At 40.3% G+C, this 72,089-nt stretch overlaps 4 protein-coding genes and 1 long non-coding RNA gene across 5 annotated transcripts; 4 read left to right on the top strand and 1 right to left on the bottom strand.

Annotated features, from left to right (window-relative positions):
* The first annotated feature begins 460 nt into the window (after positions 1-460).
* LOC124275098 (protein phosphatase 1 regulatory subunit 7-like) lies at positions 461-8,650 on the top strand. Its single transcript, XM_046710586.1, has 7 exons — positions 461-555; positions 1,616-1,888; positions 2,817-2,975; positions 5,181-5,370; positions 5,671-5,739; positions 7,451-7,582; positions 8,458-8,650. Exons 2-7 carry the CDS (start codon positions 1,725-1,727, stop codon positions 8,590-8,592), a joined length of 849 nt encoding a protein of 282 aa, XP_046566542.1. The 5' UTR covers positions 461-555; positions 1,616-1,724; the 3' UTR covers positions 8,593-8,650.
* Positions 8,651-14,423: 5,773 nt separating this feature from the next.
* LOC124275100 lies at positions 14,424-22,396 on the bottom strand. The gene is made up of 8 exons (XM_046710589.1): positions 22,058-22,396; positions 20,837-21,024; positions 20,504-20,563; positions 20,256-20,339; positions 19,673-19,714; positions 19,155-19,234; positions 15,105-15,179; positions 14,424-14,518 (listed from the first exon to the last, which is right to left on the bottom strand). The coding sequence occupies exons 1-8, from the start codon at positions 22,257-22,259 to the stop codon at positions 14,494-14,496; spliced, it is 756 nt and encodes a 251-aa protein (XP_046566545.1). The 5' UTR covers positions 22,260-22,396; the 3' UTR covers positions 14,424-14,493.
* A 4,030-nt stretch (positions 22,397-26,426) lies between these two features.
* Positions 26,427-28,914, top strand: LOC124275101. The gene is made up of 2 exons (XM_046710590.1): positions 26,427-27,265; positions 28,461-28,914. The coding sequence occupies exons 1-2, from the start codon at positions 27,082-27,084 to the stop codon at positions 28,541-28,543; spliced, it is 267 nt and encodes an 88-aa protein (XP_046566546.1). The 5' UTR covers positions 26,427-27,081; the 3' UTR covers positions 28,544-28,914.
* A 6,866-nt stretch (positions 28,915-35,780) lies between these two features.
* LOC124275102 lies at positions 35,781-36,357 on the top strand. The gene is made up of 3 exons (XR_006898205.1): positions 35,781-35,849; positions 35,970-36,054; positions 36,262-36,357. It is a non-coding gene; the product is annotated as an uncharacterized LOC124275102 (long non-coding RNA).
* Positions 36,358-40,327: 3,970 nt separating this feature from the next.
* On the top strand, positions 40,328-56,924 carry LOC124275099 (the record flags this gene model as incomplete). The annotated part of the gene is made up of 12 exons (XM_046710587.1): positions 40,328-40,456; positions 40,832-40,958; positions 44,562-44,672; positions 45,063-45,182; positions 46,947-47,157; positions 48,265-48,361; positions 48,738-48,883; positions 50,545-50,763; positions 51,028-51,175; positions 52,936-53,069; positions 53,306-53,342; positions 56,825-56,924. Coding segments are annotated over exons 1-12 (1,540 nt in total), but the record flags the coding sequence as incomplete, so codon positions are not given.
* Between the last annotated feature and the right edge of the window lie 15,165 nt (positions 56,925-72,089).

The following is a 72,089-nucleotide window of genomic DNA, read 5'->3' as shown; positions in this document are numbered from 1 at the left end:
CGGGAACAAAAATAAACCTAATATAGCTATTGTGTATATACATCTGATTTGTGCCAGAACTGGTGGACACCCTGTCAGTTGTTGTACTACTCACCACAGCCACATGTTGTATGGTAGTTATGGTAAGCTTAAATACAGGCAGTAAATCATATGTACAGTACACGTGCAGGTAGCCGAGAGCCGCGATGCGGTCCTATACAGTCACATTACGACCCTGCACTGTATAGGACCGCATCGCGGCTCTCGGCTAACGTGCAGGCAAAGTTAAACTTAAAAATGATGTCAAACCCCATTTCATCTCACCTCACCAATTCTAATGCTTGAAAACAGAAACTGTTTAACTCTCTTCTCTTATACCAAAATAAGGTTTAATTTGCGTTTTCAAATTTTACAATCAGTTTTGACGTACACATGACTGACGTACTGACATCGAGTTTGCTGTAGAGCGTAGGGTTCACTACGCCCTTTATTCAACGCGCTGTACGGAGTTTGTAATACGGAAGTTGGAGAAGAGTCGTTCCCCTTTGAAAACGCTTTCCTTAGAAACAGCGAGTGGTAAGACACGTAGATGATCCAAGCTCGCTTTTCTACATTCATTTTGAATAAACACAAGTAAATGTTTCACAATCTAATTAACATTTTGGTGATACATTATACATGCACCAGTTATGTGTGCTTAATCGAAATACAATCAAGCTATTATTATGATACTTGTAGTCATGATAAGACGCACCTGCACTTTCGTGGGTATCGGTATCCCTTACTCAAAACAAATGGCAGTGAAAGGCTACTGAGGAATACGGTTTAGCTTTCTATTGCTGCCTCAAGGTGTTTTCAGTCCTTCTGGATATGTTGTTATATAGTCTAGTGAATGAGTGAGTTTAGTTTTACGCCGCACTCAGCAATATTCCAGCTATGGCGGCGTCTAGTGAATGACAGTATGGTACATATCAATGAATACCCTGTATCCAACAATAAAGTTCTGCTGTGTGTTTTTCTGTACCAATCACTAGAAAAAAGTTGTTTAAGAAACTATCATGCTCTATGTCATCTTTACAGGAGGCATAACAGTAGGAGGAACAGCACTTTTGTAGATTATTGGCATTAAAATAAAATTTCAACTTCAATTTCATAAATAATTCTTTCACTTAAGTAAGATCAGATAAATGAAGGGAAAGCTAAAAGCCAATTAAAAAGATGTACAGAGACCATTGATTCAGCTGTCAACTTTGTTGTCTCTGTGTGGCATAAAGAACGGTACACCATGGGTCAGAATATCCTCATGATAAAACCTTTCACATGTGTAAGAAGCCATAAATTTTCCATATTAGGACGCAATGAATTATTTTTTAGGTGTTAACCCAAGTATTTTAAGGTGAGGATGGAGATATATATATATATAAGGTTCTTTCAAAAGCATCTTCATACAAGGCATTTGTAGACAAATGAATTTTAGGTTGGAGTGTGTGTGTGATTGTATTCATCATGTAAAGAAAGAGGGGAGGACATAGTTGTCTTCACCAGTAGGTACAGCCAGTAATGCTGTGTAAGATTCATAAAACTCTGATAAGCTGTTATTTTGTGAAAACAAGCTGGTGCTACAACTGTGTTTCAGATGTTCAACATGGAGGACACACACACTCCCAAGTAACACTTGGTGCCTGAGAAGAATGTGAGGCGGTGCTGCAGTATTAGTGTAGAGACCTGTGATTCCTTAGAGAATAATGGGGACGTATTTAACACCTGAGTTTGTTGAACGCCGCATCTCACGGCTGACAACAGTGCCAGATGGGTGGAACGCATCAACTAATCGCACACTGTACCAGCTTGACTTGAAGATGTGCCAGGTGAAGTCCCTCGTCTTCAGCTTTGAATGGGGCAAGGAAAGGTAACTCTTCACAGCGATGTGTTTCAGTGTATCATGTAGATCAATTTCTGATCTGTAAACTGTTAAACCGGCAGAAGGCAGTACTTGTCTAAGTCTTAAAGCAGCTATCTTGTTAGTGAGTTCTCACAATGCTTAACAATATAATAACATTACCAGTGATAGGGAATGTTCTTGTGGTCACTGGTTCGTTATGAAAAAATAAATGACTAATTTGACATAAATGCTGTTGCCTTTCAGATCGTTAGCAGTGAGAAGTTTTGTTTGATGTTTAATGCTACACTCAGCAAAATTCCAGCTATATTGCGGCAGTTAGTAAAGAATTAAGTCTGAACCAGACAATGCAGCGATCAAACACAGTTGAATATGATGACATGTGTCAACCAAGTCAGCGAAACTGACCACCTGATCCTGCTAGTTAACTCTTACGACAAGAATGGATTGCTGAAGACCAATTCTAACCCAGAAAGCCCAAATATATTGTAGATGTTGGCACATGAAACCCACATCAATCAAACCAACAATCACTAAATTAGATTCTGTTCCACTTTCTGCTGTCTGCCACCAGATAAAACACACAGTATACAGTGGAAACACTTTTCTTCTTCGTCATATTTTCGTCCATGCTATTGTATTATATGCTGCTTAGTTAAGTAGGAAAATAAGATACAGAACATGGCATGTTTCTGTTGTTGACATACCGGTACATTATGATTTGAACCCAACTCACTCACTCACTTCCTTGGTGTATCATATGAAAATTTGTGGAATTCAGTTGTATGTAATATGTCTGATATTAATTATGTATTAACATAATAAAACCCACAATAATTGATTGAAGTCTGAACTAATTAATTCTCACCCAGGTCACATTAATGCTGTTTAGAAATATCTGCTTCAAAAAGTTGTCAGTGTTCATTCTTATCTACAGAGAGGGCTTCCTGCCGAGGCAACCCTCTGTCCTTGACGCTCCAGAACGTATCCTCCGTCTGGATGTGAGTCTCAACGAGCTAGGCTTCCTTCCCCACGACAGTCTCCTCCCCTTCCGTAACCTCCGCGAGCTGGATGCATCGCTCAATAAACTCAAGAAGTAGGTGGCCTTTGTTGCTGTTTGTTTACAACTAAACAGGATATAGAAATATTGTTTTTGTTCACAAGTGTGCAGAATGATCTGCTACTGAGTTGCCATCTTTAGGGGTAGAAGTGGTTGTCCTCAGGAAGTGTCAGCCACATGTCCTGAAGTTTGCCTGTTTGGATCCCAGCTGAGAGGGAGAGAATGTTACCTGTTGTTGATATTCATACATTTACCAGTTTAATGTCTTGTTTTGTGGCCTGTCCCTATGACCAGTAATGACCACAGTACACACTGTTTGACGACGCTGTATGACCCCCCTCCATGCCAACACTGTATGACAGCTGCATGCCAACACTGTATGACCACCCTCCATGCCAACACTAGACCACCTTGTAACACTGTATGACCACCCTGCATGCCAACATTGTATGATGATCACCACTGCATGCCAACACGGTATGATCACCCTGCATGCCAACACTGTATGATCACCCTGCATGCCAACACTATGATCACCTGCATGCCAACACTGTATGATCACCTGCATGCCAACACTGCACCCTGCATGCCACACAGTATGATCACCCTGTATGACATGCCAACCCTGTATGATCACCCTGCATGCCAACACTGTATGATCACCCTCCATGCCAACTGTATGATCACCCTCCATGCCAACACTGTATGATCACCCTCCCTGTATGATGCCAACACTGTATGATCACCCATGCCAACATGTATGACCAATACTGTATGATCACCCTGCCAACATGCCAATACTGTATGATCACCCTGCCAACACGGTATGCCAACACTGTATGATCATGCCACACCTGCATGCTAAACACTGTATGATCACCTGCATGCCAATACTGTATGATCACCCTGCATGCCAACACTGTATGATCACCCTGCATGCCAACCACTGCATGATCAACACTGTATGATCACCTGCATGCCAACACGGTGCCAACCCTGTATGATCACCCTGCATGCCAACATTGTATGATCACCCTGCATGCCAACACTGTGCCAACACTGTATGATCACCCTGCATGCCAACACTGTATGATCACCCTACATGCTAATACTGTATGATCACCCTGCATGCCAATACTGTATGATCACCCTGCATGCCAACACTGTATGATCACCCTGCATGCCAACACTGTATGATCACCCTGCATTGCTGCATGCCAACACTGTATGATCACCCTGCATGCCAACACTGTATGACCACCCTGCATGCCAACACTGTATGATCACCCTGCATGCCAACACTGTATGACCACCCTGCATGCCAATACTGTATGATCACCCTGCATGCTAATACTGTATGATCACCCTGCATGCCAACACTGTATGATCACCCTGCATGCCAACACTGTATGATCACCCTGCATGCCAACACGGTATGCCAACATATTGAACTAAGACCATGTGCCTCATAGATTTCAGTAACATAAAGTATCCTGACTGAATCCACACCAGTTATGCATACTGTTGCTATATTGAAAAACACAATGCATTTGTCATTGCTAGGTTATCTCCCTTTGATTGGATTGTGATTGAAGATATAGCAGTTTAATCTACTTTACATAGATCAAGTTGATGGAAACACTTGCCTATAATGGAACCATACAACCATGTTACATTTTAATTAATCATTTGTGGAAGTGAATTAAGGGACTGTTCGTAATTAATGTGTGTGCATGCGACTGCATGGCATGCGTGCATTTGCTTGTGTGTGTGTCATGCATCTACATAAAAATCATTATCGCCCACCTAGCCCTATATTATGAACAGTCCCTAAACATATATATTATATTTGCCAATCAGACACCAATTGTGGTAAAGGTACTTTGCGTACAGTACGTGAGCAAATGTCCAGAGTAGAAATTATTCCAGTTGTTACACTTGCTGATTATGATGGAGTATTGGGTTCAGAACCATTTCCTTCCTCTCAGTATCAGGCCATGCATGGTTCGCACAAAGTTTATGCATGAGATTAGACAGGCAAGTTTCAAGCAGCTTCATTGTTGGGCTGATTAAAGACAGACACACGGAACTCAGACAACACACCACGGCAGATTTATTCAAAGTGATGTCAGACCGAGACTGTCTGGAATGTTGATACATATGACATGATACAAAATAGAATGTACGAATAAAGTCTTCAAAAGCTGAACTATAGATATTTAAGCCTGTGTATGTTTTCAGCTTCCAGGGCATTGAGGTGCTGCATCATTTGTTCAGCCTTAATCTGGCCCACAATGCATTGCGGCACATTGATGGACTGACAACAAGTTCGTCTCTAGTCGAAATCGATTTGAGTATGAATGAAATTCGAGACATTTCAAGCTTGCCAAGTCTCATCAACCTACGGATTCTAAACCTCAGCAGTAACAAAGTAAGTTACTTGGATCCTGAAGATAAGCAGTGAGAGTGAGTGAGTGAGGGGAGCTGAGAAGCTGGGTGGATGGGTAACCTCAATAAGACTGAAACATTTTTGCTGTACATTTTCATGTACTACCATACTAAGACAGTGGCCTGTGAGTATTGAAGCAGGGTGCTTAATATAGTGTTTACGGTATATGGATTTCAAACTCTGTGTATAAAAATCCACCTCAGCAGTATGAACGTGAGCAACTCAAATCCAAACCTCAGTCCTAATGTAACCATCTTCATCCTCATCATGGTCCTGTTGCAGCTGATTAGCTTGGAGGGACTGTCATCTTTACCCAAGTTGGAAGAGCTCAATGTTCAGAGAAATCAGTTGGTAAATATAAAGATGATTTTGTTAAAGGTCACATGCAACCAAAAAATCATACATAATTAAAACACAATTATCACTTATTCATGGCATATAGTATACATTGCTGATTATGAAAAAACATATAAACAAAATTATAAGCGTACAATCGCAAATCAAAAGTGCAATATTTTGTACTTGGGTTTACTTCCCATGAAACGAAGCAGCCGGGACACCGAACCCAGTCAGAGCAGGTGGGTGTGCACTCAAGTGTAACGGCTGGTTCACTTGCAGATGCCCTCATGGCTCATTGTGTGTGTATATATATAGAGAGATGTTGGGTTTTGTAAATACATGCTCATTTTTTGTGTAAAACATTTTGCAATCGACAGACATCATAACATGTCATGTGTACAAGTATCACACCTGCCTGTCTGTGTAATGACATAATGTGACAGAGACCGAACTCGGGCCATAAATCAATGCGTTTTGCTTATGGTGTATAGCCTGATAGGTGTTAAGTTCAAATTGCATGTGGTCAGTGATCGAAGTTGTGTATTGAATATTGTCATTAGCAGACAGGCAGGCAGACACATAGGTGCCAATAAAACGGACATTGAGTTTTGTCTGTGACAACGACATAGCTATATCACAGTTAGAAATTCTGTAAACGCTAAATAATGACATTGCTTTTAAGTATCGAAGTGAGAAAGTGACTCAGTAAGAAGAATGTGTGGTGAAATAGACAAATGAAATAATATAAACAGTTAAATCGGTAATCTACTGTCATAACATATAAAAAGCTCGCACCTGTGAAATATCAACAAAACATTAGAAAAATAGCTCACACCGAATATTCACCGGATAACCTGCTTCCAGGCTGCGGGAACCTATTTCACTGCGCATGTGTTATGAGCGCAGCGCAGCCCAGCTGTTGAAACCACTTTTCCCGCAAGCTCTGGGGGAAAATTAGTGAATCGTTTGAACTCCGATTTCGTGTGTTTTTTTTCATCGCGTTATTTTTCAACTTTATAAGTTGAATTTGCATTTTGATGATTTGTTTCGGTAAGTCCATACCGAAAGGTATCAGAATCTGCAAAGTTGTGTTTTACGTTGCATGTGACCTTTAAAAAAACTGAAAATGGCATTTCACTTTATACCTGTGTCACTGATTACTTGACGCACCTGTGTCACTGATTACTTGACGCACCTGTGTCACTGATTACTTGACACACCTGTGTCACTGATTACTTGACACACCTGTGTCACTGATTACTTGACACACCTGTGTCACTGATTACTTGACACACCTGTGTCACTGATTACTTGACACACCTGTGTCACTGATTACTTGACACACCTGTGTCACTGATTACTTGACACACCTGTGTCACTGATTACTTGACACACCTGTGTCACTGATTACTTGACACACCTGTGTCACTGATTACTTGACACACCTGTGTCTGATGTATTTACTTAAGTCTCAGTTTCACTTGATTCCAGTGAAAAGCTTGCTGTGAGATTCAAAGAGTGAAAATCTAATTGCATCGTTGGTTGTCTGAGCCAGTGTTATTCCAGCACATTAGCCCATCACCCTCTTCGTATGAGATTGAATAAAGCATCATATGTATATGGAATCTTTTAAATGCTAGTGTAATGAACCAACACAAAATCATTGTGCTGATTTTGTTTGTTAAGCCAGCTGTATACTGATACTGTAATCCCGCCCCTCCAGGTGAGTATAGTGCCGATCACCAGCTGTCTCCATCTTCGGATGCTCAACGCTGCCGAGAACGAGCTGAAGGAACTGGACAGTGTCACTGCCGTCCTTCAGAAGATGACATGGCTGCGGGTCCTCAGTTTACATGTGAGTCAGACTGGTGCTTAGTTTACATGTGAGTCAGACTAGTGTTCAGTTTACATGTGAGTCAGACTGGTGTTTAGTTTACATGTGAGTCAGACTAGTGTTCGGTTTACATGTGAGTCAGACTAGAGGTCAGTTTACATTTGAGTCAGACTAGAGGTCAGTTTACATGTGAGTCAGACTTGTGTTCAGTTTACATGTGAGTCAGACTAGAGGTCAGTTTACATGTGAGTCAGACTTGTGCTAAGTTTATATGTCAGTCTTACGAGTGGTCAGTTTTACTTGTGAGTCAGACTTGTGCTTAGTTTACATGTGAGTCAGACTAGAGGTCAGTTTACATGCGAGTCTTACTAGAGGTCAGTTTACATGTGAGTCAGATTAGTGGTCAGTTTACATGTGAGTCAGACTAGAGGTCAGTTCACATGCGAGTCTTACTAGTGGTCAGTTTACATGTGAGTCAGGCTAGAGGTCAGTTTACATGTGAGTCAGATTAGTGGTCAGTTTACATGTGAGTCAGACTCGTGGTCAGTTTACATGTGAGTCAGACTAGAGGTCAGTTTACATTTGAGTCAGACTAGAGGTCAGTTTACATGTGAGTCAGACTTGTGCTAAGTTTACATGTGAGTCAAACTAATGGTCAGTCTACATGTGAGTCAGACTTGTGCTAAGTTTACATGTCAGTCTTACTAGTGGTCAGTTTACATGTGAGTCAGATTGGTGGTCAGTTTACATGTGAGTCAAACAACACAGACAGACAAACAAAAACCTGTTATATCTTATGTCACTATTGAACCCTTCCAGTCTGAGACCCTGCTCTCTCCCCCAGATCACTGGATGATAGGGGAACTTTACCATCATGTTCACTTTGTGTGTTTCAGGGAAACCCAATAGATCGAGAACACAACTACCAGACTGACATCATCCGAGCTGCAAATGTCATGACCCTCGACAACATCAGTGTCCGACCGTTGCCAAGGAGAGGTGTACGTGGTTTTTGTATTGAGAAAAGATGACTATAAGATGCGATATATGTCTGTTTTCATTCCCAGTGATGAACCCCAGTTTGAAAGGACAAATATATTTGAAAATGTCCATTTGTCCCTGGTGTACATTATACAGTATGAATCTTCCCTGTAGAGGAGACACTGCCATGGAGTCATGTCCTGGTGTACATTATACAGCATGGATCTTCCCTGTAGAGGAGACACTGCCATGGAGTCATGTCCTGGTGTACATTATACAGCATGGATCTTCCCTGTAGAGGAGACACTGCCATGGAGTCATGTCCTGGTGTACATTATACAGCATGGATCTTCCCTGTAGAGGAGACACTGCCATGGAGTCATGTCCTGGTGTACATTATACAGCATGGATCTTCCTGTAGAGGAGACACTGCCATGGAGTCATGTCCTGGTGTACATTATACAGCATGAATCTTCCCTGTAGAGGAGACACTGCCATGGATTCATGTCCTGGTGTACATTATACAGCATGAATCTTCCTGTAGAGGAGACACTGCCATGGAGTCATGTCCTGGGTGTACATTATACAGCATGGATCTTCCCTGTAGAGGAGACACTGCCATGGAGTCATGTCCTGGTGTACATTATACAGCATGGATCTTCCCTGCAGAGGAGACACTGCCATGGAGTCATGTCCTGGTGTACATTATACAGCATGGATCTTCCTGTAGAGGAGACACTGCCATGGAGTCATGTCCTGGTGTACATTATACAGCATGAATCTTCCCTGTAGAGGAGACACTGCTATGGATTCATGTCCTGGTGTACATTATACAGCATGGATCTTCCCTGTAGAGGAGACACTACCATGGAGTCATGTCCTGGTGTACATTATACAGCATGAATCTTCCCTGTAGAGGAGACACTGCCATGGAGTCATGTCCTGGTGTACATTATACAGCATGGATCCTCCCTGTAGAGGAGACACTGCCATGGAGTCTTGTCCTGGTGTACATTATACAGCATGAATCTTCCCTGTAGAGGAGACACTGCCATGGATTCATGTCCTGGTGTACATTATACAGCATGGATCCTCCCTGTAGAGGAGACACTGCCATGGATTCATGTCCTGGTGTACATTATACAGCATGGATCTTCCCTGTAGAGGAGACACTACCATGGAGTCATGTCCTGGTGTACATTATACAGCATGGATCTTCCCTGTAGAGGAGACACTGCCATGAATTCATGTCCTGGTGTACATTATACAGCATGAATCTTCCCTGTAGAGGAGACACTGCCATGAATTCATGTCCTGGTGTACATTATACAGCATGAATCTTCCCTGTAGAGGAGACACTGCCATGGAGTCATGTCCTGGTGTACATTATACAGCATGAATCTTCCCTGTAGAGGAGACACTGCCATGGAGTCATGTCCTGGTGTACATTATACAGCATGAATCTTCCCTGTAGAGGAGACACTGCCATAAATTCATGTCCTGGTGTACATTATACAGCATGAATCTTCCCTGTAGAGGAGACACTGCCATGGATTCATGTCCTGGTGTACATTATACAGCATGGATCTTCCCTGTAGAGGAGACACTGCCATGGAGTCATGTCCTGGTGTACATTATACAGCATGGATCTTCCCTGTAGAGGAGACACTGCCATGAATTCATGTCCTGGTGTACATTATACAGCATGAATCTTCCCTGTAGAGGAGACACTGCCATGGATTCATGTCCTGGTGTACATTATACAGCATGGATGATGTCTTCCCTGTAGAGGAGACACCGCCATGGATTCATGTCCTGGTGTACATTATACAGCATGGATCTTCCCTGTAGAGGAGACACCGCCATGGATTCATGTCCTGGTGTACATTATACAGCATGGATCTTTCCTGTAGAGGAGACACTACCATGGAGTCATGTCCTGGTGTACATTATACAGCATGAATCTTCCCTGTAGAGGAGACACTGCCATGGAGTCATGTCCTGGTGTACATTATACAGCATGGATCTTCCTGTAGAGGAGACACTGCCATGGATTCATGTCCTGGTGTACATTATACAGCATGGATCTTCCCTGTAGAGGAGACACTGCCATGGAGTCATGTCCTGGTGTACATTATACAGCATGAATCTTCCCTGTAGAGGAGACACTGCCATGGATTCATGTCCTGGTGTACATTATACAGCATGGATCTTCCCTGTAGAGGAGACACTGCCATGAATTCATGTCCTGGTGTACATTATACAGCATGAATCTTCCCTGTAGAGGAGACACTGCCATGGAGTCATGTCCTGGTGTACATTATACAGCATGAATCTTCCCTGTAGAGGAGACACTGCCATGGATTCATGTCCTGGTGTACATTATACAGCATGGATCTTCCCTGTAGAGGAGACACTGCCATGGAGTCATGTCCTGGTGTACATTATACAGCATGAATCTTCCCAGTAGAGGAGACACTGCCATGGAGTCATGTCCTGGGTGCCGTTCCACTAACCGATCTTAGCCCTATGCCAATCGTAAACCCCTAAAATCCCAATCTTAGTGTGACGCTATTTATCGGCATACCGCTCCACTCAAGCAATCTTACCTAAGTCAATCGTAAAGTTAAGATTCAAAGTCTAAGTTGCTCATGACCAACTTAGGATAGCTAAAATCAATCGTGAGAGAAACCAAAATGGTGGCTTTCCTATTCTATGTGAAAAAATAAGAGCGAAAGCATTTAACCGCGGAGCGCGCCCCTAAAGTCCCCCCATGAAATGAATTTGTATATTTCTGTGATGTAAACAAACACTGCGCTGAACAAGCCTTTTACAAATGTCAGGCCAGTCTGACCACTGTCGCCATGGGGAACACAACCGAAGCGAAGTCGGTGTAACACATTTGTACAACAATATTGCAACGCCATGGTTAAGAATAGGGACAGCCGTGAAGTGAACAATGTTCTGAAGCAAAGATACAAATATGCTTGATTTCACTGCGCATATTTGGTGGGGGATTCTGAAGGCAGGCGTGTTATTCAAGACCACTGACAGATTCTACATAATGCTATAGCCTCGTCAATGCCTTGTTTATTCTGATTGACAAGGTTCAGGCACATATTAAAAGCTCTGACACAATTGACAGACTTAAAACCTGTTCTCAGGATATTACTTATAATCTCGGCTGTAAATATTCTCGCGTAAATTATAGATCTGTACACAGCGCTTTGAGCATGCCCACTGATGTGGAATAGGCGCACTATAAATATGCAATTATTATTATTATATTATGCTTGATACCCAGCGTTTCACGCGACTTGCACCTGAAACCAAGGTGCTTAGTACCCTTAATATTTTGCTCTAGGTTTTTCTCCACGCTTACACTTGGTTGGAAAAATACCCATGAAGGACCGTTAGAATATTGAACTTCAATAATTAACCCATGCCTGTCGAAGAGGCCACTAACGGGATCGGGTGGTCAGGCTCAAGCTGACTTGGTTGACACATGTCATCGGTTCCAAACTGCGCAGATCGACGCGCATGCTGTTGATCACTGGATTGTTTGGTCCAGACTCGATATTATATAGCTAAGATACGCTACGCTTACTAACATGAAAGCTCATGTTAGTGAACGCTATGCATCTTAGCTAGATTATTTTACAGACCGCCATATAGCTGGACTATTGCTGAGTGCGGCGTAAATCTAAACTCACTCACTCACTCAGTTGGTTCGTAAACTACTTTCTATCATTTGCTAGACTATGCAAAGGGAGATAACGCTGCCTCGCATTCCTCTATCTCTCGCATACGAAAGAGTCTCGATCTCTAAGCTTGGATCGGATCGTGGAAGATCGACCCGCCACGATCGGCCTAAGATCGGTTAGTGGAACGGGTGTAACTTTGAGCTAAGGCGATTGTAAAATTGGCGTAACTTGCTAAGATTGATCTTAGTTAAGATCGGTTAGTGGAACGGCACCCTGGTGTACATTATACAGCATGGATCTTCCCTGTAGAGGAGACACTGCCATGGAGTCATGTCCTGGTGTACATTATACAGCATGGATCTTCCCTGTAGAGGAGACACTGCCATGGAGTCATGTCCTGGTGTACATTATACAGCATGAATCTTCCCTGTAGAGGAGACACTGCCATGGATTCATGTCCTGGTGTACATTATACAGCATGGATGATGTCTTCCCTGTAGAGGAGACACTGCCATGAATTCATGTCCTGGTGTACATTATACAGCATGAATCTTCCCTGTAGAGCAGACACTGCCATGGAGTCATGTCCTGGTGTACATTATACAGCATGGATGATGTCTTCCCTGTAGAGGAGACACTGCCATGGATTCATGTCCTGGTGTACATTATACAGCATGGATCTTCCCTGTAGAGGAGACACTGCCATGGAGTCATGTCCTGGTGTACATTATACAGCATGGATGATGTCTTCCCTGTAGAGGAGACACTGCCATGGATTCATGTCCTGGTGTACATTATACAGCATGGATGATGTCTTCCCTGTAGAGGAGACACTGCCATGAATTCATGTCCTGAGAATTCCATGGAGTCAACACATGCGGTAATCCGCAGTTTTTCCACAGAAATTACCGCATGCAAATGCCGCAACTTTGCCACACATGCGGAGTATTGGGACGCGGCATTTATGTGGAATTTTAGCGGCATGAAAACAGAAACAAATTAACATGAGGCCCTAATGCCACAAATCTACCACAAAAATGCCGCAAATCTACCACAAAAATGCCGCAAATCTACCACAAAAATGCCGCAGATATTCCGCACGAATTTACCGCAGAAAATCCGCAAGTTTACCGCAGAAATGCCGCATGACTTTCTTTAACTGTAGAAAATCCGCAAGTTTACCGCAGAAATGCCGCATGACTGTAACTGTAGAAAATCCGCAAGTTTACCGCAGAAATGCCGCATGAGTAGGTGCTGATTTGCCGCATATTTTCCACAGAAAAGCCGCAAGTTTACCGCATGACTATTTGCAGTAGAAAATCGGACGCGAGTGATTGTTGCTGAAATACCGCAATCTTACCATACTCATTACAAGTAACACTGTAGACAAAAAAGCAACAGGTTACACGAAACAATTCATGAAACAATTCATGTAGGTGTAACATTTAGGTATAAAGGGTTAGGGTCCCTTAAACAACAAATGAATCCAGCACAAAAAAGGCAAAAACTGTCATTTAAGAATTTAAGAAATTTTTATTTGTAAACAATGTAAAAAAAAAACCAATGTAAAGAAAGCAGAAAATATTAACAATTTATCACATTTAAATATAAACTAAGTAAAAAAAGGATACAGGTCTCAGAGCAAGCCTAGACAAATCACTCATCAGTTGTCTCCAGGAATCTTGATGGTTTGAGCAGGTCTGCCAGTTTTCGGTGGACATCAGCTTCAGTGCAGCGACCAGGAAAGCACTTCAAAATGATCCCTATTGAACGAAAAGAAGGAAGAAAAAGTGAAACTCAAGCCATGGAATATGAGTTCTGATCCCTTTTTCAAATTTCTATAATTGTAAAAAATGTGTGTTTTTTCAGCTCAACAAATCAATGTTGTTATGGACAATTAACAAGTGTCAGAAAACATATTTTTCTTCAAAATAACACCTGTATCAACGTGTGCAATGTGTTTTGGTTTGTAGGAATACCATGTTTTAAACACCTCCTAACCACCCCTCAAATCATGGTTGGCCCTCCCAGCTTTATGTTTTAACTGTTGCATTATTATCAACAGGTAATTACATTGAAGTTATGGTTTCATTCATTTTTATTTACTCACCAACTAATGCCTCCTTTTTGGTCTGATCAATGGCAGGTTTCCCTCTTGTGCCTGACGCGCGCTCCTCCCAACTATTTCTTCTAGGGAAAACATCTTTCGAAATAGTAATCCAATTGCCAAGCCAGGTGATTTCTTCCTCATGGCAAGACTTTCAAGTTGTTCCTGAAGACAAGAGCCCTACATTAATATTGCTACAACTTGTTGAAAATAATAGGAATTAATCACAACACCATCATTCTTAATGTAATTTCTTCTACCTCAGGCCTAATTTTTAACTTGCTTTATGGACCTAGTGACAGTAATTTTTCTGAAATGGAAAAATAATATTCAGAAGTTTTTCTTATCCCATTGATAAGCAGAGTGCATACTGCACCCCAATAAATATTTTCTCAACAAAGACTTACTGAAGTTGACATTTTGATATGGGAATGAAAATAAAGTTTGTTGTTTTCATGACATTGTCAGGATGAATAGATGCACATCACAATTCCCACTGTATTCATCAGGTTTGTGTTGCCTAAAACAACAACTGTCCTACATTCTCCTTCCACATTAAACCATTTCTACATTTTTACCCCAGACATTCTGCAGTGTACCAGCAAGCTAAAGCAAATACTGGATTGATTTCATTCTTCCCATCATTTTAGTGACAAATATATTTCTGTAAACAATCTGTAAAGCAAGTAAAAGAGAACAAAAGAAAAGCATAAATATTACAACATCTTTCATAAGAAGAACATCAGCCTACCTCAAGAAATCCATTGTAAAGCGTCTGTGTATAGTTCTGTGGATCATGCTTCTTCTGTTGATGTTCTGCTGGAATCTGAAAGTAAATATATTCTTCACTGACATATTCAAACCCTCAGCACTGAAAGTAGAGAAAAACCGGAAGTATCTTTTTTATGTCAAATACCTGTTCTTCCACTGACACAATCCACAAAAATTGTTTAACCTTCAGAACAGAACAGAACTTTTATTACGCTCAGGCCGGGATATTCGGCGTAACAGGTACAAATATACAGTTGAGGACACATGGGACGGCGGGATGGTTTACAAGGAAGATTGTACAGCTTTTACGATAGGACTACAAAATATACAATTTTTTTAAAACACTTATTCATTTACAGTTACACAATTTGTTAAATCTTAAAACATTGGGTTTTTAAACAATGGTTTGGGATAGAAGTTTTCTGATGATTGAAGAAAGGGTAGAGAAAAATGTAATGAAATTCATCACCAACATCACACGCTTCGCAGAGGTTACACATTCTTTCTTCGGGTGGAATTTTGTGCCTACCTACTTCTATAAGTGAACGATAGTGGGAACTTCTAAACAAGAGAAATTTAAGAGCCAAGGAGAAAGGGATATATGTGAGATATTTTTCAAGTTCAGATTTGAATACACGATACAAGGTACCCTTGGAAGAATCAACATCAAAGTATTTGGATGCCAACAAGTATCTGCCAATGTAAAATAGTTTGAGTTCTACAAAGTGTACACATCCCTCATTTACTAACATGTCAATTTCCTTTATTAAATGACATTTGTTTTGCTTCAAAACAGAACTAAAAAATACATAAATTATTGTAAAATCAGAGCTCCCAATAAGATTTAGCTCATGTGGGTACTGTACCCACTGTATTTTTTGGGAGTGGGTATTATGAATGTTGAGTGGGTATTTCATTTTCCGTTACCCACTGCTTTCAGATATGTGCGTAATACTGCGTATTCCAGTCATTTTACTCACCTAAGTATTACGTCATTGAGTAAGTTTACTAAGCAGGTATGTTCTGCCTTATGCCATACCTTATCAAAACCAACTTAAATATAAGGGAAATGATTTCATTAAAAATCACTCATCCTATACTGACAGTACAACACTAGTCCTATACTCACAGTACAACTTGATAGCAATCAATGTCTTTTTCATTATGCAAGCAATTTTTATAAATATATTCTGTACGCATTTGTTTTCAACTTTTTGTGTATTTAACATTTTAAATGCGTAATTGGTACGCAACAATTATTTTTCAATGCGTAAATGGAAATTTTCTTTGCATATTTTACCCGGATACGCAGCTTATCTGGGCCTCTGTAAAATTATGAAATAGAGCACTTACACTGTCGTCTCCAGATTGTCCAGTGTTTCTGGAGTTCTGAAAATATCAAAATGAATCATGTTACCAATATTAAAACATCAGGTAACAGCCACAGGGATACTATTTTTAATGCCTTTCATTCCTAATTACTTTGACATGAAACATTTTACAATGCTCCATTAAATGACTAACAAATGTACAATGTAATAATGCACTTAAACTTTACTCTACAAAATCATTTTGAATCATAAGACCATTTTTTACACAAATACACATTATATATCAACTAACTTTGAGTTCCTTTATCTCCCTCTCCAAAGAGTTCAGTGCCTGGTGGAGGTATTGAATTTCAAACCTCATGCTGTTACAATGTCCACAGCATGATGAATTTCTTGCATAGTCCGATGGTGACTCCAAAAGAACAGAACGATAAAAGCCAGACGAGTTGGAAGGTGTATTGAAAGTATGTGGAGGTGAAAGAAATTCAGAGTGTGAGTGATCCATGTTAGTGAAGGAAGTGGATGGAGCATGCGGGGAAGAGAAAGCTGAAGAACAGATGGAGTCAGGACTTTGGAAAGGTTCAGGGGAGCAAGGAGGAGCAAGGGGTTGTGTGTAAGAAACAGGTGCGTGGGATGTGGAGGGGCCAGGTGCATGAGTGTGGGGGGTGGAGGGGCCAGGTGCATGCGTGTGGTGGGAGGTGGAGGGGCCAGGTGCATGCGTGTGTGGGAGGTGGAGGGGCCAGGTGCATGCGTGTAGGTGGGAGGGGCCAGGTGCATGCGGAGGTGGTGGGTGCATGCGTGGAGGGTGGAGGCCAGGTGCATGCGTGTGGTGGGAGGTGGAGGGGCCAGGTGCATGCGTGTGGTGGGAGGTGGAGGGCCAGGTGCATGCGTGTGGGAGGTGGAGGGGCCAGGTGCATGCATGTGGGAGGTGGAGGGGCCAGGTGCATGCATGTGGGAGGTGGAGGGCCAGGTGCATGCATGTGGGGGAGGTGGAGGGGCCAGGTGCATGCGTGTGGGAGGTGGAGGGGCCAGGTGTGTGCGCATGTGGGAGGTGGAGGGGCCAGGTGCATGCGTGTGGGAGGTGGAGGGGCCAGGTGCATGCATGTGGGAGGTGGAGGGGCCAGGTGTGCGTGTGGGAGGTGGAGGGCCAGGTGCAGGTGGAGGGGAGGGGCCAGGTGCATGCATGTGGGAGGTGGAGGGACAGGTGGGAGGGGAGGGCCAGTGCCTGCATGGGAAGTGGAGGGACAGGTGTGTGCATGTGGGAGGTGGAGGGGACAGGTGTGAGCATGTGGGAGGTGGAGGGGACAGGGGCAGGAGTGTGGGTAGTGGTGGGTGCTGGAATAGGAACGTGAGAAGTAGACTGAACCGGGGCAGAAGTGAGTGAATCAAGAAGAGCAGAGGCAGGAGTATGAAAAGAAGCTGTTTCACTGAAAAGACATGAGATAGACTAATTGATAATGATATCAAAACACATGATTATCTTTATTGCTCACTTGACCATTTAAACCTGACTAAATAACAATACAGTCTCACACATAGGCCCCCTTTAACACCCCTACAAAGCATGAATAGCATTATCCTTGATTATTGTAATGTGTTAACACAAATGTAAATGTCACAATGCAGTACTCATTCCGTGCCTTTCAACCATTTGCACACTAACAATATAGTGCACTGTACAAGTAGTCAGGGGAAGACAGGATTTGGTATTGTTTACAGTATATTATTTATCTTTTTTTACAAATTAATACTGAACGGATGTTAACTGTTTAATTACTATGTTGAACAGATCTTGATTTGGTTTCCCTTGTTTTCCCCTTGCAACGAATTGTTGCCCTTATCTGTACTGAAAGTTGAACAAGTAAGTGAACTCGTATAGTCCACAATATTCTCTGATGGACCCACTTTTCAGAAAGACTAGGATGATTTGGTTGGTTAGATATTAACACCCCACTGAGCAATATTCCAGCTACATGGCGGCTGTCTGTAAATGTTCGAGTCTGGGACCAGACAATCCAGTGATCAACAACATGAGCATCGATTTATGCAATCATGAATTGATAACATGTCAACCTACAAGTCAGTGAGCCTGACCACCTGATCCCATTAGTCGCCTCTTACAACAAGCATGGAATGCTGAAGACTAATTCTAACCTGGATCTTCACAGGTCAGCTGAGATGGACAATGCAATGTATCCAGGTGACTTTGTCTTGATTGAATTTAAAATGTGAAATACCTTCTGCTGCATGAAATCTTTTGAAAATGAAATTTCAAATACAATTTGTTTACAAGCATGTTGTTGAGTAACAGTAGAACAGTTTTGTACTTAAAATTGTCAAGGTATGTATTATGTTACAATAATGATCAATAGCAAAGTTTGTTAAGATTTTCTTGGATTCATTTTCAGGAATATTATGCAAACTTTTCCATTTCCAAACCTCCAGTACAAAATACAGTATTGGTTTCAGATCAGAGAAGTAAAACTGATCAACTGGGCGAATTTTATAAACATATATTTATACACAACTTTCCCATAACCAATCAAATGACAATGAAACAGTTCTTTCAATTTCTTTTTAGAACTACCTCTCAATATTACACCATCTATTTTGATTTGTGATTAAACCAATTAGGAAATCAATTAATTTCAAATGGCAGATGTATTTAATAATCCTAAATGATCCAAGATGCAACGTACCTCTGTTCTCCAAGCCAGAATGCTCCACTCATTTCTTCCTCCAGGGCATCCACCTCCATGTTCCTAGCAACACTGTCAAGCTGAATGAAACAAAGAGCTATAGCTATTATGGGCTCTAAATGTGCTGAAATGTCACAGAGAATAAACAGTTTTATCAAAGTCACTGCATTATAGTAACCTACTAACGCTACAATAATAAAGAAATTTCAACTTCCAGATTAATACTTCTGCTGATTGCAAAACAATTGCAACATATAGCCTTTCTTTTCTGTCAATTCATTATCACTTATATTTCATATACCTGAGATAGGAGATATTCATTACATACAAAAACTGATCAAAAGTAATATTTTGTTATCTAATTTGTTTTGTTTTTTGGTTGATAAGCTTTGAAAACTAACCAAACTAAACAAAATAAGGCCTTAGCCAAAAGGATATTAGTCTTTGGTATACAGAGTCAGTGTGTGATTGCACAATTTACGGAATTTCCAAAATCATGTCAAGCATCTCTCTCCTACCTTTTTCTTCATTATCTCCACTTTGCCATCAACTTTACGCTGCTGCAAACAGTGAGAAAAATTAGTAAAGCTATGATCCTCATTTAACAGATTAATGACTTGTTTTTATTTCTGATTTTAAAAGCAGCTCACTTAAATTATAGACATTCCATCAAAACTTGAGACTCACTAGTGTAAATATAGCCACTTACTTCAGGCAACTGTTCTGAACTAAATACTGCAAAGTATTCCATACTGTTTAAAGGTACTGTTTACACATGAACTGATGTATTGTAAAACAAATTCGTAATGTTGAAAACGGTATTCTCATGAGTTCCATAAATGATAAAAATCAGTGAAAATTGGCGAATTCTAAACAAGACTTTACACCAAATCGCAGCTGTTCACATGCATGATATTTGCACATGCTTTTCGGCAACTTGATGCATGATCCTCGCGCAATTCATCTGCATAAGGTTTGCAGTTGGTTCCAAGTTAGTGGAGAAATCAATCTTTGATGTAACCACATATATATGTGTAACATATAGTGAGTGTTTTAAGTGAGTCTAAACTTTTGATGGGAAGTATATTTTCATTTTATTACCTTTTTAGAAGTTTGGTGTTTGGCAGGAGGTTTGCTTCTTTTTCTGCTTGTAAGTGGTTCTAAAACCTCTTCAGAACAAGAAAGCTGAAGACAAAGTGACAAAAATATTGGTAAATAAACAAGATTATAAGGGCTTATATACAAGTGTTTAAGAGAAAAAATTACACTATGTTTTTTTAAGTTACAAAGGAGATTATTTCAAGTCATTCCACATGCATCAAATGATCAGAATGAGAGACATTATTTACTTGTCGTTTCTTTCTGTTGTCTTCCTTTCCGACAGCAGTTTTTCGCACAGGCTCTGAAGTCTGAAATTATAAAGGCACAGAGCTATTATTTTGAAAAATAATATGGCCAGTTATCAAAATGATTAATCAGAGTTATATGCACTGACATATATGGTTTAATAACTGATGGTCTTGTTGCTGACAGATTTAGCATATGGTCTGGAACAGGTAGGAAACAAACAAAATATCATATTCAAAAAGTCATCAGGTTCAGTGTGACTTATGTCAATAAGAAACCTTATGCCAAATCGTAACAGAATCAAAATTAATAGAAACATAACTTGGAAGACTCACCTGTGAGGTTACAAGTTCATCTACAACTTTCTGTACTCCTGCTGAGGCACCTCTTTTTGTTTTTGCCTCAAGCAAAAACTGTGCCTTTCCGAAATCCACCATGGCAGAAAAGAACTTTTCACCTTCTGCTTTCGTATTTGCCATATGCCTCTGCAATTTCGCTTTGAAGGCACACGCTCTGCTTCTGTCTGAAAAAAGATTTGGATGATAAGACACAAGAAGATTATGAAGGGTTTGAAAGGGACCTTCATAAGTTATCGCTTGGGTGTGTGTGTGTGATGATGATTTTAAGGGGGGTCACCCATTTTGTTCTGGGGATCATGTGTGTGTTTGTGTGTGTGTGTGTGTGTGTGTGTGTGTGTGTGAATTTTGAACATATAAATGTTTAAAATTATGCTTAGAAATTATGGGAAGGGGAGGGGGTCATTGATTTTGTACATGACATGCAGGGGGGGTCACTTACTTTGTACATTAATTTTAGGAGGGGTCATTCACATTGTACATGCTACTCCATAAAAATCATCATCACACGCACCCCTCCCCGAGCCATAAATTATGAACGGTCCCTAAGGTGGACCTAGGTTCATAAAGATATCTCAGATCTTATTGTTTACCTTGTGATTGGAAACCATACATCAGAATCATATTTTCTGTAAGAAAGTATTGTCAGCATAAAATATTCTGGTTCGATGTCATAACTGTTTTATCCTAATATTCAGACTGTCACAAACCACTTTCAGGTCATTCAGCAATTGCTCACAGAAGGGAATTTGGCACAGTTGACTATTTATTGAAGTCCCTAACGAGCTCATAATGTACACATATATAATGAAGGTGATAACTGCAGAATAATACAACTGATATATATAAAATGTAAATCACATATCGCCAAATGCACATTCTAAACCTAATAATTAAGCATTATTAGTGATTGAACTTAAATATTCACTTTTCATATAAAATGCAACTTAAATTTGCGTGAAGTTGGAGACAATAGAAAATAGTCCGAAAGTGAAAATACTGTCAATAAACTATTCCAACCATTCATTAATCAATCTTCTAAATTACGTAGGCCTGTTTGCCAATGTGTTTTAGTTGTATAATGCCTGTACAGGAAGTGTACTGAAAGTCAGATGCTTAGCCGTAAAAGTGTAAGTATATTTTTTGGGACAGTTAAAGTTATTGACAGTAAATAGTATACAATGCTCAAATCATACTTACCCTGTGACCGGAAAAGCACCACTGCACTATAGGTGACATCAACTAATCTTTCAAAACCGGAATCATCGAGAGTTCTGGTCTTGAAAGCTTTTGCCACCGTGTCACCTACGTCGGCCTGTCCATGGTCCAAAATTAATTCCTCTTCTTTCTCAAGCAAGACGCACTGGTCTTCGAAGTAGCACACGATATAAAACATAACCATACTGGTTGTACGCTGGCAGTATCAAGTCGCTGTGAATGTATCAAATAATGGAGAATGGTCCCATGGCCGTCGATGCCTTTAAATGGAACCGCCAATTCATACGGACGTGCGCAGATCACACTTCCTGTTAAAAAAAACAACCCTCCTCTTCCCCCCCCCCGATCCGCCCTTGCTTAAGGTAAAACTTTATTATCCCGGAGAACATTCTTTTTGTATCAAAATGGTGCAAAATGAATATATACAAAATTCACAGAAATATACACAAAAATTACATGCACAAAATGATTGCTGATGATTCTTATTCAATTCACCACATTGGTAAAGTTGCGGAGTTAGTAGTTATCGCATGCATGGTGACTGCTCAAAAAACATTTGTTGCATACGAAAGGACATATGTTTGAAAAGGTTAAACAGTATGCTCTGTACTAGTTAAATTTTCATCACACACAATGTTTGAGAGTAAGCTACAATTCTAGCATGTATCTTAAATTCTCTCACTCAAGCCGCATAGTAAATGATCTCTCCAACTTGAACACACAAACATGTACTCAGCCATTTAGTAGCAATAGAAACAAACAACTACAAATGGGCTATTATATTCGTAATTCGTAAACAATTTTAATTATAAAAGATAAAGGCTCCCTTACAAGGGTAAAACATTAACAAAACTCCTGCAGAAAACATCACGTAACGAATATCGTTTTGTTTCATCACATTTTTTCACTGACTTGGAGAATATTTCCAGTTAACAGAATGAGATAGTTTGGTTTGCACTTTAACAGCACGTATTGACTTTACATTAGCTAAAATGATATTTCATTTGAGACATGTTGTGAGACGTAAGTGACATATGGCTAATGCAAATATATCCATTAGATAATAATACGGAATAAGTTCCGTGACCTTTGTCCATCTATTACACTAAACCAACGTGTGGCCTGTTCAAGAGCTAAAGCTAGACTTAGCCCAATGAGGTAAATTGTATGTATACCAAACGTACCTGGTCACATTTCTCTAAGATATTTTTTAACTTTCTAATTTGAGTATATTATATTTACGAAACGTTATCGAAAGCTAATTCCTATCGGATTCGTATGTATTTTTTATTACACGGTATACCCTGATTATTATGCCACAGTTTGTACAGGTGAACATATGGCATTATGTCCAGGGTGGCATCATTACAAAATAAGACAGTTTGAGGCTGAGTGAGCTGATGTCCCCTGTAATGAACCTTGAATGTCAGGATAATCCCAGCATCTATGCGGGCTGCAGGTGACTTGTTGTTGTAGGTGCAGGAAGTGTATTGTGACGTGCATGTGTTAACACATCTGGGATTACATGACCACTAAAAGCATTAATGAGTTTGGTCAATAAATCTGAGTGAAGTCAATTAACCAATTAAGGTATGCAGCTAGTGTAATTGGGGGAAATGAAGTTTCTTACAAAACCATTGGCAAATGGCATTGTATCCAGTTTAGCATTCTAACCAGGGTATTATGTCAGGAAATCCGTTCTGGCAATAACTTAGCATTATAAACAGGTGCATTGTTTTGAATGATTTACGAGTATATTAGCCTGCATGTTTTGTCGGACTGGATGATTTTCAAATATTGAAAAAGACATGTTCATACAAACCCTGTAGCACTTGGGGTCATTTGGAATAAATTCATTTGAAATAAATTCTGCTGACTGTTGATTGTCGTGAATCACTTTCGAAAGTCATATTATAATCCCCGTCGCCGTTAAGTCAGTGAGTTTATAGTTTTACGCTGCTTTTAGCAATATTCTAGAAATGGACTTCGGGGTGACCCGTCCCCGTTTAAACTAGAAACTATTTTTAAGGGCCTGCATTGTAAGTGTGACGAGTAATATATAAGCAATGGACCATAGCTGGTACCACCAATAATATGCTATACGAAAGGAAATTTACATGTTTTGCTACTGTGGTACCAAATTGAAATATATTCCCCGAATAGGGGAAGAATTGCAAATTCCTTCAACCTACATTCTGCAGCTTACCAAACGTGTTTTCAGGGTGTTGCATAAGGTTTATATCCGATTCTGCGAAACGTTCTTCAAATACGGAAAAAGGTGTTCGCTCAATCGGTTCCAAAGGGGAGTTGGTTCCGCAAAATATCACACGATTCGGGGTTTTCTAACTTAGAAATGAAAACATAAAGTCGAACCAGTGTTGCTATTACTTTACGAAAAGCGCATTTTAAATATGTGTTTTACTTAGATATGAAAACACCATGTCGAACCAATGTTGTTTTTTAACTTTACCAGTTCAGCGTGAACTGTTCAAACATGCAATGGAAGTATTCACTACTCCGAGTTGAAATGAAAACACAAGTTCAACGTTTTATGATAAATGTCAAGTGTAAATACAACCTGTTTTGTTATTTTAATTATTTTAATTGAATTCAGGCATTCGGAGTTTTGCGCGATCGGTTTCAACTTAACAGATTTTTACGATCTTTTTTCTCGGTTTCGGTTCTCTATAATTTGATATTTTCCGCGGTGTCGGGCCGTCACCTTGCATACAGAGAATAAAACGGGTAATGCGCCGGTTCTGAAACGGTATGTTTTAAAAGAAATTAAAAAACCTATAATTCTCAAAGCTATACTACATGTACTATGGATCCCGACTGCAAATGCCCTAAATGCATACAACCATCATGATTTTAATTTCCCGACTACATGTCATACCATCTACTTTCATTAGATATAATCTTTTCTTGTCATGTTACTGTTTCATATATCTATGTATATTGGAGCGGTCTTTTGAGCTTGTTGACCAATCCAGTTCATGAAATTTCTGTGGATGCTTTTTCATGAAATAAATATGTTTAAACCAAATTGAAAACTCATGGTAAAGGGTGAAACGGTATACTCTCACACACTCAACATTCATCTATAAGGCATCTCTCTTTTTTTCTTCAATTAAATTTTGCATTCAATTGGTCAATTTCGGTTTTCTAGATGTATGATAGGGAACATCACAATAAATCAAAAGTTGCCATCCATTTACTTGTCTTATATATTCACCAACTTCTAAATACCTCTCAAGAATCTCATCACAAAACGGATATGTATATATATTCTGAAATTACTACCCGATGAAAAATATTTTTGTTACTGTTACATAACGATCACTGTTTAAATACGCATAATATTCTATGTAATATATATATATATATATATATATACACACACACACACTTCAAACGTCGTTTGCTGAAACATATACTTTAGTGTAAATGCAAGCCGCAGGTACGTTGTTTGAAAACAGTATGGTTGATGTGAAATAAGCATATATATAGAAGAGCGAAGGATTTGCCGTCGGAAGCAGTCTGCGCTGGCACTTTCTTAGACCCAGTCGATCAATTCTCGCTACACCGCATCATGCGAAGCAGCTCCTAACAAATGGCATTGCTGGCACTGTTTGGAATTTGCACAAGACGCACATCCGGTTGTGGTTTGGCGCCAAGTGCAGACTACATAAAGACTGAAAACGTTCGATTAAGGACGATAAAATGGATGAAGAAGTGTCAGAGGTAAGTCTTTTTATGTAATAGATGTCTTAAAAGCTATTTTCCTTGAGAAGAAATGCTACATAGTCTTGTTTGCTACTCGATATTGCGATATATTCTTAGAAGACATGTACATTTCGATGTTGTTATGATGTGGCAGCCTCGGATTCTACGAGCTCTTGAATATATTTGGACACGTTATAATATATACATGTATATTCTGTCCGTCCTATCTCCCACGATTCTTCTTCCAATAGGACTTTCATAGTAACCAGATAATAGTTACACAAGCTAAATCATAAATTTGAAAGACATGTCTCACTCTCACACGATCCGTCCTCGTTCGTGAATATACACCACATTTTCTTCTTGCCTGTCCAAGCTATGCTACAGCAGTTGGCCATAAGTGAGTCATATTCACATAGACTTGCTTGTTGATTAACTCTTGCAAGAATAATTTTGATATGAATTTAGTTTTGAATTGCTTTCAATACTTATCTACACCAGCTGGGAAATCATAGCTACATACACATAATTTACATTGTATTTTCCGATGATTATTAAGAAAACTGCAACTATATTATACAACATATTAGACATACCAATCAGGTATAACATGGCTGTCTATGGGATAGATTAAAAGTTGTACTTACATATGGTGCTTAATCAAGTGTCATTCGATAACTAATCAACAGAAAGATGAAAATTTGAAAGAAATTATGCACATGCACATAGCTGAAGATGATTTCCAAGATGTTTGCAAAATATCAAAATAGAATGCCTTCTACTCAATTTGTGAATATTATTCTTGCAATTGTTAATTAAGATGTAAATCTATGGAAATTCCACTAATGGTGGCTCACTTATGGCCAACTACTATGTGTTAAGAAATGATGCGTTATATTACAAAAATGGGCATAGCCTCAAGACAATTCTATATGAAATATCTGATCTTGATAGATTAGCCATCTTACAATCAGTGTTTACCTCTTCATAACAACTTCTGGTAGATTTGATACCAAATCTGGTGAAGAATTGCATGTTAGCTTTAAAAGATATATGAGTTGTTATCATGAAAATGCTCTTGAATTATTAATTATCTTTTGATTGTACATTACCCTTTGGTTTTTCATGTGATTATTTTGTATGGAAAGTTTGGTTTGTTTACCTTTGTAAATTGTATTGGAGCGCCATAATATAAGTTTCTAATTCTAGCTTGTTTGCCAATAGTTTTGACAAATAAATATGTATAAACCACATAAGCAAAATGAATAGGCGTTCATGTTATGTTATATGACCCTATATATGATGTCATGAATATTGTTGTACAGGTAGACAGTTTCTTCACTGAAGCAGAAATTGAAGAATGTTGCAGGGGGACCTCAGTATGGATCTGTCCTGTTTGTCACAAAAGTTTGTCAAGGAAACAGACTCTGAAAGCGCATCTTAATTCTGTGCATTCAGTGAGAGGTATGAGCATTTAACCATTATCATAATGTTCCACTTGGTTCTAAATTATGAAGAACTTAAAAATAGAGGGGGAAATGATAATATAATACGTTCCATTGATTATTACTTGAAACAATAATGAGTCACTGCACAATAGTTGATAATAAGTTAATTAAGAGTAAGTGAGTTAATTTAGTTTTACGCCGCAATCAGCAATATTCCAGCTATATGGTAATGGTCTGTAAATAATTGTGTCGGGATCAGACAATCCAGTGATCAACAACATGAGCATCGATCTATGCAATCGGGATACGATGACACGATGACCACCCGACCCCGTTAGTCATCTAGTTGGGAAGTACAATACAGAGTATGACAGTGGTACAAGAATCATTATCGAAATGTCGCTCTCACGAATAAAGGAAGTTGTTATCCATAAAGTTGGTTCTATATCATAATAGTTATACAGGGATGCCAACTATATGATTTTATTGTAGTCGCTACAAATTTTAGCCTCAGACTACACCACTACGATTGTACTAGAAATTCTATGAAATTTGAAGAAACGTCATCAAAATTTAGATACATGGACAAAAACATACATTTTCGTCGATTAAATACATTTTTACCTAAAAGAAACGACATGACTGACTTACTGAGTTTGGTTTTACACCGCTTTTAGCAATATTCCAGCAACATCACGGCGGGGGACACCAGAAATGGGCTTCACACATTGTACCCATGTTGGGATTCGAACCCGGTTGTTCGGCGTGACGAGCTAACGCTTTAACCATTAGGCTACCCCACCGCCCCGAAACGACATGAAGAAATGTAATGCTGATAATGTGGAAATCTGCTGTTGGACATACATGTATATGCAATGAAAGCTTCACTCTTGATTATTATCTTTCTCAGAATCCATCATGATTTTAAGTATTTAGTTGACTACTAAATTTATGGTCAAACTACCAATTTTGCTCCTTGAAACTGTTTGAAACACTTTGGGGTTGGCATGTCTGGTTATACTTCTCTCCCATTTTATGATATTTAGCAATGACAAATAGGCTCTATTTTGTATGCACAATTCAATCATTCAAAAGATAGGAGTATAATAAGGTATGTGTTGCCCTTTCATTATGAATTTAGTTTGTAAACAACTGCAGTTTCGGAAAGAGCTATCTAAATTGTTCAGTTGTTTCTGTTCAATTTGTTTTAGCTGGAACTGCATCGAAAAGATACAAGCTGTATGATTATTGTCCTACTGCCAGGATTCCAAGATCAACGCAATCAAGATGGTAAGTTGAGATTCAGTGGATTTCATGCAATGTGTGAGCTATCTGTATCAGCAGTGGTGCATATAGGGCTACAGACTTTCAAGGCAGGCTTTCTATATAAATATATATAATATATTCTATTAATATAAAAAAAGACTTTTTTCCCATGAAAGACCAATTTTTGAAATTACATGTAGTGAATGCATGTAGTTTTATATCTTATAAGCAAACGTATGTCAATAGTGTAAGACTGAAAACAAAAACATCAGAGAGCATGATAGTTTTTGCCAAAATCTTACCTTCAATGTAGATTTTAACACTGTGGGCCTATGAGGATTCATAAATTGCATATCTTAGTATTTGCAATAAAGGAATGTGCTTCAAAGGGAATACCGTTTTTCTTCAGGGTACAAAATGTTCACAATGTGAAATAACTTTGCTTGGGGGGGGGAATCAATACTTCCCAGTCAGTTGTATGTTATTGTCTTTATTGGTATCAAACAGTGCCTACTTCATTGGACAAGTAATTAATTGCAGTGTATAAGACCATTTTTTAATATATTGCAATACCAGAGTTCATTCTAGGCCCTTTTGCTATTCACGCACTAATATTTAACATGGTGCACTGTTAGGGTACGGGCGGAACGCCTGGCACCTCAAGCAAAACTCAAGAACATGTTTGGTTTCTTGTGGATTTAACCTCTATTGAAAGTTTAAAAAAGGAAGTAAATTCATAGTAGTAACTAGTAGTGTGTTGCTTTAAGTCACAGCAATTTGACATGACCCACAATATTTTCGAAATTGCCCACATAACTGAGGGCTGCTGGGCCATGGGCTCACTTTTTAGAAATGCTTGAATGAACACTGCAATACAATTATTTGGTCAGTATTTGGCATATCATGGAATTGCTTCAGGAGATAAGCATCTTTCATAGTTTTTTTTACTTCCAGGAACCTGAAAGAGAAGGAAGTTGAACAAGAAAAGGATTGTGCAGAGAATGAAACCATCATGACCCCAAGCAGTACTCAATCCATGTATGGATGTGATCACTCTCTAATTAGTAATCAGGATGCAGCAATAAGTTCATGTAAAGATAAAGAGGAAGAAGATCGTCCAGTGTTTTCTAATCAGAATGTACCAGGTTATGACGCAAGCAACATTATTCCCACATCAGCATCATATCAAGATGGATCAGAAACTTCAGCAGCTACTGTAATTCAAGAGGAATTGGAAGAAAACTTGCATGACAATGCTATTTCGTTGGCGGATGATGGTGTAAGCAATTCCTATTATGCAGAAGATAAAGATGCTGAAGGAGACAATTTTCTGCTTGTGGATATGGACTGTAGTGATGACTGTTCCGATGCTGAAAGTTCTTCAGATGAGTCTGCTGTCTCATCAGAGGAGGATCCATCTTTAGACAATAGCTCACTACTAGGTCCACCTTTGTATGTGTTTCCTCCATCAGATACTTTGCAAAGGTCACCGATATCACATCAACAACATATGCTATTACTGTGTGCCTATGCTATTTCACAAAAATTGTCAGGTGTGGCATTTCAGCAGCTGTTGGATGTAATAAAACTACATTTGCCAGAAAATAGCATTTGTGAAGGAAATGTTTTGGAACTGAAAGAGAAACTGGCAAATGAAGAGATCATTTTTCATGACATTTGTAGGGTTTGTGGAGCTTTATTTAAAGAAGATGTCTTGATGTGTAGAACCCCAGGTTGTGGAGCAAGAAAGATTACAGACACCGACAGGAAACGTGTATGTTTTGCAACAAGCAATTGTGAGGAACAGCTCCGCAATATTCTTCAGAGACATGGAAACTTTGAAAAAATTCAAAAAGAAATTGAAAAGAGGGTCACCGATGCTGACAATGCATGTATTTGTGATGTCACTTCAGGTAGTATGTACAAAGAGTTGTGTGAGCCTGGCAATTTCCTGGACAATGTCAATAATACCCTAAACATCACATTAACCTGGAATACTGATGGAATTCCGTTATTCAAATCCTCAAGTGTTTCTTTGGCCAGTGTATCTGGCTATAAATGAACTTCCCCAAAGGAACGCTTTCTTGAAGAAGAACTTGGTTGTTTGGGGAATATGGCAGGGAGACTGTAAGCCATCAATGAACACGCTTTTCACCCTTTGTCAAAGATATGATGAAGTTATACAGAACAGGTTTCCCCTGTGAATGGAAAGATTTGTCGAGCAATGCTGCTTCTTGGCTCGATGGATCTTCAAGCCCGAAAGCATATGCCATGAATTTTGTGCAGCACAATGGAGCCAGTAGCTGCCTTTACTGTGAGGAACCTGGCAAAGTTGTCACATCAGGAAAGGGCATTGTCGGTGTTTTCCATACAGTGATGAAGTAACCATGAGGACAAAAAGTTCAGTGTGCGGTGCTTCTGAGGCAGTGTCAAGGGGAAGGCTACCCATGGTTTCCATGGGAAAAGTGTACTTTTGTGCTTGCCTTTCTTCCAGCCACAGCAGCATATTGTTATTGACTATATGCATGGAGTTTTACTTGGAATTAACAAGAAACTTTTTTCACTCTGGTTTGATGCCAAGTTCTACAAAGAAGTTTTCTTCATTGGAAACAAAATTGAAGACATAGACCATCTCCTGAAAAGAATCAGACCTCCATATTTAATAAACAGACTGCCTAGAAAACTGAAGAACAACTATCATCGCTGGAAAGCATCTGAAATTCGTTCTTGGTTTCTGTTCTACAGTATTCCTTGTTTACAGGGCATCCTACCTCATACATACCTTAAACACTTTGCTTGTTTAGTGGAAGGAATCCATCTTCTCTGATGGAATGCATATCACCAAGAGAATCTGCTCAGAGCAAAGACCTTGCTTCATGCATTCTACAAGAATTCAACAGATTTGTATGGAGAAAACTTTGCTGGACTAAATGTTCACAATCTATGGCACTATGCAGACTGTGTGAAGATGTGGGGGCCATTATGGGCATGGTCATGCTTTGGATTTGAATCCTGCAATGGAGAAATGTTGCAGTCCGTGCATGGGAAAGGAAATGTTTGTACCGAAATATTTTGGTCACTCCATGCAGAAAAGCAAATAGAACTTGGAATGAAAAGCATGCCAAAAGGACAAGTGAAAGCTTACTTCCAGAAGGTGCTGCTTAGTAGCAAAAGAAAACCGCCCAAAACTGCACAAGCATATCAATGCGAGTATATTCCACCCCTCCAAGATGTTGTGGTTGAAGATGACTTGCTGAGGGATATGGATGTCAATAAAACAGAGGTGACAACTGCAACTGAAGCATCCCAAGCCAAGGTTTTGAAGATTGTTCGACATGGTTTTGTCTTCTACAGCAAAGCATGCACAAGAGTAAGGAAAAGAAATTCCTACACAGCTCTGCTCTGAAACTCCAGCTGCAGATGGAGGAAGGGCCATCATCATTGACTACTTCCTTGTGAATAAGATGACATATTGCATATTTGCAGTTGGACATACAATGCGAGTAGTGGGACCAGCATTGTCACGTCAATGTTGTCATATACAGAAAGTGGAACAGATACATCGGTAAGTTATCTTAACATAATTCATTCAAGAATAGCATGGCCTATGATGTTGGGTGTCCAAGCCACAAAGTGTGAGTTATCTAGGAGGGTCATCTCTATGGGCAACAAAAGTTAATTAAATCTAGATGTTATCTGTGTGCTTTTCAGGGTCTCCAACATCATATAACAGAAAGTTGTTATAATAGTTAATGACTGTTTCTTGCAACATTGGTTTTAAAAAAAAATGATCTAATTGTAAGCTTTTTAATGACACACAATACATCTTGCTGTACCACCAGTAGACATTTTACACCAAACACTCTGGCAACCCGTCTAATAGTTGTGTAACCGTTTTAATATTTCCTTCCGTACCATTATCAGATGATCAGCTCCAAGTAAGTTTTCACAATTGTACTTAAATTATTCCCATGACAAAAAAAGTTGTACCAGTACATATTCCAACAGTTTTTCATTGTGAAATGAAACTGTACCAGAGGCCCAGACAAGATGCGTATCCGGGTAAAATACGTATAGAAACTTTCCAATTATGCACTGAAAAATAATTGTTGCCTACCAATTACGCATTTAAACTGTTAGATACGCAGAGAGTTTAAAACAAATGCATATGGAATATACTTATAAAAATCGCTTGCGTAATGAAAAAGACGTTGATTGCTATCAAGTTGTACTGTGAGTATAGGACAAGTGTTGTACTGTCAGTGTAGGATGACTGTTTTTTTATAAAATCATTTCCCTTATATTTAAGTTGGTTTTGATTAGGTATGACATAAGGCAGAACATACCTGCTTAGTAAACTTACTCAATGACACAATACTTAGGTGTGTAAAATTGACTGAAATGTGTACATATTTGAAATCCGTCGGTAACGGTAAATGAAATACCACTCAACATTCATAATACCCACTCCCAAAAAATACAGTGGACCCAATACCTACATTAGCTAAATCTTTTCTGGAGCTCTGCTGTACCATGAAATTCAGCATCCTGGTTTTCAAGTCATGTGACCAATATGGTTAGCAGGTAAATTGTTTCCATCATGCCACTGTGGTTCAACAGTACCATAAAGTAAAGCTTCATATATTATATTATTTCAATGACATCACGGAAAACCTTATTTCAAATAAATGTTTGGAAGGATATCATTTAGTGCTTTCAGTATTTATCACTCCTTTGCATCCACTCTGGTTTGTTTTGCTTACATAATGCATATATCGTAATTACATCTTCACTTAGAAATTATCCACATTTTTCCAGGAGGATCACTGCAGTGCCTGCTCAGCTCCTAAAAGAACCCGTTGTGTTTATGGCGAAAGGACAAGAACAGTTCATTGCATGTTTCCCAAACTTTGTTGAAATGGACTGAGATCTCATGCCCTGTGATATGCCTGTCCTGAAAACCTATGTAAAGTATTATAGTTTAAAACCAGATACCAACCTCAGAGAACGCTGCGGTCAGCTTCTCTTCAACAACTAAATGTCTCCAAAACAAGAACAACACTCTGCGGTGAAAGGAGTTTTGCCAAAGCAGCACTTTGGAATGAACTCCCACCAAATATCCAGCAAATCAATGATTTTGAGACATTTCAAAGTGAGCTAAAGACTGTCTTGTTCAAACAAGCCTGTGACCTGCGCCTTTGAGCAAATTTTGGATTAAGGAGCAAAAATACAAATATGAACTTTATTGTTATAAAGGGGACATTGACTATACACTGGTAGCTAAGATCTTGTAAATCTTTTATCTGCACACACGCTATTAACTTATAGTGCTATTGTGTGTTTCCAAACAGGCCTTTTATTTATGTAAATACATTATATGGTTTCCCTTCTGTAAAATTTGTGTTTGATGTTCACTCACCATAGTTTGAATCGTGTGTTCTGTTCTGTTCTGAAAAAGTGTCTTTTAAAGTGACAATAATTTATGAATATCAGCTTTGGAAGGTATATTTAGGGTCATGTGCATATTTATCATGTGTTTATGCACAGATGCTACAAACAATAAAAATGTATTTGGTTATTTACTAAGGCTGTAATGATTCACTCACACATTTTCGGTGAATCAAACTGAAGCCCTTCATGAATTCATTTCATTATTCGTGGTCACCAGAACCGAATATTAATGAATATTTATGATTTTTGTAAGGGAGTATGTTTTACTTGAACCCTTGTGTACTTTTGGAAAGTGAGATATGCAAGGATCGAATATGTACTGGCAATGCAGTAGCTCAAGTCATGTTAGTTTGCCAAGGCCGCACATGGTACTGTCGACTATAACTATTCCATACCAAATTTGAGTGTCATGAGATCACTGGTTATTGCTGTGACAAATCAAAACTGTCAACATGGGCGTTCCATTTTGTAAATAAATCACTTAACTACAATATTGTATTCATGAATAATTATTTGTATTCATACCCAAGATTCATGATAATGTGATCATATTCACCACATAGTGTATTTGTTGCAGCCCTATTATTTACTATAGTTATTATCATTTATCCAATAAATAGTTTAATGTCCTTGTACAAACTAGTTTTGTTTTGTTTCGGTATGTTTTGTAAATCGTTTTGTAAATTTTCTTTTAGTCTTAACAGCTGGATTAAGCACATATATAGATATAGATATAATCTTCTTTCATCTTGATTCTCCCATTTGCGCAGATCGATGCTCATTCTGTTGATCACTGGATTGTCTGGTAGAGACTCAATTATTTACAGACCGCCACCATATAGCTGGAATATTGCTGAGTGCGGCGTAAAACTACACTCATTCGTTCACTCACTCACTCACTCATTTTGATTCATATTGCAGTGGTTGGTATTATCTTAGAAAATAATCTTTGACTTTAAACTTTATATTAACTTTAGGCTTTGTTCTTATGGCAAGTCAAAAAGAGAACATTTTAAATAATTCTGTCCTCACAAAAATGTCACCAGAAGGTGTGACCCCGTCCTTCATACAAAACAGGTGTTCACTTGTAATCGTGTATTCATGTCCACTCCAAAAAGCTTGAAAATGTTCTGAAATATCTTCTTGACTTTGCAATCAGTGTTTGCATCTGTTAAAATTTTTAAGTTATAGTAAAATATATTCTAAGTCAGTATTGCCGCACAATTGCCGCACTGCGGTAATTTGGACTTAGAAAAAATGAGAAGAGTTTCCAGATGAAGTCAAATTCAGAGTTGAAAGTCGCGATCCCAAAAACTAAGTTAAAAGCCGCATATTTTCCGCAAAGAGAGATGCGGCTTGATGCGGAACGAGTGCGGCTTTTCATAAAACCGCATTTTTTCCACACTATTTCCACATCTACCGCAGTTTTTCCGCAACTTTGCCGCAAGTTGCTACAGTGATGCGGCATTCTCATGTATGGGCACTCCAATCTGTCCACACACCTCCACATAGACCAGTCTGTCCACACACCTCCTTTCCAGTCTGCCCATACACCTCCACTTAGACCAGTCTGTCCACACACCTCCACATAGACCAGTCTGTACACACACCTCCACTTAGACCAGTCTGTCCACACACCTCCACTTATACCAGTCTGTCCACACACCTAGACTCCAGTCTGTCCACACACCTCCTCTCCAGTCTGTCCACACACCTCCACTCCAGTCTGTGTCCACACACCTCCACTCCAGTCTGTCCACACACCTCCACTCCAGTCTGTCCACACACCTCCACTCCAGTCCCTTCTTCTGTTGCAGGGATAAGGCAGAGCGGGACACCAGGTTCTATCACATTCTGGTCCAGATGCTGAGTGAAGTCAAAGAGTAAGTGATCTGTGTTCAGCTACATTGTCCAGTGACATAGTCTCTGTTTAATACATCAGTGTAGTTGCAGTGTATGTTATTTTGTGTCCCCATGTGTGAATGTGATTTACCATGTTCCAGAGTGAAGTCCGGCAAGCAGCAGGAGAGTCTGAAGAAGGTGTACACATGGTACCTGGCCAACAAACATGTGCTGTACTCCGGTCCGGTCAGTCACTAGTCCATCATTGTCACTTGTCCACTAGTCAGTCATTAGTCCATCACTGTCTCTAGTCCACTAGTCAGTCATTAGTCCATCACTGTCTCTACTCCACCAGTTAGTGTCCAGCTGGCTTTTCTAAGCATGTGGTTTTGAAGCTCTGTGTAGTGCTGAATCATGGCACGCTTGTCATGTAGTTGTATTTTCTGCTTGCAGCACTTTGGTCGGATCTATCAGCGCGAGGCAGCACAGGAGGTGCTGAAGAAAGCCACGTCCCCTCGCAGACCATCCCCCCCCTAGTCGGGACAGCCAGCACACTCGCAGTGGGAGGAGCCGGTCTGCCTCTCAACGCCAAACCAAAGTGACCAATGGGCTGTCCACTAATCACAGCTCACCTGACAAGGTGTGTCTCACTCACTCCGCAGTGTCCTGTTTTAGTATGTGTGTCCCAGAATTATTATGACTGTCAGAACTAAGTTGAAGGTCGCCTGATACTGGCTCATTATGCACTGATAATGTTACAAGCAAAATCATCTTTTTTTTAGCAAATCGCATCAAAATACATCATGAACATTTGTTTCTGCACAAATTCCTGAAGAAACAAACCCTACAAATAGTCTGGAAATAAGGATATACATTGTGTACAGACCTCAAAGCTTGTGAAATATAATTTTTACAAGAATATTCAACCAAATTAAAAACTTGACACTTGACACACTAGTGTGTGCATTGTTATGAAAGTAGATGTGTATACATCATACTGCTAACATCCAGGTAAAAATACAGAAAATGAAAAGGCATAGTTTTATTGGGAAAATATTGCATGACGTTGAAAAATGACGTTCCATGACCCCTACCCCAACACAAACTTCACACTGATAAAACTGTTGGAACAGAACAAGTCAATGATGAGTGTGACATCACAGGGCATCCATGACAGATGGTCATTGCTGTCACTTTTCTTCTGAACAAATATCTGCTAGTAGAGGCTGCAGTCTCAAATCTGCTGTTGTAAGTGTCATCTTGGTGTGATGACACATGCAGCACCTCAAGTGCCCAAACTGTGTATCGTGTGACAACTACAACCCAGTTCTTGTGGAAATGCTGCAATGTTAAGCAATAAGCCTACCCATGATATGTGAACTCAAACCCGTATAATGATTCTTTGCACACACCGACAACAGGTTGTCAACTGGTGCCTTTTACTATTTAGGAATATCTAGAATAATGTTTTTTTGCGTTTCCATGACAACAAGTTTGACTTTGACACTGTTCATAGTAGTGTCCTTATCCAAATCATTTCTCCAAAACTAATTTTTTGTCATCTCTTGATGACTCTTGTTACACTTGCAATTTTCATGATCATGCGCTTTCCTGTTTAGCAATGTGTTTATGCTTGTTTTCCAATACCATGTAATCGCTAAAGGGATCACGTGACTCGCTGCCATGATTGTTCTGTTTCCCACTTTATGGCCACATGTTTCACATCGGTCACCAAGACCATGTTCAAACAGCCAACATGTCATTGCTGTGTGTATAAACCAATAAACCACAACAAGAAACTACAAAAACTTACCCCCTCACAGTTATTACCAATAAAGTCGGTAACATATGTTATATTTGGGATTTCATTTTCTTTGTAAAGTACAGATTCTAGTACTTTTTGGGGGTTGAGTCCCATCCAGGATTCGAACCCACACAAAGTGAGACATCTAAACCGCTCAGCCACCGCGGCTTCCACAAAAAATGGAAGTCGGACAACTGGTAGTCTAGACTGCGGACTTTGTGTACCCCTCTGATAAATGTTAATTGGCACGGCTGCCACGGCCGAAAGCTATGAAATACACCGTGCCATTTAGAAAGTGGTCAAAGGTAACATATGTTATAAAGTAGGTGTCAGGTTCTAATGTTGTTCAGTACTAGTATGTATTTTGTTGGAGGATAAAGAAGTAAATTCACAACTAATCCTGTGTATGTAATGAAGTGGTACAGGTTGCAGGTTACAGTGTATTTCATGTGGAGGTATTCCCAAATGTCGTTTTGAGTCCAGTGGTAGATATTCTTGTGATTGTGGCTCCTACATTCAAGTCACTTTGTGTAGTGATTACCGTGAGGCAGGGCTGATAATGAACATTCAGATTTGCTGGTAGCACTTTCAACAATCAGGGCATACAAAACGTTAATTACAAGGCTACGGCTGAATGTACAGCTGTGTGTCTGTCAGAGCTATTGTGTGGTGTGGTTTACAACTGGCTCAACGTAGCTAATGTCTCACAACAGTCCCTAATGTCATATCGTTCCCTCGGCACCCAGCAGTCCAGAATATCGTACACTTTGATCACATGTGAATCAGGTGCTTGAGATGTGTTTCTGTAGACAGAGATAACAAGATTATTGTGCAGTGAACACACCAGCTGCTAACATTCTGTTGAATGTATATTCCCACTTTATACATTTATTGACCTGTTCTTTGAAGTAGAATGATAATGATTATAAAACTAAACATTTCAGTTGCTAATATACCTCATTATCATGAGCTCAGCAGTGAGCGTTATTCAGAATATATTTGAAGGGTCGCTTGATGTGCCCGCAATGGTAAAACCTCACAACCCACAATGGTAAAACCTCACAACCCACAATGGTAAAACCTCACAACCCACAATGGTAAAACCTCACAACCAACAATGGTAAAACCTCACAACCCACAATGGTAAAACCTCACAACCCACAATGGTAAAACCTCACAACCCACAATGGTAAAACCTCACAACCCACAATGGTAAAACCTCACAACCAACAATGGTAAAACCTCACAACCCACAATGGTAAAACCTCACAACCCACAATGGTAAAACCTCACAACCCACAATGGTAAAACCTCACAACCCACAATGGTAAAACCTCACAACCCACAATGGTAAAACCTCACAACCACACAATGGTAAAACCTCACAACCCACAATGGTAAAACCTCACAACCCACAATGGTAAAACCTCACAACCCACAATGGTAAAACCTCACAACCCACAATGGTAAAACCTCACAACTCACAATGGTAAAACCTACAACCCACAATGGTAAAACCTCACAACTCACAACCCACAATGGTAAAACTCACAACCCACAATGGTAAAACCTCACAACCCACAATGGTAAAACCTCATAACTCACAATGGTAAAACCTCACAACTCACAACCCACAATGGTAAAACTCACAACCCACAATGGTAAAAACCTCACAACCCACAATGGTAAAACCTCACAACTCACAATGGTAAAACCTCACAACTCACAACCCACAATGATAAACCTCACAACCCACAATGGTAAAACCTCACAACCCACAATGGTAAAACCTCACAACCCACAATGATAAAACCTACAACCCACAATGGTAAAACCTCACAACTCACCATGGTAAAACCTCACAACTCACAACCCACAACCTCACAACTCACACAACCCACAATGATAAACCTCACAACCCACAATGATAAACCTCACAACCCACAATGGTAAACCTCACAACCCACAATGATAAACCTCACAACCCACAATGGTAAACCTCACAACCCACAATGATAAACCTCACAACCCACAATGGTAAACCTCACAACCCACAATGGTAAACCTCACAACCCACAATGATAAACCTCACAACCTACAATGGTAAAACCTCACAACCCACAATGGTAAACCTCACAACCCACAATGGTAAAACCTCACAACCCACAATGAAAAAAACACACAAACACTAAGAAGAAATAGCTGAAGTGTTCCCATTTCTTTATGTTTGTTTTTTTCTACCAATTCAACATGTCAGTCGCAAACTTTTATGTTTATGCAAAAAGTTATGTTTGTTAGCATGGTTGCAGACAGTATACTATTATTCACATGTTATTTGTAACCAAGGTTACAAACTGTACCCCAGCTATGTATACTAATTTTGGCCCTGAGATTTTAACCATGGTTGCAGACAATATAGTCACCAAAGTTTAAGCCACCTTCACACTTGTTTGTCACCAAGGTTATAGACGACACTCTTCTTTGTTTTAGTTCCCATGATTACAGATGGTCCACCACTGTGACCCATGCTTGTGTTGGTTAACATGGTTACAGTTAGCATTCACATTAGTCTTCATCTAATTTTGTTACCATGGTTACAGACAGTGCAACAGATTTTCATTTGTGCTTCCAGCAACCTGACACTACCTCACCTCAGTCTCCTGTTGCCCATAGCAACCAGGATGGTGACTTTTCAGACACAGAGATGGACTTGGAGTTGGCTCGGGAGTCCGTTGAATAACAATGATGGTCTAGATGAGAACATGGATGGCCACCACAGCAGAGGGGTCCACGACTTCAACTGCGACACCCCGTCCGTCCGCATCACTCCCCTCAGGGGAACATGTACGTCCCATGTGTTTCAAGGGCTGTGTATACTTTGTAATTACATTCTGGGTATATGTGGTAACTCACAGCCTTCACTGGGCGGTTGGTACATTGTGTGAAGCCCATTTCTGGTGTCCACCACTGTGATATTGCTAGAATATTGCTAAAAGCAGTTTAAAACCCAACTCACTCACTCACAGCCTTCTATGCCTGTAATCTGTGAGTTTGGCCTTAAGGAGCAGTAATAATCACAGGTTGGCTAACAGCGTAGAAATAACAAGATTACTTGTATGGTTCAGCTATGTCAGGCTATTTAAATGTCTGCTGACAACAACGGCAGTGTGATTCCGAGCGACATGTTCAGCAATAAAGATGCAATTCTTCATGTTTCAGTCCACCAACATCCCTCACACTCACGCTGGTCTGCCCAAGCGGATGATCCACTCGGTGGCAAGCATGGTGAACCCCCATGCCCATCACTCTCTCACTCTCAACCCAGAGGACGAGGAGGACAGACATGGTGAGATCACATCTTTACTCTGTCTCTGTCTCTGGTTCTAGAACAGAGTGGATAGTCTTCTGTATTGATGTATATTATTGCATAGAATCACTAACTACATTGTAAAGAGTCACCAACTAGAGAATCACTGTCTCGATTGTATAGAACCACTCTGTGGATTGTATAGAACCGCTCTCTGGATTGTATAGAACCACTCTGTGGATTGTATAGAACCTCTCTGTGGATTGTATAGAACCACTGTGTGGATTGTATAGAACCACTCTGTGGATTGTATAGAACCACTCTGTGGATTGTATAGAACCACTCTGTGGATTGTATAGAACCGGTCTCTGGATTGTATAGAACCACACTCTAGATTGTATAGAACCATTCTCTGGATTGTATAGAACCACTCTGTGGATTGTATAGAACCACTCTGTGGATTGTATAGAACCACTCTGTGGATTGTATAGAACCACTCTGTGGATTGTATAGAACCACGCTCTAGATTGTATAGAACCACACTCTAGATTGTATAGAACCACTCTGTGGATTGTATAGAACCACTCTGTGGATTGTATAGAACCACTCTGTGGATTGTATAGAACCACTCTGTGGATTGTATAGAACCACTGTGTGGATTGTATAGAACCACACTCTAGATTGTATAGAACCATTCTCTGGATTGTATAGAACCACTCTGTGGATTGTATAGAACCACTCTCTGGATTGTATAGAACCACTCTGTGGATTGTATAGAACCACGCTCTAGATTGTATAGAACCATTCTCTGGATTGTATAGAACCACTTTGTGGATTGTATAGAACCACTCTGTGGATTGTATAGAACCACTCTGTGGATTGTATAGAACCACACTCTAGATTGTATAGAACCATTCTCTGGATTGTATAGAACCACTCTGTGGATTGTATGGAACCACTCTGTGGATTGTATAGAACCACTCTGTGGATTGTATAGAACCACTTTGTGGATTGTATAGAACCACTCTGTGGATTGTATAGAACCACTCTGTGGATTGTATAGAACCACTGTGTGGATTGTATAGAACCACACTCTAGATTGTATAGAACCACACTCTAGATTGTATAGAACCACTCTGTGGATTGTATAGAACCACTCTGTGGATTATATAGAACCACTCTGTGGATTGTATAGACCCACGCTCTAGATTGTATAGAACCACACTCTAGATTGTATAGAACCACTCTCTTGATTGTATAGAACCACTCTGTGGATTGTATAGAACGACTGTGTGGATTGTATAGAACCACGCTCTAGACTGTATAGAATCACACTCTAGATTGTATAGAGCCACACTCTGTGGATTGTATAGAACTACTCTGTGGATTGTATAGAACCACTCTGTGGATTGTATAGAACCACACTCTAGATTGTATAGAACCACTCTGTGGATTGTATAGAACCACACTCTAGATTGTATAGAACCACTCTGTGGATTGTATAGAACCACTCTGTGGATTGTATAGAACCACTCTGTGGATTGTATAGAACCACGCTATAGATTGTATAGAACCACTCTGTGGATTGTATAGAACCACTCTGTGGATTGTATAGAACGACTGTGTGGATTGTATAGAACCACACTCTAGATTGTATAGAACCACTCTGTGGATTGTATAGAACCACTCTCTGGATTGTATAGAACCACTCTGTGGTTTGTATAGAACCATACTCTAGATTTTATAGAACCACACTGTAGATTGTATAGAACCACTCTGTGGATTGTATAGAACCACTCTGTGGATTGTATAGAACCACACTCTAGATTGTATAGAACCACACTCTAGATTGTATAGAACCACTCTGTGGATTGTATAGAACCACTCTGTGGATTATGTAGAACCACTCTGTGGATTGTATAGACCCACTCTCTAGATTGTATAGAACCACGCTCTAGATTGTATAGAACCACTCTCTTGATTGTATAGAACCACTCTGTGGATTGTATAGAACGACTGTGTGGATTGTATAGAACCACACTCTAGACTGTATAGAATCACACTCTAGATTGTATAGAGCCACACTCTGTGGATTGTATAGAACTACTCTGTGGATTGTATAGAACCACTCTGTGGATTGTATAGAACCACGCTCTAGATTGTATAGAACCACTCTGTGGATTGTATAGAACCACTCTGTGGATTGTATGGAACCACTCTGTGGATTGTATAGAACCACGCTATAGATTGTATAGAACCACTCTGTGGATTGTATAGAACCACTCTGTGGATTGTATAGAACGCACTGTGTGGATTGTATAGAACCACACTCTAGATTGTATAGAACCACTCTGTGGATTGTATAGAACCACTCTCTGGATTGTATAGAACCACTCTGTGGTTTGTATAGAACCATACTCTAGATTTTATAGAACCACACTGTAGATTGTATAGAACCACTCTGTGGATTGTATAGAACCACTCTGTGGATTGTATAGAACCACTCTGTGGATTGTATAGAACCACTCTCTAGATTGTATAGAACCACTCTCTATTGGACGGACTGGGTGGTCAGATGGACTGGGTGGTCAGACGGACTGGCTGGTCAGACGGACTGGGTGGTCAGACGGACTGGGTGGTCAGACGGACTGGGTGGTCAGACGGACTGGGTGGTCAGATGAACGGGGTGGTCAGACGGACTGGGTGGTCAGACGGACTGGGTGGTCAGACGGACTGGGTGGTCAGACGGACTGGGTGGTCAGATAGACTGGGTGGTCAGATAGACTGGGTGGTCAGACGGACTGGGTGGTCAGACGGACTGGCTGGTCAGACGGACTGGCTGGTCAGACGAACGGGGTGGTCAGACGGACTGGGTGGTCAGATCGACTGGGGGTCAGACTAACGGGGTGGTCAGACGAGTGGGTGGTCAGACGGACTGGGTGGTCAGACTGACTGGGTGGTCAGACGAACGGGGTGGTCAGACGGACTGGGTGGTCAGACGGACTGGGTGGTCAGACGGACTGGGTGGTCAGACGGACTGGGTGGTCAGACGGACTGGGTGGTCAGACGGACTGGGTGGTCAGACGGACTGGGTGGTCAGACGGACTGGGTGGTCAGACGAACGGGTGGTCAGACGGACTGGGTGGTCAGATGGACTGGGTGGTCAGACGGACTGGGTGGTCAGACGGACTGGGTGGTCAGACGAACGGGGTGGTAATGGGTGGTCAGATGGACTGGGTGGTCAGACGGACTGGGTGGTCAGACGGACTGGGTGGTCAGACTGACTGGGTGGTCAGACGGACTGGGTGGTCAGATAGACTGGGTGGTCAGATAGACTGGGTGGTCAGACGGACTGGGTGGTCAGACTGACTGGGTGGTCAGACGGACTGGGTGGTCAGACAGACTGGGTGGTCAGACAGACTGGGTGGTCAGACAGACTGGGTGGTCAGATAGACTGGGTGGTCAGACAGAAGGGCTTGCCAGAAAGACTGGTGGTCAGGTGGTCGATGATTTGGTTGACAGTGTGTCATTGTGCCCTGACTTCATCTATTATAATACCGGTAGTTGGAATATTGCCCAGTGTGGCGTTAATCAAGAAACAAACTTGTATAGTATATTCTGATGGGTTTGGTTGTTCTCCAGGAGTGAGTAGAATGTCTCACCGGCCGACCACAGCTCCAGCACTGCGCGAGGACATCCTACAGAGCTGGAAGAACTTCAACACTGAGATGGCGTACACCCAGGACGTTGTCAGTCAGTACTCTGTACTTGCTTGTTGGGATGTTGGAAACAGGCATTGTTAAGAAGTCATGTGAAACTAAATAGTAAATTGTGCACTCATTAGAACAAGGAATTACACAGAGCACTCTGTAGGGGAAAGGTGCTTGTAATGGGGATTGTACTACCACAATGGCTGTGGAGCGAGCAGATCAATGCTCTCTTAAACCAATCTTTCCAGATATCATGTAGCAATCGGCCTTGCTACACTTTGTGTAACCAGTTTGATGTGTGTCAGAGAGTCTGTCATGGTCTGTAGGTGATCTACAGGAACACTTGTATATTTGAGACCATGCATATTTGTTTCAAGTTCAAATGCACTCAGTAGGGTAACGGTTTAAGTGGGATGTTTGTTTTCTACTGCAGGTAAGCTGGAGTTTGTTGGACGGAGCGGGACGTTGTGTGATGTGCGATACACGGCACACGAACACGGTGAAATGCCTGAACTGCACACCAAGCAACAACTACAGGGTGTCCAGACAGAAGGTGAGTCATTACATGGTTCCAGCCAGAAGGTGAGTCATTACATGGTGTCCAGCCAGAAGGTGAGTCATTACATGGTTCCAGCCAGAAGGTGAGTCATTACAGGACATCCAGCCAGAAGGTGAGTCATTGCAGGGTGTCCCACCCCATGTACCATCCACCCCATGTAACATCCACTACATGTAACACCACCCCATGTAATACCCACCCCCATGTAACACCCACCCCCATGTAACATCCATTCAATGTAACACCACCTCATGTTACACTACCTTCATGTAACACCGACCACATGTAACATCCATCCCATCTAACTTCTATGACATGCCACACTCACCCCATGTAACACTCACCCCATGTAACACCCACCCCATGTAACACTCACCCCATGTAACACTCACCCCATGCCACACTCACCCCATGCCACACTCACCCCATGTAACACTCACCCCATGCCACACTCACCCCATGTAACACTCACCCCATGTAACACTCACCCCATGTAACACTCACCCCATGCCACACTCACCCCATGCCACACTCACCCCATGCCACACTCACCCCATGTAACACTCACCCCATGTAACACTCACCCCATGCCACACTCACCCCATGTAACACTCACCCCATGCCACACTCACCCCATGCCACACTCACCCCATGCCACACTCACCCCATGTAACACTCACCCCATGCCACACTCACCCCATGCCACACTTCACCCCATGCCACACTCACCCCATGCCACACTCACACCCCATGCCACACTCACCCCATGCCACACTCACCCCATGCAACACTCACCCCATGTAACACTCACCCCATGTAACACTCACCCCATGTAACACTCACCCCATGTAACACTCTCCCCATGTAACACCCACCCCATGTAACACCCACCCCATGTAACACCCACCCCATGTAACACCCACCCCATGTAACACTCACCCCATGTAAACTCACCCCATGCCACACTCACCCCATGTAACACTCCACCCCATGTAACACTCACCCCATGCCACACTCACCCCATGCCACACTCACCCCATGTAACACTTCACCCCATGCCACACTCACCCCATGCCACACTCACCCCATGCCACACTCACCCCATGCCACACTCACCCCATGCCACACTCACCCCATGCCACACTCTCACCCCATGCAACACTCACCCCATGCAACACTCACCCCATGCAACACTCACCCCATGTAACACTTCACCCCATGTAACACCCACCCCATGTAACACCCACCCCATGTAACACCCACCCCATGTAACACCCACCCCATGTAACACTCACCCCATGTAACACTCCACCCCATGTAACACTCACCCCATGTAACACTCACCCCATGCCACACTCACCCCATGTAACACTCACCCCATGCCACACTCACCCCATGCCACACTCACCCCATGCCACACTCACCCCATGCCACACTCACCCCATGCAACACTCACCCCATGCAACACTCACCCCATGTAACACTCACCCCATGTAACACCCACCCCATGTAACACCCACCCCATGTAACACCCACCCCATGTAACACTCACCCCATGTAACACTCACCCCATGTAACACTCACCCCATGTAACACTCAACCCATGTAACACTCAACCCATGTAACACCCACCCCATGTAACACTCACCCCATGTAATACTCACCCCATGTAACACTCACCCCATGTAACACCCACCCCATGCAATGGCAACCCCCTGTAACACCCACCCCATGTAACACATTACCCTGTGTTTGCAGTTGCAGGACGAGATGAGAACAAGCTTCTGCAGCAGACCCTGGAGGAGTTCTACCAGACAACGGACGCCTACTACCCCACCAGTCTTCCCGAGTACCGTTCAACACGTCACAGACCCTCACAGTGCAACAAGCCCAAGTCAGCCCCAGACCCCCACACAAGGAAGTCATCGAGTCCCCCTCAGCTAGGTCGTCACTTCCTGCAGCAAGACAGGTGATAACAAGACCTGGAGCCAGGTCCCTGAATGTATACTGAATTCTTGCATCTTGAAGATGTGTCAAAACATTTCATTTCAAGGAATCTTAATTATCCCCAGCAATGCTTTTTGCGGGGGAGGTATTAAATGGACTCTGTCCGTCTGTGCACATTGGTCTTTTCCGGAGCAGAACTTTAAAACGGTTCACTATTTCTTCACCAAACTTGGCACATAGATAGATCTGGGATGTACTGGTGCCTTTTGGTAGTTTTCGATTTCTGAATAAACTATTTTTGGCGTTTCCATGGATACAAGTTTGACTTAGACTGAAATTGGTGGTAGTGCTCTTTTCCGGAGCAGAACTTAAAAACTGTTCACTGTTTCATCACCAAATTTCATACATAGGTAGGTCTAGTGGTGAACTGGTGCCTTTTGGTAGTTTTGGATTTCTGAATAAAATGGGTGTTTTTGTGTTTGCATGGCAACAATTTGGGCTTTAACTAATTTGGTGGTAGTGCTCCTTTCTGGAGCAGAACTTTGAAACCTTTCTGTACTCTCCTTCCACTTTGCTATATACACGCCAAAACATTTGACATAAACAAAACTCGTAGACATATTCGTGAAGAATATTTTGCCATTGCGGGGGATATTGATGACTTTGTCTTCTTGAAGTAACTTATTGCAAAGGTCATAAGGCAGTGTAATTGTGCAAAGTTACCTTAGGTATTGACTCCCATTTCATGTGCACTATGTTTTGTGATTAGTCAGCTCTGTTTTAATCGGTTTCACCAAAGTGTTGGCATCTCAGGTGGACTGATATAATGCCAGATGACTTTGCTCACAATACTGTTCACATGCTGATGTTTTATAGCTGGCACATTGCTGGGTATAACCTTAAATGATAGACACCCAAAGCTCCACTCGGGATGCCTTGTTTGATAAAAGCTTATCTTCATAACTGGAACTGGTTGAATTTTGAGAATTATCTGGATTCATGCCCACAAGTATTTACAATAGATACTACTTATTTTGGTCCGAATGTTTAACAGTTAGTTTTGATGACTGGAACCACATATTTAAAGAGTGAAGTTGTTTGTTGATTATGTGTGTCTGTGTTCTGAAAGGGAACCTGAAGTGGAAAGTGGCACCAACGTCAAGTTTAACATGGTTGTCAATCTCGTGGATGCAGTGAGCGGCAACATGTCCGCCCATAAGGAGAGGGTAGGTAACTGCGGTAACTGTGGATGAAACATTTAACATTACATCATTCTAATCAACTGGGTTCAATTCTCCACAACCACCCACTCACTCACTCACCCACTCAACCCACCCATTCACCAACCAACCCACCAACCCACCACTCACTCACTCACTCACTCACTCACTCACCTTGTAAGTCCCATGTTTGCTGTCCTCCAATAAAACTGAAGTAAAACTCCCTCCCTCACTTATGCCGTTCTGCAGTCAGTGATACCATTGTCATGTATCATCATTGTCATGTATCATCATTGTCATGTATCATTGTCATGTATCATCATTGTCATGTATCATCATTGTCATGTATCATCATTGTCATGTATCATCATTGCTCCTCCAGGTGGTACCTCGACCTCAGCCAGGTTTCCGCCAGCCGTCAGCTACAGGTATCCCATCGACCCCTGCTGTGTCACGTCCTGCCACGTCAAGGTCAGGGAAGAGGCAGTCTCGACAGCACAGTCCATCAGCTCGCACCAACACCCCAGTGTAAGCTGGAGCATGTCATCAGTTTGTAACAAAATACTTCCTCCCAGACATAATATCAGTGAGGTTTCATGACTTCTGTGATAGATTGGAACAAGACAGCATAAAGTCTGTCTTCCTTGAACACAGTTAAAGTCACTGAACACAATCATCCAGTTCCTGGGGGCAGGGAACTACTGCCCAGACATAGTATCTGTTAGGATTGATGACATCCATGACATATTTGTAACTGTACTTTGATGACACAGACATGCTACAACAGTATACTTCATCCATCCATCCGTCCATCCATCCATGTGTCTTTTATCTTTATGTACAGTCATCCCTCGCAATAACGCTCTTTGCGATACCGCGGATTTGGTTAAACCGCGGGGTAATCCGTGGCTCCCATAAAAAAAAGTTGCCCAGCAATCACACATCTTCACGTCATCGAAAATAGCACTTCTACAAATCCACTGTTGAGCTCTGGTTAATCAATTTGTAAACTAGTGAAATTCAGTGCGGATTGCAATTAACAGTGTTTATCATACATATCCATGGTTTTTCAGATGCTTAAAACATGCAGGTTTTTTTTCAATAATAATAGATGAACAGCGAAACATCGTAATAACATTATAAGACATGCCATCAGCCGAGTACTTACAACATTTGCTGTGATGCAACACGCCGCGTAATTGCGCTGGTAAACACCGCCATCCGACAATGTATGATGTCAGAAAACACATTTATTTGTTTAAATTCAATCCCATTTTCATTCATTAAAACTGTTTACAATAACAACGGAGAAACCGTGAGTGAAATGGCATTACCACATTCCATACAACGTCCGCTTACCACATTCGTGAGGGTCAGTTTTTTGCACCTTCTGTGATAACACAAATTTTCACATTTTTCTCAGCAATCACGAACAGATTACAGCCTTGTCATCCATTGACCCCAAGACCCACGTTATTGACTCTTTGAAGTCATATTTGACAATTAATTGCCAACATTTTGTTTTTGCAATCAATGTAGCAGGTACCGTGGGAAGTCAGCGGTGACTTGTCAAACTCTCCTACGTAACCCAAAGTGCTTAGCAATGCTTATCATTATGTTAAATATGTTCATAGAAAACATGCATTATACTTATATGATAGCAATATATAAGATCTCTGTTAGAATAACTGCTTGACATATAAATTATTCTGATAATGGAATAGAAATTCTTTGATGTTATATTTTCGGATTGTTTTTTAACTGAATCACCGGTACATTGGACCAAAACATCGGTCTGTGCACAGCTGATTGCTATTTCCGGCTTAGTTGAATAACAGGTAGCATGACAGGAACAACAATTGAATTATCTTGTCTTGTGGTGTTTGATTGCAAGTTTCATGTACATACATCTATTTTCATTTACAAAGTTTGTTTTTTTTCACCTCCAACAAAACGATATAGTTTTGACTGGGCACAATCAATGGAAAATACAATTTCACTTGGCCTTTGTTCCGCGGTTTGTAATAGTTACTATAACGTGGGTGTCTAATAATGCGGGGGGTCATCCATGGACCCCAAGACCCGCGTTATGGTGAGGGATGACTGTGTAACATTAATTCTGGTCAAGGTCATTGGAAGCACTGTGCCTATTTATGTATGACATATTTGTCTTATTTTTGGTTTCACAGGTCAAGGTCACCTGAATCTCAGAGCCTGTCAGAGGTCAAAGGTCTGCTGATTGATGAGCCAAAGTTGGAGGAGCCAGCGGGAGTCTGGTCTGCCGTCGAGGTCGGTGTCTGCCATCGACTGGCGAGGGAAGATAACTCCAAACACTGTCAGATACAAGTTAGTATTTGGTTCTTGTCATTAGTTTGTTTTGTGGGAGTAATGATCATTGAACTACCAAGGTACCTGAGTTGTGAGCCTGGAAGCTGCTCTTTTGATGAATTAGAGTAAAATGCAGAGTTTGAAAAAAAATTCATGCTTTTCATCATTTGTGTCTGTTTATGCAATATCTGTGTGTCTGATGATGAACCTTTCATGTCCGTTCTTGCACTATGTGAATGTCAGTTGATCCACTATGTGTGTGTCTGTTGATCAACTAAATGAATGTCAGTTGATCCACTATGTGTGTGTCTGTTGATGCACTATGTGTGTGTCTCTTGATGTAGATGGGGCAGAACCAGGTTTGGAGGTCACACATACATGAAGACGTTGCAGCGACCAGGGTCAATGAGGTCAGCCAGCGTCTCATCAGCCAGAAGTCGACCAAAGACGGCACCCATGCCAGCTAGACAGAAGGTGAAGGCTAATAATCAGGTGGGCAGAAAGTGAAGACTACTAATAATCAGGTAGACAGAAAGTGAAGACTACTAATAATCAGGTAGACAGAAGGTGAAGACTACTAATAATAAGGTGGACAGAAAGTGAAGACTAATAATCTGGTAGACAGAAGGTGAAGACTAATAATCAGGTAGACAGAAAGTGAAGACTAGTAATCAGGTAGACAGAAGGTGAAGACTAATAATCAGGTGAACAGAAGGTGAAGACTAATAATCAGGTAGACAGAAGGTGAAGACTAATAATCAGGTAGACAGAAAGTGAAGACTAATAATCAGGTGAACAGAATGTGAAGACTAATAATCAGGTAGACAGAAGGTGAAGACTAATAATCAGGTAGACAGAAGGTGAAGACTAATAATCAGGTAAACAGAAGGTGAAGACTAATAATCAGGTAGACAGAAGGTGAAGACTAATAATCTGGTAGACAGAAGGTGAAGACTAATAATCAGGTAGACAGAAGGTGAAGACTAATAATCAGGTAGACAGAAGGTGAAGACTAATAATCAGGTAGACAGAAGGTGAAGACTAATAATCAGGTAGACAGAAAGTGAAGACTAATAATCAGGTAGACAGAAGGTGAATACTAATAATCAGGTAGACAGAAGGTGAAGACTGATAATCTGGTAGACAGGATGTGAAGACTAATAATCAGGTAGACATAATGTGAAGACTCATAATCAGGTAGACAGAAGGTGAAGACTAATAATCAGGTAGACAGAAGGTGAAGACTAATAATCTGGTAGACAGGATGTGAAGACTAATAATCAGGTAGACAGAATGTGAAGACTAATAATCAGGTAGACAGAAGGTGAAGACTAATAATCAGGTAGACAGAAGGTGAAGACTAATTATCAGGTAGACAGAATGTGAAGACTAATTATCAGGTAGACAGAAGGTGAAGACTGATAATCTGGTAGACAGGATGTGAAGACTAATAATCAGGTAGACAGAATGTGAAGACTAATTATCAGGTAGACAGAAGGTGAAGACTAATTATCAGGTAGACAGAAGGTGAAGACTAATAATCAGGTAGACAGAAGGTGAAGACTAATAATCAGGTAGACAGAAAGTGAAGACTAATAATCAGGTAGACAGAATGTGAAGACTAATAATCAGGTAAACAGAAGGTGAAGACTATTAATCTGGTAGACAGAAGGTGAAGACTAATAATCAGGTAGACAGAATGTGAAGACTAATTATCAGGTAGACAGAAGGTGAAGACTAATTATCAGGTAGACAGAAGGTGAAGACTGATAATCTGGTAGACAGGATGTGAAGACTAATAATTTGGTAGACAGAATGTGAAGACTAATTATCAGGTAGACAGAAGGTGAAGACTAATTATCAGGTAGACAGAAGGTAAAGACTAATAATCAGGTAGACAGAAAGTGAAGACTAATAATCAGGTAGACAGAAAGTGAAGACTAATAATCAGGTAGACAGAAGGTGAAGACTATTAATCAGGTAGACAGAAGGTGAAGACTAATAATCAGGTAGACAGAAGGTGAAGACTGATAATCTGGTAGACAGAAGGTGAAGACTAATAATCAGGTGGGCAGAAGGAAACAAAACAAGCATCCTGGAACTTGAATAGATGTTTTTGCTGATTGTTGATTTTGTGTGTTTTGCTATTTCCTGTTTATTTAACTTTCTTTTTCATTTGTAATTTTGTTTGTTAAACTGTTTGGTTTGTTGATGTTCTGTCAAATTAGCTTGTCACGAAATCTTGTTTGCAGACAGCTGCTGCCACACCACGTGATGCCAGCTCCCGTGTTGCCCAGGCAGCCAGCCACAACACGGGCTCCGTCGACCAGCAGGCGCTCGACTCCATGATGGTCATACAGCACCTGTTGGGGTCCAGCGACACGCCGTGAGTATACCTGAAATTTCCATCCGCAAGCAGTAACTGGTTTCATACAGCGCCTGTTGGGGTCAAGGACATGTTATATGTATTCTGTGACCATTCAATCCGCAAGCATTTCATGATGTCATACAGCACCTATTGGGGTCAAGGACATGTTGCGAGTATACCGTGACCTTTCCATCTGTAAGCACTTCTTGTGTATGGAAGCTTTGCGTCACTAAAAATTGTCCATCTGTTTTCAGGCGAGGGTCAATGGGTTCACTGTTCAACTTTGATGATGTGAGTATATTCTGATTCATTCATAATCTTAATAAAGTAACTGTTGTTCCTTGATTGGAGTGTGATGTAGAGGGTATATGGAGTATGTGTTGTGTGTTTTGGATCTAAGGTCTAATGACATGGAAAGCCTGGGATACGATATGTATCCCAATTATGCTAAGCAGCAAAAGAAACATCAGTTTGGAATTTTCCTTCACAGAAACGTATTACTGTAAACTCATTTAATGTTTTGATTGTATATTTTTGACAACATCTCCAACTTTGCCTGAGCAAAGACATTCCTTCCCAAACTCAGAATTGAACCCAGGAAATGGTCTCAAAAACGCGACCTGACCTCGGAGATGGTACGGTGTTCTCCATGTTTTTCATGCAGCTGATGCTGCACGTGCTGTGCACAAGGACCATCCCTATAAAATGCATCCCCAAACCGGCTTGAAACATTCACATTACAATGTCAGCAGGATGCCACGATTCACGACAGCTCAGAGGAACCAGGCGCTAGGAAGACTTGAAGCTGGCCACACTGCACAAGCCATTGCCAATGACTTCCAGGTCAAAGTTCGGACCATCTACAGGCTGCAGCAATGTTTCGAGGCCACCAACACCACAAATGATCGTCCCCTACTGGTAGACAAAGGATTTCCACGAGATGACAAGACCGCCATGTTGTGCCACAGCATGTACAGAATCCCTTCATGCAGGCATCCGAAATATCTTGCCAGACAGTGGGAACACAAGGAAGACCAATCAGTACTGATACAGTGCGCCGACGTCTTAACAGCGGGAACCTCCATTGCTGTAGACCTTACCGTGGACCTATCACCCCTTGTCATCAGCGTGAATGTCTGCAGTTTGCCCTACAACACCAAAACTGGAGATACAGGCAATGGAGAACTGTTCTGTTCACAGATGACAGTCGGTACTGCGTATCAATGGCGAACAAGAATATGGCGAGGATGAGGGCAGCGTTACTCAGACCAATGTGTTATGGAAAGAGACTCATGGGGAGGTGCAAGCATCATGGCATGGGGTGGAATAGGCCTGAACCAGATAGTAGGTCCTGTGGTGTTCCAGAACCTTGGTCCAGGGAGAAGAGGCGGCATCACAGCGGTGCGCTACATCGACCAAGCTCTCAGACCCTGCGTCATACCACATTTCGCACGTCTCCGGAACAACATTTTCCAGCATGATAACGCCCGGGCCCATACAGCCAGAGCTAATCGGACTTCCTACAGCAGAACGGTGTCAACATTATGCAGTGGCCGGCCCTTAGTCCTGATTAAACCCAACTGAACATCTTTGGAATGAAATTCAGAGGAGACTGAATAATGTCATACCAAGGCCGAACACAGCCGATTTGTGGGCCAGGCTTTTCTCAGAGTACGGTTCCAGGTGCCAATGGCCTTCATCAATCGATTGGTGTACTCCATGCATAGACACTGTGCTGCAGTTATTGCCGCTTGTGGTGGTCACACAAGATACTGGAGTCAAGAGTCTGAATGGACTGCAAACGTTCACGTAATGTCTTGAAATTGTGCTGAGTTATCCATTGATGTGTCAAGATATTGTACACAAAATTTTGTTTTGATCCCCTTGTTATTATGTCAATTTCTGTAATGATTTGATTACAGTGCCTATCTAATTTTGAATTTGTATTGACGTTTGGTTTGCTGCTGAGTATATAAGGGTGTGATACGATGTATATCCCCATACAGTACTTAACATTTCAAATTCTCTCCCTTTTGCAGGTGATTCACAACCGTCTGTCTTTGATTCTAGTTTCCAAATCGTCATAGACAGTTTAAGACCACTAATTAAAGTGACCGATTCACAGCGTATGAATACATAATGAACTCGGTGCAATGTGGACATGATTGTTATTTATAGCCAACCTGGAAAACCCAGAAGTCTGCATATATTCACAAGTTCTTGTCACACTTTCTGTTATATTTCTTATGATCTTTCAACGAGGATCAGGTGGGCATGAAGGTGAAGACAAACCAAGCTTGAAACCCAGAGTGCATGGAGTGTATAATCTAGATCACAGAATCAAACCTGTGATAGAGTGTATAATCTAGTACCAGCAACCACTATTTAGTACAATGTATACAGCTACCAGTAATCACTGCTTAGAAGAATGTATACATGAAGCAGTAATTACTGAATAATACCATGTATACAATCTACCAGTAATCACTGCTTAGAAGAATGTATACATAAAGCAGTAATTACTGAATAATACAATGTATACAATCTACCAGTAATCACTGCTTAGAAGAATGTATACATAAAGCAGTAATTACTGAATAATACCATGTATACAATCTACCAGTAATCACTGCTTAGAAGAATGTATACATGAAGCAGTAATTACTGAATAATACAATGTATACAATCTACCAGTAATCACTGCTTAGAAAATGTATACATGAAGCAGTAATTACTGAATAATACCATGTATGCAATCTACCATTAATCACTGCTTAGAAGAATGTATACATGAAGCAGTAATTACTGAATGTAATACAGCAGTATACAATCAACCAGTAATCACTGTTTAGAAGAATGTATACATAAGCAGTAATTACTGAATAATACAATGTATACAATCAACCAGTAATCACTGTTTAGAAGAATGTATACATGAAGCAGTAATTACTGAATAATACAATGTATACAATCTACCAGTAATCACTGCTTAGAAGAATGTATACATGAAGCAGTAATTACTGAATAATACAATGTATACAATCTACCAGTAATCACTGTTTAGAAGAATGTATACATGAAGCAGTAATTACTGAATAATACAATGTATACAATCTACCAGTAATCACTGCTTAGAAGAATGTATACATGAAGCAGTAATTACTGAATAATACAATGTATACAATCTACCAGTAATCACTGCATTAGAAGAATGTATACATGAAGCAGTAATTACTGAATAATACAGCAGTGTATACAATCTACCAGTAATCACTGTTTAGAAGAATGTATACATGAAGCAGTAATTACTGAATAATACAGTGTATACAATCAACCAGTAATCACTGCTTTAGAAGAATGTATACATGAAGCAGTAATTACTGAATAATACAATGTATACAATCAACCAGTAATCACTGTTTAGAAGAATGTATACATGAAGCAGTAATTACTGAATAATACAGTGTATACATCAGTAATCACTATTTGTACAATAGTATGTATTGCAGTACAGGAGTTGAAAATCAGTATATTGTATCGCGAGGGCTTGTATTGCAATACAGTACTGTATCACTACAACACTTGTACTAGGAATGATGCGGTTATACGGGGAAATGTGAGGGAAATGGACTATGTAGAGGAATATAGCTGTCCAGGATATCATTATGTCAGTAGATATGAACAATTTTAACACTGTAGATTGGACTTTAAAGGTTAAGTTTGTTCTCAGATTCTTTGTTCTCTCGTTTAATGCTGTTGCATTTTTGGTTTAGGAGTTCTTCAAGAACATCCGCAACTGTTCCCCTGGCTCCAACTCCCCTGCCCTGGAGTATCTCAGCTTCATCACCTCCCGACAGGGACACCATCATGTGGGTGAGTCAGTGTTGTAGCTTGGTGAGTCAGTGTTGTAGCTTGGTGAGTCAGTGTTGTAGCTTGGTGAGTGTGTTGCAGCTTGGTGAGTCTGTGTTGTTAGTTGGTGAGTCAGTGCTGTAGCTTGGAGAGTAAGTGTTGTAGCTTGGAGAGTGAGTGTTGTAGCTTGGCGAGTCTCTCTTGTGCTTGGTGAGTCAGTGCTGTGGCTTGGTGAGTCTGTTGTAGCTTGGTGAGTCAGGGCTGTAGCTTGGTGAGTCTGTGTTTGTACCTTGGTAGCTGTTGGCTTGGTGTCTGTTGTAGCTTGGTGAGTCAGTGTTGTAGCTTGGTGAGTCTGGTGTAGCTTGTGAGTCTGTAGGCTTTGGTGAGTCTGTTGTAGCTTGGTGAGTCTGTGTGTAGCTTGGTGAGTCTGTGTTGTAGCTTGGTGAGTAGCTGTGTGTAGCTTGGTGAGTCTGTGTTGTAGCTTGGTGAGTCTGTTGTAGCTGTAGCTTGGTGAGTCAGGTTGTAGCTTGGTGAGTGAGTGTTGTGTAGCTTGGTGAGTCAGTGTTGTAGGTTGGTGAGTCTGTTGTAGCTTGGTGAGTCTGTGTTGTAGCTTGGTGAGTCTGTGTTGTAGCTTGGTGAGTCTGTTGTAGTTGGTGAGTCTGGTGAGTCTGTGCTGTAGCTTCTGTGTTGTAGCTTGGTGAGTCTGTTGTAGCTTGGTGAGTCTGTGTTGTAGCTTGTAGCTTGGTGAGTCTGTTGTAGCTTGGTGAGTATGTGTTGTAGCTTGGTGAGTCAGTGTTGTAGCTTGGTGAGTCTGTGTTGTAGCTTGGTGAGTCTGTGTTGTAGCTTGGTGAGTCTGTGTTGTAGCTTGGTGAGTCTGTGTTGTAGCTTGGTGAGTATGTGTTGTAGCTTGGTGAGTCTGTGTTGTAGCTTGGTGAGTCTGTGTTGTAGCTTGGTGAGTCTGTTGTAGCTTGGTGAGTCTGTGTTGTAGCTTGGTGAGTCTGTGTTGTAGCTTGGTGAGTGTGTTGTAGCTTGGTGAGTCAGTTGTAGCTTGGTGAGTCTGTGTTGTAGCTTGGTGAGTCTGTTGTAGCTTGGTGAGTCAGTGTTGTAGCTTGGTGAGTCTGTGTTGTAGTCTTGTAGCTTGTGAGTCTGTTGTAGCTTGGTGAGTCAGTGTTGTAGCTTGGTGAGTCTGTGTTGTAGCTTGGTGAGTCAGTGTTGTAGCTTGGTGAGTCTGTGTTGTAGCTTGGTGAGTCTGTGTTGTAGCTTGGTGAGTCAGTGTTGTAGCTTGGTGAGTCAGTGTTGTAGCTTGGTGAGTCTGTTGTTTGTAGCTTGGTGAGTCTGTGCTGTAGCTTGGTGAGTCAGTGTTGTAGCTTGGTGAGTCAGGGCTGTAGCTTGTTGAGTATGTGTTGTAGCTTGGTGAGTCTGTTGTAGCTTGGTGAGTCAGTGTTGTAGCTTGGTGAGTCTGTGTTGTAGCTTGGTGAGTCTGTTTGTAGCTTGGTGAGTCAGGGTTGTAGCTTGGTGAGTATGTGTTGTAGCTTGGTGAGTCTGTTGTAGCTTTGGAGTCAGTGTGTTGTAGCTTGGTGAGTATCTGTTGTAGCTTGGTGAGTCTGTTGTAGCTTGGTGAGTCAGTGTTGTAGCTTGGTGAGTCTGTTTGTAGCTTGGTGAGTCTGTGCTTGTAGCTTGTGTTGAGTATGTGTTGTAGCTTGGTGAGTCTGTTGTAGCTTGGTGAGTATAAATAGTTTGTAGCTTGGTGAGTCTGTGTTGTAGCTTGGTGAGTCTGTGTTGTAGCTTGAGTCAGTGTTGTAGCTTGGTGAGTCTGTGTTGTAGCTTGGTGAGTCTGTGTTGTAGCTTGGTGAGTCTGTGTTGTAGCTTGGTGAGTCTGTTGTAGCTTGGTGAGTCTGTTGTGCTGTGAGTCAGGCTGTAGCTTGGTGAGAGTCTGTGTTGTAGCTTGGTGAGTCTGTTGTAGCTTGGTGAGTCTGTGCTGTAGCTTGGTGAGTCTGTGTTGTAGCTTGGTGAGTATGTGTTGTAGCTTGTAGTGGTGAGTCTGTTGTAGCTTGGTGAGTCTGTGCTTGTAGCTTGGTGAGTCTGTTGTAGCTTGTAGCTTGTTGTAGTCTGATGAGTCTGCTGTGCTTGAGTCTGTGTTGTAGCTTGGTGAGTCTGTGTTGTAGCTTGGTGAGTCTGTGTTGTAGCTTGGTGAGTATGTGTTGTAGCTTGTTGAGTATCTGTTGTAGCTTGGAGTGAGTTGTGTGCAGTAGTATGTGTTGTAGCTTGTTGAGTCTGTGTTACCATGGTGAGTGTTGTAGCTTGGTGAGTCTGTGTGTAGCTTGTTGAGTGTTGTAGCTTGGTGAGTCTGTTGTAGCTTGGTGAGTCTGTGTTGTAGCTTGGTGAGTATGTGTTGTAGCTTGGTGAGTCTGTTGTAGCTTGGTGAGTCTGTGCTTTGTGTAGCTTGGTGAGTCTGTGTGTAGCTTGGTGAGTCTGTTGTAGCTTGAGTGAGTCTGTGTTGTAGCTTGGTGAGTCTGTCTTGTGTAGCTTGGTGAGTCTGTATTGTAGCTTGTAGTGAGTATGCTGTGATTACTAGCTTGATTGTGAGTGTGTGGTGTAGCTTGGTGAGTCACTGGTACTCTTGCAGCCAGGGCGATTCTTTGTTAATGTGGCTTTCCCATGCTTACAAGGTACCCAATCACAGCTGGGTGGACTGGGACACATAGTCACAGTATTTTGTCCAAGTTTACTGCACATTGCTGTACCCACAACTAGGTGTTTGCACTTATTCATGTGGCCTCCATCTGGTCATATACCAACAGAGAGAGTCTGCACATACAGCTGACTCCAAGGTTTCTACACCCGGTCACAGGTTGGCTCGATCCCGGCACATTAAGCTTGCTGGATCCCTACCCTGGCACCTTAGATTGCTCACCCACCGAGCGTCCATTGTACTATTTAGTTATTACTGGTAGACATATATATTATTCTAAGTAGTGATTACTGGTAGATTGTGTACATTGCACTATTTAGAATAATGTATACGTCAACCAGTAATTATCCCCCGCAACGCGTTTTTGGGGGGGTATTAAAATGGACTCCGTCCGTCCGTCCGTCCGTGCACATTTGTCTTTTCTGGAGCAGAACTCTAAAACCGTTCACTATTTCTTCACCAAACTTGGCACATAGATAAATCTGGTGGTGTACTAGTGCCTTTTGGTAGTTTTGGAATTCTGAATAAAATATTTTTGGCATTTCCATGGCAACAAGTTTGACTTAGCCTGAAATTGGTGGTAGTGCTCTTTCACGGAGCAGAACTCTAAAACCGTTCACTATTTCTTCACCACACTTGGCACATAGATAGATCTGTTGTTGTACTGGTGCCTTTTGGTAGTTTTGGAATTCTGAATAAAATATTTTTGGCATTTCCATGGCAACAAGTTTGACTTAGCCTGAAATTGGTGGTTGTGCACTTTTCCGGAGCAGAACTCTAAAACCGTTCAATGTTTCTTCACCAAACTTGGCACATAGATAGATCTGTTGTTGTACTGGTGCCTTTTGGTAGTTTCAGATTTCTGAATAAAATATTTTTGGTATTTCCATGGCAACAAGTTGACATAGACTGAAATTGGTGATAGTGCTCCTTTCCGGAGCAGAACTTTAAAAACCTTTCAATACTCTCCTTCCACTTTTCTATATACACACCTAAATATTTGACATAATCATAACTCGTAGACATAATCATGAAGAGTATTTTGCCATTGCGGGGGATATTGATGACTTTGTCTTCTTGTTACTTAGTGATTACTGGTAGACATATAGATTATCCTAAATAGTGATTACTGGTAGATGTACGCACTGTACTATGTAGTGGTTACAATGTTAAGTTTACACTGTACCTGATAGATATGTTGTACAAAGTAATGATTACTGGTAGACATATATATATTGTACTGTTTAGTACCCATAAATGTATACATAGTGAAGAGCCATGGGACAATTAGTCTCCTCTGAAAGTGCTGTGTCTGTGTTGGCTGTCATGTTGTAACATTGTAACAATCAGGACTGTGTGGCCAGCCAGGCATGCAATAGGCTCGGTGGTAGATTAAGGTGATTACCCTCCTAGAGATCATGTTTGGTGTTTGGGGGGAGGGGGTAGCTTCTCAGCCTGATTACCTGGGTCATGGAGGGAATTACCTGGCCAAGATTGTCCACAGGTAATACCACGACCAGGTACAATAATTACTTAACACTGTGTTAATTAGGATCAAGGTATAAACGCAGGTAGCTGGTCACTAGGACAGACTGACTGTCCAGCAGTGGTGTGGTGGAAGTGTTTCAGTGTCCATGGAGACTGAGTGATGGCTGTACGATAGGATTCCCTACTCGGAGGTAAACGTTGTATCTCTCAGGATAACACCTCTGCCAGTTGGTGTAATGGTTAGTGTCCAGTGTAGTGGTGTGGAACAGGGTGTGCCTTAACAACTGACCAGGTCTGTGTACCTGTTGAATGACCAGTTTGGTTACAATAAAGTGATCTCATTTGTTAAATGATTGGGTTCATATCAATAATAATAAGAATAATGACAATATTTATAACAAGCCTTTTCCTGGCTAGATATCCAGTGCTCAAAGCTCACAATATGATCATTATTCTCTGGAAGGTTAATAGTCTCACAACTTATTTCACCGGGTACCCTTTTTATGCTGGGTGAATAGAGGCAATTTTGGACAAACTCACTTGCCTAAGGTGAGACCACATGTATCATATGTGCTTCATTGTACAATCAAAGGAATTGATCGTGAAGTCTGTGTAGAATATTTTTCAGTTATGTTATTGTCAGCTCACTGTTTTACAGGTCGGTTCTTTCTTATTTACCTGAAGAATACTGAGAAAATGTGCTATTAATCTCTTATTTTTCCATTTGGACAATTTCACGTCATCAGTCATGATCAATCTTCAAAATTTACATGATTCTATGCACCTACCTCATCCTCCAGAGTGCTTGTCCTTGACCCCCGACCCCTGTACTGTATAACGAAGTTCTTGTACAGTAGACCAGGGTCTCTCTACAGTTCTTGATCAATATTGATTTTGGTCTAATGTTCATTGCTGATTAATGGTATTATCAGATCAGACATGCAGCAGTTTATCTGATGTTAGGACTTGCATCTAAATTTATATACCAGGATTATCTATTAAAGTAGGTAGGTGTAATTTTTGTTCTTTTGAATGCTATATGAGGGAGATAGGCTGTTAGGCTTGTTTTTTATAAGATATAACATAAAATATAAGATATACATAAAACTGTTATGTCATTGTTTACACTGAATCCTAATATATCAATAGAGAATGAAATGTTGATAGAGTTTTGATCAACTTCATTGTATTGCCATAATGTTTTGGAAAATGTCCTTTGGGGTTCTTGATGGAATGGGTTGAATCTGTTGACAGAATGGTTGAATTAGTCCCATGGTCTATAGCATCTAAGATATGGGTAACATTCTGTTTATATTGTACAAAGCAGTAAAGTTGTATCAAGGAGAACTGGTTTGTAGTGTAGTGTAAAACAGTTGAATCTATGAGAATTGGTTAGTCCCGTGGTATAAAACAGTCCACTTGAATCTATGAGAATTGGTTGGTCCCATGGTATAAAACAGTCCAGTTGTATCTATGAGAACTGGTTGGTCCCGTGGTATAAAACAGTCCAGTTGAATATTTGAGAATTGGTTGGTCCCATGGTATAAAACAGTCCAGTTGAATCTATGAGAATTGGTTGGTCCCGTGGTATAAAACAGTCCAGTTGAATCTATGAGAATTGGTTGGTCCCATGGTATAAAACAGTCCAGTTGAATATTTGAGAATTGGTTACTCCCGTGGTATAAAACAGTCCAGTTGAATATTTGAGAATTGGTTGGTCCCCTGTGGTATAAAAAAACAGTCCAGTTGAATCTATGAGAATTGGTTGGTCCCATGGTATAAAACAGTCCAGTTGAATCTATGAGAATTGGTTGGTCCCATGGTATAAAACAGTCCAGTTGAATCTATGAGAATTGGTTGGTCCCATGGTATAAAACAGTCCAGTTGAATCTATGAGAATTGGTTACTCCCGTGGTATAAAACAGTCCAGTTGAATATTTGAGAATTGGTTGGTCCCGTGGTATAAAACAGTCCAGTTGAATCTATGAGAATTGGTTGGTCCCATGGTATAAAACAGTCCAGTTGAATCTATGAGAATTGGTTGGTCCCGTGGTATAAAACAGTCCAGTTGAATCTATGAGAATTGGTTGGTCCCATGGTATAAAACAGTCCAGTTGAATCTATGAGAATTGGTTGGTCCCATGGTATAAAACAGTCCAGTTGAATCTTGAGAATTGGTTGGTCCCAGTGGTATAAAACAGTCCAGTTGAATATTTGAGAATTGGTTACCCCATGGTATAAAACAGTCCAGTTGAATCCCATATGAGAATTGGTTGGTCCCATGGTATAAAACAGTCCAGTTGAATCTATGAGAATTGGTTGGTCCCGTGGTATAAAACAGTCCAGTTGAATCTATGAGAATTGGTTGGTCCCATGGTATAAAACAGTCCAGTTGAATCTATGAGAATTGGTTGGTTGGTCCCGTGGTATAAAAACAGTCCAGTTGAATCTATGAGAATTGGTTGGTCCCGTGGTATAAAACAGTCCAGTTGAATCTATGAGAATTGGTTGGTCCCATGGTATCCAGTTGAACAGTCCAGTTGAATCTATGAATCTTGGTTGGTCCCATGTGGTATAAAACAGTCCAGTTGAATCTATGAGAATTGGTTGTCCCTATGGTATAAAAACAGTCCAGTTGAATCTATGAGAATTGGTTGGTCCCGTGGTATAAAACAGTCCAGTTGAATATTTGAGAATTGGTTGGTCCCGTGGTATAAAACAGTCCAGTTGAATCTATGAGAATTGGTTGGTCCCGTGGTATAAAACAGTCCAGTTGAATCTATGAGAATTGGTTGGTCCCATGGTATAAAACAGTCCAGTTGAATCTATGAGAATTGAAATTGGTTCTCCCATGGTATAAAACAGTCCAGTTGAATCTATGAGAATTGGTTGGTCCCGTGGTATAAAACAGTCCAGTTGAATCTATGAGAATTGGTTGGTCCCGTGGTATAAAACAGTCCAGTTGAATCTATGAGAATTGGTTGGTCCTGTGGTATAAAACAGTCCAGTTGAATCTATGAGAATTGGTTGGTCCCATGGTATAAAACAGTCCAGTTGAATCTATGAGAATTGGTTGGTCCCATGGTATAAAACAGTCCAGTTGAATCTATGAGAATTGGTTGGTCCCGTGGTATAAAACAGTCCAGTTGAATCTATGAGAATTGGTTGGTTCCATGGTATAAAACAGTCCAGTTGAATCTATGAGAATTGGTTGGTCCCGTGGTATAAAACAGTCCAGTTGAATCTATGAGAATTGGTTGGTCCCATGGTATAAAACAGTCCAGTTGAATCTATGAGAATTGGTTGGTCCCATGGTATAAAACAGTCCAGTTGAATCTATGAGAATTGGTTGGTCCCGTGGTATAAAACAGTCCAGTTGAATCTATGATGATTGGTTGGTCCCGTGGTATAAAACAGTCCAGTTGAATCTATGAGAATTGGTTGGTCCCGTGGTATAAAACAGTCCAGTTGAATCTATGAGAATTGGTTGGTCCCATGGTATAAAACAGTCCAGTTGAATCTATGAGAATTGGTTGGTCCCATGGTATAAAACAGTCCAGTTGAATCTATGAGAATTGGTTGGTCCCAATATATTTAACAGTCCATATTGAAATAATGTGTTTAGGAATTTTTTCCATCAAATGCCCGTCCCTATTCATTAAAATCACTGGGAGTGAAAGACCATGTCTCCAAATCTTCAACATCAGTTCCATTCATTTTGTGTCAGTGTATGTGTGTGATATCATTACATAATGGATTCTTAGACAGAGGGGCGGTGGGGTAGCCTAGTGGTTAAAGCATTAGCCTGTCATGAAGAAGACCCGGGTTTGAATCCCCACTTGGGTACAATGTGTGAAGCCCATTTCTAGTGTCCCCCGCCATGATATTGCTGGAATATTACTAAAAACGGCGTAAAAACATACTCACTCACTGACTTAGACAGAACATGTTCCTCAAAGCTTTGCGTAGAAGGATGTGGAGGCTTGTCCAGAGTACGTACACTCGTGTGTGGAGGGTGCCGTGAAGGGCTTGTATGTTTGACAGCTGGAAGTGGGCTTGAGATGTTTACCCAGGTCAAATATGACCATGTATGACTGGAGGTATGTCTGAAGTAGTTGGTGATAGGACTGTCACAGCAACAATGTCAGGGTTAGCTAATAAAGCTAGCTTGGTGGGCCATGTCCTGTAGAGTTACACGACATAGACAGTTACATCACATGTTCATATCTGGGTGTACGGGTTTAACAGGAGCCAGTAAGTCGGTATCTGTACATGTCTGTATGAATGCATATGTAGCTATATATCTGTACACGACTGACTGACTGAGTTTGGTTTTACGCGGGGACACCAGCAATATTCCAGCACATCTTTGTACACCAGAAATGGGGACACTTCAAACCCATGTAGGGTTCGAACCCAGGTCTTGGTGCTTTAACCATACTTTATGGGCTACCCCACCGCCCCTGTACACAACTGAATCTGTATGTGTCTGTATGTAACTGTATATCTGTACATGTCTGGATCTGTATCTGTCTGTATGTAACTGTATATCTGTACATGTCTGGATCTGTATCTGTCTGTATGTAACTGTATATCTGTACATGTCTGGATCTGTATGTGTCTGTATGTAACTGTATATCTGTACATGTCTGGATCTGTATCTGTCTGTATGTAACTGTATATCTGTACATGTCTGGATCTGTATCTGTCTGTATGCCACGTAACTGTATATCTGTACATGTCTGGATCTGTATCTGTCTGTATCTGTATAACATATATCTGGTATTAGCATGTCTGGATCTGTATCTGTCTGTATGTAACTGTATATCTGTACATGTCTGGATCTGTATGTGTCTGTATGTAACTGTATATCTGTACATGTCTGAATCTGTATCTGTCTGTATGTAACTGTATATCTGTACATGTCTGGATCTGTATGTGTGTCTGTATGTAACTGTATATCTGTATGCGTCTGAATCTGTATCTGTCTGTATGTAACTGTACTATCTGGCCATAACCTGAATCTGTATGTGTATGTATGTCTGTATCTGTACATGTCTGGATCTGTATGTGTCTCTGAATGTAACTGTATATCTGTACATGTCTGGGATCTGTATCTGTCTGTATGTAACTGTATATCTGTACATGTATCTGAATCTGTATGTGTCTGTATGTAACTGTATATCTGTAATGAATCTGCTGTATGTGTCTGTATCTGTAACTGTATATCTGTACATGTCTGAATCTGTATCTGTCTGTAAACTGTATATCTGTATCTGTATCTGAATCTGTATCTGTATCTGTATCTGTATCTGTAACTGTATCTGTACATGTCTGAATCTGTATCTGTATCTGTATCTGTATATCTGTATCTGAATCTGTATCTGTCTGTATCTGACTGTATATCTGTGCATGATCTGAATCTGTATGTGTCTGTATGTAACTGTATATCTGTACATGTCTGAATCTGTATGTGTCTGTATGTAACTGTATATCTGTATCATGTCTGTATCTGTATCTGTCTGTATGTAACTGTATATCTGTACATGACTGAATCTGTATGTGTCTGTATGTAACTGTATATCTGTAATCTGCATCTGTATCTGTATCTGTTCTGTATCTGTCTGTCTGTATCTGTAACTGTATATCTGTACATGTCTCTGGATCTGTATCTGTCTGTATGTAAATCTGTATATCTGTACATGTCTGAATCTGTATCTGTCTGTATGTAACTGTATATCTGTATCATGTCTGAATCTGTATGTGTCTGTATGTAACTGTATATCTGTACATGTCTGAATCTGTATCTGTCTGTATGTAACTGTATATCTGTACATGTCTGAATCTGTATGTGTCTGTATGTAACTGTATATCTGTATCTGTCTGAATCTGTATCTGTCTGTATGTAACTGTATCTGTATCTGTATCTGAATCTGTGAATCTGTCTGTATGTATCTGTATATGTATGTGTATGTCTGAATCTGTATCTGTCTGTATGTATCTGTATATCTGTATCTGTCTGAATCTGTATGTCTGTATGTAACTGTATATCTGTACATGTCTGAATCTGTGTATGTGTCTGTATGTAACTCTATATCTGTATCTGTGTCTGAATCTGTATCTGTCTGTATGTAACTGTATCTGTACATGTCTGAATCTGTATGTGAATCTGTATGTAACTGTATATCTGTATGTCGAATCTGTATCTGTATGTGAATCTGTATATCTGTATCTGTAATCTGTATCTGTCTGTATGTAACTGTATATCTGTATCTCTGAATCTGTATGTGTCTGTATGTAACTGTATATCTGTATGTCTGAATCTGTATCTGTATCTGTATGTAACTGTATATCTGTACATGTCTGAATCTGTATCTGTATGTATGTAATCTGTATCTGAATCTGTATCTGTATCTGAATCTGTATGTGTGTCTGTATCTGAATCTGTATCTTCTGTACATATCTGAATCTGTATCTGTCTGTATGTAACTGTATATCTGTACATCTGAATCTGTATGTGTCTGTATCTGACTGTGTATCTGTAATGTCTGTATCTGTATCTGTCTGTATGTAACTGTATATCTGTACATGTCTGGATCTGTATCTGTCTGTATGTAACTGTATATCTGTACATGTATCTGAATCTGTATCTGTCTGTATGTAACTGTATATCTGTATCTGAATCTGTATCTGAATCTGTCTGTATATCTGTATTCTCTGTATATCTGTATGTGAATCTGTATCTGTATGTATCTGTATCTGTATGTAACTGTGTATCTGAATCTGAATCTGTATCTGTCTGTATGTAACTGTATATCTGTAATCTGAATCTGTATCTGTCTGTATGTAACTGTATATCTGTACATGTCTGAATCTGTATCTGTCTGTATCTGTATCTGTATATCTGTATCTGTATCTGAATCTGTATCTGTCTGTATGTAACTGTATATCTGTACATGTCTGAATCTGTATCTGTCTGTATGTAACTGTATATCTGTGCGTCTGAATCTGTATCTGTCTGTATGTAACTGTATATCTGTATATGTCTGAATCTGTGTATCTGTCTGTATGTAACTGTATATCTGTACATGTCTGAATCTGTATCTGTCTGTATGTAACTGTATATCTGTACATGACTGAATCTGTATGTGTCTGTATGTAACTGTATATCTGTACATGTCTGAATCTGTATCATCTGTATGTAACTGTATATCTGTACCGTCTGAATGAGATCTGTATGTGTCTGTATGTAACTGTATATCTGTATGTCTGGATCTGTATCTGTCTGTATGTAACTGTATATCTGTACATGTCTGGATCTGTATGTGTCTGTATGTAACTGTATATCTGCATGTCTGGATCTGTATCTGTCTGTATGTAACTGTATATCTGTACATGTCTGAATCTGTATATGTCCATGTATGTTTAACTGTATATGTACATGTCCATATCATGTATGAGTCTGTATGTAACTGTATATGCATGTCAGTCACAGTCTGAATCTGTATGTCTGAATCTGTATGTGTCTGGTATGTAACTGTATATCTGTACATGTCTGGATCTGTATCTCATGTCTGTATGTAACTGTATATCTGTACATGTCTCTGAATCTGTATAACGTCTGTATGTAATTCGTATATCTGTACATGTATAGCTGAATCTGTATGCGTCTGTATGTAACTGTATATCTGTACGTCTGAATCATATGTCTCTGTATATAACCAACTGTATATCTGTATATGTCTGAATCTCATATGAGTCTGTATGTAACATATATCTGTACATGTCTGAATCTGTATGTCGTCTGTATGTAACTGTATATCTGTACACGTCTGAATCTGTATGTGTCTGTATGTAACTGTATATCTGTACATCTGAATCTGTATGAGTCTGTATGTAACTGTATATCTGTACATGTCTGAATCTGTATGTGTCTGTATGTAACTGTATATCTGTACATGTCTGAATCTGTATCTGTCTGTATGTAACTGTATATCTGTACATGTCTGAATCTGTATGTGTCTGTATGTAACTGTATATCTGTACATGTCTGAATCTGTATGTGTCTGTATGTAACTGTATATCTGTACATGTCTGAATCTGTATGAGTCTGTATGTAACTGTATATCTGTACATGTCTGAATCTGTATGTGTCTGTATGTAACTGTATATCTGTACGTCTGAATCTGTATGTGTCTGTATGTAACTGTATATCTGTACATGTCTGAATCTGTATGTGTCTGTATGTAACTGTATATCTGTACATGTCTGAATCTGTATGTCTGTATGTAACTGTATATCTGTACATGTCTGAATCTGTATGTGTCTGTATGTAACTGTATATCTGTACGTCTGAATCTGTATGTGTCTGTATGTAACTGTATATCTGTACATGTCTGAATCTGTATGTGTCTGTATGTAACTGTATATCTGTACATGTCTGAATCTGTATGTGTCTGTATGTAACTGTATATCTGTACGTCTGAATCTGTATGTGTCTGTATGTAACTGTATATCTGTACGTCTGAATCTGTATGTGTCTGTATGTAACTGTATATCTGTACATGTCTGAATCTGTATGTGTCTGTATGTAACTGTATATCTGTACATGTCTGAATCTGTATGTGTCTGTATGTAACTGTATATCTGTACATGTCTGAATCTGTATGTGTCTGTATGTAACTGTATATCTGTACATGTCTGAATCTGTATGTGTCTGTATGTAACTGTATATCTGTACATGTCTGAATCTGTATGAGTCTGTATGTAACTGTATATCTGTACATGTCTGAATCTGTATGTGTCTGTATGTAACTGTATATCTGTACATAATCTGTATGAGTCTGTATGTAACTGTATATCTGTACATGTCTGAATCTGTATGTATGTAACTGTATATCTGTATATCTGTATGTCTGTATGTAACTGTCTGTAATCTGTATCTGTCTGTATGTAACTGTATATCTGTACGTCTGAATCTGTATGTGTCTGTATGTAACTGTATATCTGTACATGTCTGAATCTGTATGAGTCTGTATGTAACTGTATATCTGTACATGTCTGAATCTGTATGTGTCTGTATGTAACTGTATATCTGTACGTCTGAATCTGTATGAGTCTGTATGTAACTGTATATCTGTACATGTCTGAATCTGTATGTGTCTGTATGTAACTGTATATCTGTACATGTCTGAATCTGTATGTGTCTGTATGTAACTGTATATCTGTACATGTCTGAATCTGTATGAGTCTGTATGTAACTGTATATCTGTACATGTCTGAATCTGTATGAGTCTGTATGTAACTGTATATCTGTACGTCTGAATCTGTATGTGTCTGTATGTAACTGTATATCTGTACATGACTGAATCTGTATGTGTCTGTATGTAACTGTATATCTGTACGTCTGAATCTGTATGTGTCTGTATGTAACTGTATATCTGTACATGTCTGAATCTGTATCTGTCTGTATGTAACTGTATATCTGTACATGTCTGAATCTGTATGTGTCTGTATGTAACTGTATATCTGTACGTCTGAATCTGTATGTGTCTGTATGTAACTGTATATCTGTACATGACTGAATCTGTATGTGTCTGTATGTAACTGTATATCTGTACATGTCTGAATCTGTATGTGTCTGTATGTAACTGTATATCTGTACGTCTGAATCTGTATGTGTCTGTATGTAACTGTATATCTGTACATGTCTGAATCTGTATGTGTCTGTATGTAACTGTATATCTGTACGTCTGAATCTGTATGTGTCTGTATGTAACTGTATATCTGTACATGTCTGAATCTGTATGAGTCTGTATGTAACTGTATATCTGTACATGTCTGAATCTGTATGTGTCTGTATGTAACTGTATATCTGTACATGTCTGAATCTGTATGAGTCTGTATGTAACTGTATATCTGTACGTCTGAATCTGTATGTGTCTGTATGTAACTGTATATCTGTACGTCTGAATCTGTATGTGTCTGTATGTAACTGTATATCTGTACATGACTGAATCTGTATGTGTCTGTATGTAACTGTATATCTGTACATCTGAATCTGTATGTGTCTGTATGTAACTGTATGTATATCTGTAAGATCTGAATCTGTATGTGTCTGTATGTAACTGTATATCTGTACATGACTGAATCTGTATGAGTCTGTATGTAACTGTATATCTGTACATGTCTGAATCTGTATGTGTCTGTATGTAACTGTATATCTGTACGTCTGAATCTGTATGAGTCTGTATGTAACTGTATATCTGTACATGTCTGAATCTGTATGTGTCTGTATGTAACTGTATATCTGTATGAGTCATGTCTGAATCTGTATGTGTCTGTATGTAACTGTATATCTGTACATGTCTGAATCTGTATGAGTCTGTATGTAACTGTATATCTGTACGCTATGTCTGAATCTGTATGTGTCTGTATGTAACTGTATATCTGTACATGCCTGAATCTGTATGTGTCTGTATGTAACTGTATATCTGTACATGTCTGAATCTGTATCTGTCTGTATGTAACTGTATATCTGTACATGTCTGAATCTGTATATCTGTATGTAACTGTATATCTGTACATCTCTGAATCTGTATGTGTCTGTATGTAACTGTATATCTGTACATGTCTGAATCTGTATGTGTCTGTATGTAACTGTATATCTGTACATGTAATCTGTATGAGTCTGTATGTAACTGTATATCTGTACATGTCTGAATCTGTATGTGTCTGTATGTAACTGTATATCTGTACATGACTGAATCTGTATGTGTCTGTATGTAACTGTATATCTGTACATGTCTGAATCTGTATGAGTCTGTATGTAACTGTATATCTGTACGTCTGAATCTGTATGTGTCTGTATGTAACTGTATATCTGTACATGTCTGAATCTGTATGTGTCTGTATGTAACTGTATATCTGTACGTCTGAATCTGTATGTGTCTGTATGTAACTGTATATCTGTACATGTCTGAATCTGTATGTGTCTGTATGTAACTGTA

Source organism: Haliotis rubra, unplaced genomic scaffold (assembly GCF_003918875.1).
Source record: "Haliotis rubra isolate DU_JTF1 unplaced genomic scaffold, ASM391887v1 Scf1982, whole genome shotgun sequence".
In the NCBI taxonomy this organism is placed as follows: Eukaryota; Metazoa; Mollusca; class Gastropoda; order Lepetellida; family Haliotidae; genus Haliotis; species Haliotis rubra.
The sequence above is the reverse complement of the archived record's forward strand: the minus strand, read 5'-3'. Positions and strand labels throughout refer to the sequence as shown.

Coding starts and splice junctions, on each gene's coding strand:
- LOC124275100 (XM_046710589.1), bottom strand. CDS start 22,259: ATGGTTATGTTTTATATCGTGTGCTACTTCGAAGACCAGTGCGTCTTG. Junction 21,025..22,057: donor GGTGCTTTTCCGGTCACAGG/GTAAGTATGATT, acceptor ATCTTTTTTCAG/ACAGAAGCAGAGCGTGTGCC. Junction 19,715..20,255: donor AACACCAAACTTCTAAAAAG/GTAATAAAATGA, acceptor CACTGTTTGCAG/CAGCGTAAAGTTGATGGCAA.
- LOC124275101 (XM_046710590.1), top strand. CDS start 27,082: ATGTTATATGACCCTATATATGATGTCATGAATATTGTTGTACAGGTA. Junction 27,266..28,460: donor TTCTGTGCATTCAGTGAGAG/GTATGAGCATTT, acceptor AATTTGTTTTAG/CTGGAACTGCATCGAAAAGA.
- LOC124275098 (XM_046710586.1), top strand. CDS start 1,725: ATGGGGACGTATTTAACACCTGAGTTTGTTGAACGCCGCATCTCACGG. Junction 2,976..5,180: donor TCGCTCAATAAACTCAAGAA/GTAGGTGGCCTT, acceptor GTATGTTTTCAG/CTTCCAGGGCATTGAGGTGC. Junction 7,583..8,457: donor TGCGGGTCCTCAGTTTACAT/GTGAGTCAGACT, acceptor TGTGTGTTTCAG/GGAAACCCAATAGATCGAGA.